The sequence below is a fragment of the Chrysemys picta genome, chromosome 3 (genome assembly GCF_011386835.1).
Source record: "Chrysemys picta bellii isolate R12L10 chromosome 3, ASM1138683v2, whole genome shotgun sequence".
Taxonomy (NCBI): domain Eukaryota; kingdom Metazoa; phylum Chordata; order Testudines; family Emydidae; genus Chrysemys; species Chrysemys picta.
In genome coordinates, this window is record NC_088793.1 from 161,745,086 (window position 1) to 161,817,174 (window position 72,089).

The 72,089-nt window shown below is 43.6% G+C and overlaps 1 protein-coding gene and 1 long non-coding RNA gene across 2 annotated transcripts; both read right to left on the reverse strand.

Moving 5' to 3' along the window:
* Positions 1-472: 472 nt before the first annotated feature.
* Positions 473-3,434, reverse strand: LOC135982483 (uncharacterized). Its single transcript, XM_065589427.1, has 2 exons — positions 1,999-3,434; positions 473-1,086 (listed from the first exon to the last, which is right to left on the reverse strand). The coding sequence occupies exons 1-2, from the start codon at positions 2,549-2,551 to the stop codon at positions 596-598; spliced, it is 1,044 nt and encodes a 347-aa protein (XP_065445499.1). The 5' UTR covers positions 2,552-3,434; the 3' UTR covers positions 473-595.
* Positions 3,435-20,177: 16,743 nt separating this feature from the next.
* On the reverse strand, positions 20,178-48,826 carry LOC101945604 (uncharacterized). Its single transcript, XR_256782.5, has 5 exons — positions 39,634-48,826; positions 38,387-38,555; positions 37,887-38,069; positions 21,370-21,425; positions 20,178-20,950 (listed from the first exon to the last, which is right to left on the reverse strand). It is a non-coding gene; the product is annotated as an uncharacterized LOC101945604 (long non-coding RNA).
* Positions 48,827-72,089: the final 23,263 nt, after the last annotated feature.

Genomic DNA, 72,089 nt, shown 5'->3' on the forward strand with positions numbered 1-72,089 from the left:
GCTGGTTCGGCGGCAGGCAATCGAACTTCTGGGTTCGATTTATCGCGTCTTGTCTGGACGCGATAAATCGAACTCAGAAGTGCTCCCCGTCGACTCCAGTAATCCTGCTCGCCGCAAGGAGTACGCGGAGTCGACGGGGGAGCCTGCCTGCCAGGTGTGGACCGCGGTAAGTTCGAACTAAGGTACGTCGACTTCAGCTACATTATTCACGTAGCTGAAGTTGCGTACCTTACTTCGATTTGGGGGTTTAGTGTAGACCAAGCCTTAGAAGAGTACAGCAGGGTGCAGTGCGCATCAGAGAAGCTTTGAAAACGAGTTTTGTGACTGGCCAGGCTACGGTGTGAAACTTCTGTTTGTTTCTCCTTGATGAACCCTCCCACCCACCCCTGGTTCACTCTACTTCCCTATAAGCTAACCACCCTCCCCTCCCGCCTTCGAGCACCGCTTGCAGAGGCAATAAAGTCATTGTTACTTCACATTCATGCATTCTTTATTAATTCATCACACAACTAGGGGGATAACTGCCAAGGTAGCCCGGGAGGGGTGCGGGAGGAGGGAAGGACAAGGACATACTGCAGTTTAAAACTTTAAAACTTTAACTCTTATTGAAGGCCAGCCTTCTGATGCTTGGGCAATCATCTGGGGTGGAGTGGCTGGGTGGCCAGAGGCTCCCCCACCGTGTTCTTGGGCATCTGGGTGAGGAGGCTAAGGAACTTGGGGAGGAGGGCTGTTGGTTACACAGGGGCTGTAGCGGCGGTCTCTGCTCCTGCTGCCTTTCCTGCAGCTCAACCATACACTGGAGCATATCGGTTTGATGCTCCAGCAGCCGGAGCATCGACTCTTGCCTTCTGTCAGCAAGCTGACGCCACCTATCCTCTTCAGTTCGCCACTTGCTCTCTTTAGCCCGCCACCTCTCCTCTCGTTCATATTGTGCTTTTTTGCACTCTGACATTGACTGCCTCCACGCATTCTGCTGTGCTCTGTCAGCGTGGGAGGACATCTGGAGCTCCGAGAACATATCATCCCGAGTCCGCCGTTTTCTCCTTCTAATCTTCACTAGCTTCTGCGAAGGAGAAACATTTGCAGCTGGTGGAGGAGAAGGGAGAGGTGGTTAAAAAAGACACATTTTAGAGAACAATGGGTACACTCTTTCACGTTAAATTTTGCTGTTCAGATTACACATCACATGTGCTTTTGTTACAAAGTCGCATTTTTCCTCTTATATTGAGGGCCTGCCGGTTTGGTGTGAGAGATCACTCACGCAGTGCCAGGCAACAGAATTCGGCTTGCAGGCAGCCACAGTCTTTTGGCTTTTTTAACCTTCATAACGTGGGAATGGTTTCAAACAGCAGCGCCCTCATTTCCCATACCAAGGACCCGTTGGGTTGGCCATTTAAAATGGGTTTGCAATGTAAAAGGAGGGGCTGCGGTTTCCAGGTTAACATGCAGCACAAACCCAACTACCCCCCCCCCACCCAATTCTCTGGGATGATCACTTCACCCCTCCCCCCCGCCATGTGGCTAACAGTGGGGAACATTTCTGTTCAGCTGAGCAGGAACGGGCACCTCTGAATGTCCCCTTAATAAAATCACCCCATTTCAACCAGGTGACTGTGAATGATATCACTCTCCTGAGGATAACAAAGAGAGATAAGGAATGGATGTTGTCTGCATGCCAGCAAACACCGGGACCATACGCTGCCATGCTTTGTTATGCAATGATTCCAGACTACGTGCTACTGGCCTGGCGTGGTAAAGTGTCCTACCATGGCGGACGGGATAAGGCAGCCCTCCCCAGAAACCTTTTGCAAAGGCTTTGGGAGTACATGAAGGAGAGCTTTCTGGAGATGTCCCTGGAGGATTTCCGCTCCATCCCCATACACGTTAACTGACTTTTCCAGTAGCTGTACTGGCCACGATTGCCAGGGCAAATTAATCATTAATCATTAAACACGCTTGCTTTTAAACCATGTGTAATATTTACAAAGGTACACTCACCAGCGGTCCCTTGTGTGCCCTCAGGTTCTGGGAGCACGCCTTGGGTGAGTTCGGGGGTTACTGGTTCCAGGTCCAGGGTGATAAACATATCCTGGCTGTTGGGGAAACCAGTTTCTCCCCTTCCTTGCTGTGAGCTATCTTCATTGTCTTCATCATCATCATCTTCCGCGTACCCCGAACCCGCTTCCCTGTTGCATGATTCTCCATTGATGGAGTCAAAGCACACGGTTGGAGTAGTGGTGGCTGCACCCCCTAGAATGGCATGCCGCTCCACGTAGAAGCGGCATGTTTGCGGCTCTGCCCTGGACCTTCCGTTTGCCTCTCTGGCTTTGTGGTAGGCTTGCCTTAGCGCCTTAATTTTCATGCGGGACTGCTGGGGGTCCCTGTTATGGCCTCTGTCCTTCATGGCCTTTGAGACTTTTTCTAATATTTTGCCATTTCGTTTACTGCTATGGAGTTCAGCTAGCACTGATTCGTCTCCCCATATGGCGAGCAGATCCCGTACCTCTCGTTCGGTCCATGCTGGAGCTCTTTTGTGATCCTGGGACTCCATCGTGGTTACCTGTGCTGATGAGCTCTGTGTGGTCACCTGTGCTCTCCACGCTGGGCAAACAGGAAATGAAATTCAAAAGTTCGCGGGGCTTTTCCTGCCTACCTGGTCAGTGCATCTGAGTTGAGAGTGCTGTCCAGAGCAGTCACAATGAAGCACTGTGGGATAGCTCCCGGAGGCCAATAACGTCGAATTCCGTCCACACTACTCCAAATCCGACCCGCAAGGGCCGATTTAAGCGCTAATCCCCTCGTCGGAGGTGGAGTAAAGAAACCGGTTTAAAGGGCCCTTTAAGTCGAAAAAAAGGGCTTTGTCGTGTGGACGTGTGCAGGCTTAATTCGGTTTAACGCTGCTAAAGTCGACTTAAACTCGTAGTGTAGACCAGGCCTCAGGCCCTGCTACTAGCCTGCTTATTTGTCCCCTTCAATTGAGCGTTGAGAGCCACTCTATCTGGCACAGAACAGCAGTCATGAGTGAAAGAAGAAAACGTCCCTCTGGGGCAGCGTTCAGAGAAAGAAAGAAAGCAAAGGAAGCTTTTCTATCTAAGCAGGAAGGAGCTCTCCTGAGACACATAGACACAAATGTTCACGGTGAGCCTTCCGGCCCCAGTGAAGATGTGAGTGGTGAGGAGATGCCTGATCTTCCAGTTAGTCAGAGTGCAGGTGACCTGGCAACTACTGCAGCATCCATATCTCCATCTCAAATGGATGTAACCATGCACATTCCTGAAGAAAAGTGTAGATCAGAGAAGAGTGTGGTGGAGGCGCAAGAAACAGCTGCTGCTGAGTTTAGTTCCTTAAGTCTAGATGATCCAGGACTGTGGACCCGCTTGAGCAGTAGCCTGAGGGACTTCATGGGCCACAGCAAGTGAAAAACTTCATGTTCCCTAAAGACAATGAAAATAGAAGTTTCCATCCAACATATTACTGGCATGAAATCCCCAACAGAGACAAAGTGGAGAGGCCATGGCTTATGTACTCAAAAACCCAGAATGCTGCATACTGTTTTTGTTGCAAACTCTTCCAGTCTAATGTTCCAGCCACATTGGGTTCTACAGGAACAAAGGACTGGAAAAATCTGGCTAGAAATCTGGCATGCCATGAGAAGGCAGCAAATCACCAGAGAGCATTCCATAGGTGGAAAGAGCTTGAGATGAGACTAAGGTTAAGGGCCACCATAGATGATCAGCCTCAAGAGAAGATTGCTTCAGAGTCTCTTTACTGGCAAAATGTTCTGAAAAGGCTCATTGCCATTGTGAGAATGCTTGCTACCCAAAACCTAGCACTTTGTGGCACTTCAGATCAGCTGTATGTGCCAAACAATGGAAACTTCCTTAAATTTGTGGAGCTGATGGCTGAGTTTGATGCTGTACTCCAGGAGCATCTAAGAAGTGTCACCACCCAAGAAATGTATACACACCACTACCTTTGAAAAACAATTCAAAATGTGATCATACAGTTACTCACAACAAAAGTCAAACAGAAGGTTGTGGCAGATCTGAAGTCAGCAAGACTTCTGTTATTCTGGACTGCACACCTGACATCAGCCATATGGAACAAATGACTTTAATGGTGCATTTTGTAACAACAACAGAACGTAGTGAAAATGTTCCTGCAATGGTGACTGTCAGAGAGCATTTTCTAGAATTTATTGACATTGATGATACTACAGGAGCTGGTATGACAAATGTGCTTCTTAAAAAGCTAGAAGATATGAGAATTGCGATAGCTAACCTGAGAGGTCAGGGCTACGATAATGGTGCTAACATGAGAGGAAAGAACAGAGGAGTGCAGACACGGATCTGAGAGTTAAACCCTCAAGCTTTTTTTGTCCCATGCATTTCTCATTCATTGAACTTGGTGGTCAGTGATGGAGCATCAGCTTCTAGTGAGGCTGCTGAATTTTTTAATGTAATTCAAAGCAACTATGTATTTTCCTCTGCATCAACTCATCGATGGCAAATTTTGAAGCAATATCTGGTAACATCCTCTCTGACACTGAAACCACTGAGTGCCACGTGATGGGAAAGTCGAGTGGAGGCAATAAAGCCTATCAGACACCAAATTGGGAAGCTAGATGATGCCATAGTTGCCATTATGGAGGATAATGCTATGACAGGAACTGTTCGTGGGAGAACAGTGGCAGAGGGAAATGGAATCACCTGAAACATACATAACACCAAATTTCTGTGTGGCTTAGTGTTGTGGCATGACATACTGTTTGAAATAAATGTTGAAAGCAAGAGACTCCAAGGTGTTGACCTTGATCTATCTGAAGCAATGAACAACTGGACAAAGCAAAGTCATACCTACAGTCTTACCGGTCAGATGAGGGATTTCAAAACGTTCTGAAGAGTGCACAGAAGTTGGCAGAGGAACTTCACACTGAAGCTATTTTCCCACCCATTCAAGAATACAAGAGTCACTGAAGAAGACAACATTTTGATTACGAGGCACGGGATAATCCCATAAGAGACCCCAAACAACAATTCAAAGTTGAATTCTTTAACCAGGTGCTAGATTGTGCAATACAGTCAGTTGAAGAACGTTTCATGCAGCTCAAGGAACACAGCAGTATATTTGGGATTTTGTATGATATTCCAAAACTCCTCACTATACCTGAAGAAGACCTACACCAGCAATGCAGGGCACTAGAGACAGTGTTGACACATGATGACATGTGCAATATTGATGTGAGTGATTTAGGTGATGAACTGAAAGCCCTTTCAAGTTACATTTCAGCAGGATCAACTCCAAAGGCTGTTCTGGAATTTTATAGGGACAGTCCTGATTTTGGAGTTCTTTTCTTATATAGGTACCTATTACCCCCCACCCCCTGTCCTGATTTTTCACACTTGCTGTCTGGTCATCCTATCTGGAATATATGTGTACAAATAAGATGACCACCCTCTTTCCATATGCTTTTGTTGCTCTGCGCATACTTCTAACACTTCCTGTAAAAGTGGCTATTGGAGAACGCAGCTTCTCCAAGCTGAAGTTAATAAAAACACATCTATGCTCCACAATGACACAGGAGAGGCTGGTCGGCCTTGCGACCATCTCAACAGAGCATGAGCTGGCCCAGACTGTGGACCTTCAGGAAGCAGTTCAAACCAAGAAGGCATGGAAAGCACCACTTTGACTAATCAAACAGATAAAAATGCCAGTGTTTACTATGCACACAAGAAAAGTTACATTTGCTGTTCAGGCATTTGAAAGTTAAGTGTTACCTAAAATTTTTGAACAAGGCATTTTAAGTTGTTAGTTCTCCTTTATTGGGGTAGGTAGCAGAGCAGTACCATGAGAGGAGTAGAACAGAAAGAAGGCAGAATTGAGACCTTTCAAAGTTTTGGCACAAGCGAGGGGGCATGGGGTGTCATTTGAGCTCCCCACCTCAGGTGCCAAAATGTTGTGGGCCGGCCCTGGGCAGACCACAGGACATGTGACCCTTGCTCTTTTCCCGCCTCAGAGGAAAAAGGTGCCAATTATCTCAAGACGAAGGTGGACAAACAACTATTCACAAACAAAATGGCGAAGTGCCTAAACATAACAGAACTCGTAGATTACCCCTACATAAGCGCACACAGACCATTGGGATTAGTCACCTCCTTAAAGTTATGCACATGCTCAAGGGCTTTGGTGGTGCCTACTTCATATATAGTGAAAATTATAGTGGTACAAACCTCAAGCATTCAAAAATAATGAGTCTGTCCCCCCTCCCCCCTCCAAGTGTCACAAGGGGTTAGCTTTAAAATCATGAGATTTTAAAATAATACATTTGAGTAAAATTTTTATCTTTCCTTGAGACTTTAGTTGTCAAGCTTTTCTCCACAAGCATGAAGACTAGAAAATGACTTCTTGCTTTAAATAAAGCCTGAGAGTCTCATGTAATCAAATCAAAAGAAGCTGGGGTTTTATGAAACAAAGCTAATGTCACACACACTGCAATAAAATCAAAAGTGTTCACAACACTGAAATCACTCCACCCACACAAAACTCAAGTATTCAGACTCTGTGAGGTAAATTGCAGAGGGTCTGAGAGGTGAAATCATCCCTTTCTAATCTGGGCTTGAGTACAAGGATGTTGTGCTGTCCCCAGTAGCTGCTATTCCAGCTGATGACACTGGAGCCCTTCTGTGTCAAAATCGGTTTGGAGTCCCTCTGTGTCCCCTGCTTAACATCAGCCCACCGTGACCTTTGTAACCTTGACTTATCTAAAGCCAATGTGGAGACCCTTTCCTTGGCATACAGTGGGTGTGCAGACACCCTGTGTGACTACTCCACCCATATTTCACCTTATGTAGCCCCAGGCAAGGTTTAAGTGGTGCATACAGCCCCTTCATTCCATCTGTGGATTTTGTGTGTGTGGTTATATTATATAATATGTTTATTATATTTTTGGAGAGTCCCAACCCCATAATTTTTTTTAAGGAAAAAAAACCCCAATCTGTTACTTGGCGGCGAATTTTACAGCACAGGGTATACCCTAGTCCACTGTTTTATGTATCTGGAAAAACCTGTCACTCCTGCTGTGTGAAAACTTTGTCTTCAAAGAACAGGATGTACATCTTGTGCCATAGAAATACTGACTATGTGAGTCCCTTTAGTGCCTTCTTTCATGTAGTTCTTTGTTCCTAGAAAATCCTCCCGGGCCCCATATTCCCTACCTCCACCCTCTTCCTTCATGTCCCTTCTCAAAATTCTCTTCTCCGAGGTGGCACTGAAGCTATATTCCATATTTAAAATTCAAGAAACCCATGAGGTGCATGTATTACTCTCCCAAACAACTGCATGGTCTCATTGCCTTCATCCACACTTAACTCCACACTTGCGCTTTGTGGCATTTAGCCAGTGGCCCAAGTAGGAAGTGGGGTGGATTTGCCAGGTGAGTTCAGGGAAGGTCGGTACCATAGGGAGTTTCCCCACCGCCCCGCTGGACATTTCTGCCTGAGCAGCACAGGAGGGTTGCTCAGGCTGCAGGATAATGATGACTTCGTGCCCATCTCTGTCCCCACTGGGAAGCCATGTGACCGGGGAGGGGCACACGAGGAGGACCCCAGGGACTGCAGTTGGGAAAGGCCTTTGTATAGGCCCTGAAGTTTGGGGGATGTTTTAGGATCTTTGGAGCAGGGACTCCATTTCCATTTCTTTTATGAAGCACCATAAACATCCATGACCTGCTATAAGTAACACAGTCATTCTGTAATAATAGTTAAGATGAGCATGCTAATATATGTGAATTAAAGAACTTGACGGTAGCCTGGATCTTTCCAAGTTTTGAAAACAAGACATACTTGAGAACAAGTGATTTTTTTTGCAGGGAAGGGAAGTGATGCTAATGTGCATCCTTCTGGCCTGGGGGTGGCAGCCTTGCTGTTGTACAGAGAGAGAGAGAGAAATTATATTTTTGGGTGCGTTTCCAATTTCTGTAAGCTTATCCTCCCTCTGATATCATCCAACTTCTGTCACGTTCCTAACTCCTTCTTACAAACAAACCAATCCCTAACAGAATTTTAGCACATACTGCATGTCTAAAAGCTCCCAGGCTGCCTGCTGTTCTGGTCTGAGTGAACAGAAACACGCTGTAACTATTCCCTCATTCAGAGTCTTGCTTTCTCTGCCCAGATCAAGTTCTTGGACAGCATATGCCAGCTGACATCAAGACAGAAGGGATGCAGCTGTACACTTCAAATAAAGAAGAGTTCAGGAAACTGTAAAAGGGATAAGGAGATTTTTCACATCTAGGTCACCAGCTCCAACCCAGCCTGGGTCACCCAGAGTTATTATCAATTGACGTTTTTCTGTGGCCCATATGAAATGAGGTGGTGCTCTCAGCCCAGTGCCAAGAGGTGTTGACATGAGTCCTTGCTACTACAACAAACATCACAATTGGCACTAGGAATTGGACTGCAGCCACCAGCTCATTGCACATAAGCCTCATGAAACCCAGACTCTCATGTTTTAGGGATTTTAGTTTACCTCACAAATTCAAGAATGAGAACAACAGTTTGTTTGCTACACTATGTGTGTTTCTGCTCTTCAATCATGAAAGAAAAATTAAGATTATGAAGAAAAATTAAATGTAAGAAGAATTAAAATCAAGAAAACCCCGAGTGTCCAGCATGCAGAAGATGAATCCACCATGCAAAATGTAAATGTAGAAACTAAACTGAATTGTCCTGTTGTATTACTGTAGCCAAGGGTAATATCACACCTGGGACTAATTTTCAGACGTGCTGAATACCCTATTGATGTCAATGAGAGCCGCAGGTATACACCACCATTTGGAAAATGTGTTTAAATGATAGATTTATCATTCTTCAGGGTGGGCTCTATTGGTGGAAATGTCCGAAACCTATACTTTGAGGTAGCCAGCTGGATCCTATTACCTGGTCAGTAGTATTGCACCTTTTTTTTCTATTTTTCCCATTTCCAGCAGTGTGTTGGCAGAAGGGTTATTGCCAACAGCTTACAAAGCCAAAGGATCTGATCAAAAAGGAGAGTCTGTGAATATTTTTATGAAGAAAATCCAAATGACAAGTTAATACTTACATTTAACATAACTCGATGTTTTTTACACAACTATTAATAAGCTCAGATTGATGGAGAGCAAAAAAAGAGAATTCAGAATATGTATTATGTAGAAAGGTCAGAGTGGGTGAATTAAAAGGCAATATATATTAAAGATTCAGAGACATTAACTTCCCACATATTCACCCCAGGACAGAATTTTTCCTTCCATATTCTTCTAGAGGGATATTATCCATTGCTTTTTAAGTTCAGTCTCTGAAGTTCAAGAACATTTCTTGAACTACACAATTTATGGGTCCAAGGCTAAATGTCATCTTGGGCTCTTTAGTCGAAGAGTGAGAGAGAGAGAGAGAGAGAGAGATTCTTGTGCTATTTCCCATCTTGGGATACTCTTGATTTCAGGTCATGGAACTGAATTGTCCAGAACCAGTATCAGGGTGTTCTCAGTAGAGGGCCCTTGCCTTTGGAATCTACTTGCTCTGATAATTCACTAAAACCCATAATAGGGGCTGGAAGGTGTGGTTCTGCTCTGAAAAGTGACCGTAAAAATGGCATTGCAGGGTACCACTTTATTGTCACTGGTTCCATATAAAATTTTCAACATTTACATTAAAATATTTTCTTTATCTGCCAGCTCCACAAACACAACCAAGGCTTAAAAATCAAGCTGATTCTTTCCTTCTTTTGCATCAACATCAATAGAGATTTTTATAGGCCAAATTATTCCCTCATTTACAACCGTGCATCTTCATTGTCTTCAAATAAGAGCTTCAGCTATACCTTTGCAACGTCTATGGAAGACTACTGAATGTAAATCACATATACAATTTATATATAGTCCAATGACTATAAACACGACTACTGAAAAAAATGGAAAAGTATAAAAGGCCTTATCACACACTTGACTAGTAGTGAATGATGATTATAATGATCTGGCTAATTTGGGAAATATTGTTCCAAATGAATGACAGGGTACATATATTTAGGAATACAAGGCCTAATTTATGTCTACTTCAGTGAAGGTACAATAGGGATAAATTTATCTTATTTTGCTTGATTTCTTAGAGATATTTGAATGTTGGACAATAAATTATATAATTAGTAATAAGCCATATGGTAAAATATGACATTTGTAGTCGATAGTTTATAGATGGCTATATTTCCAATAATCCCTTTCTTCTTTCCCAACTTGTTTCCCCGTCTTCCTTTTTGAACAAAAAATCTAAACTAAAAAAGGAAAAAATATCTTCCTTCAGTGGATCAGAATGATTTTCTGAGCCCAATCCAATTCCTACTGAAGTAAATGGAAGACTGTCATAGCAGCATTCTATCAAGACCTCCCTGCTAGTTAGTGAAAGGCAACACACGCAATGATCATAAAAGATGTGCGGTTCTGACCTGACAGTCCGCAAAGACCCAAAATGAGGCCAAGTAGTATATGTTATCAAAACAACATCAGCTACCATCTTGTTAATGCTGGCATAGCAACCAGAATACTTAGGCTGATTTTCTTTTTCGAGGGGCAAGGCAGAAAAAAAGATTTTTTTTTAATAGAGCTGGATCAAAACTGGAGTCGTTTATCTAGAAATGGACCTTAAGCTGAATGCTGCCAACATTTGGGGAAATTTGCATTTGGATTTGAACTTTTGTTGCTCAGGTCTCACTCTGCTTTTGCCAAATTCTCCCTCAGTCTCTCTGTACTTTACAGAAGATCAGATTCTGATCTGAACTTTGTGGACTAGATTCCACCCTCCGCCCCCACCCCTGACAAGCTCCTTTGTGCCACTCAGGTGGTGTAAAAGGGGACAGAATATGGCCATAGTTGGCCACCTGCATAAAGCTAGTGTATCTAGCTCCTGTGACCACTGCCTCCCATCCCCTGTAGGGGGCATGTCGGCCCTGACTGCTGTAACTTGCATTGGGCCTGGAATCAGCACAGAGGAGCTGTATCTGACAGGTTAACAACACGCCTCCCCGCCCTTGCCCCCCCCCCTCACTTTGGATCTTGGTGGAACAGGAGTTCAGGAGCATTCTGGCTTTATCCAAACACCTCCTCTTCCCCACAGACTTTGGTTTGTTCAGAAGAAATTGAACTGGGATCAGAACAGCTGCTGTTTCTGGGTTTGTAAATCTACAACTTTGCACAGCTAAAACCCAGTTTTCTCAGGCCATCTCCAATGCTCAACAATGGAAAGTAATAAATACTGTGTAATACATCAGACAAACAGATAGTGTTTAACGGGCATGTTGTAAGTCAATAGCATGCATCACACAATATTCCTAGCTCATTTATCTACCATTACACAGATTTCTGACACAGATCATTTTCCTTTGAAATGATGGTTTTGTTTTCAGGAGTGTTGTATGCAACAGCTTTTGGAGGTTTCTCTTTCTCTCTCTCTCTCTCTTTTATTTAACAGTTTATCCCTTCAGTCACACTTCAATTTCTTTTGTATGTCTGCATATGATTTTTCCACCTCACATGAACACAGTACAGAATTTCTTCTGCCTTCTGTGTTTATTTGAAAGAAGCAGGCCATTAACACTAAACCATGAAATCTTTAGCTAGTGACCTTCAGATGTAAAATCTGGTGAGTGTTGTTGTTTTTCCGAATACAGGAAATGTCTCTAACTGTGTCTGGCATGTGGATTTTTTATTCAGATGTAACCCTTATTTTCCCCTTTGCTTCATAAGTAACTTGTTTGTTCATAAATGAAGCTGCTATTTTATTCTCTGAGGAAGTTCATAAAATGTTCAATAATGGGTAAAACATCAGGAATAGTTGAGAGAGGAAAACGTATTGTCCCTATGGAAATAGTGAGTCTCGTAAGACATTGATTTTAAACATCTAAAGTACTAATTCAATGCTGAGATTAGGACACTGTTATGGAATAAGTTTGCAGCTATTATTACAATGCATGACTAATAATTAGCCAAAAATGTAACTGGTAGTTTATGTCTCCTTTTGTATTAAGAGTAAATGCAATTCCAAGGATTTTGCTTGCTTAAGCATGAGGTAAGGTTTCTTCCACTGGAAAATCCCCTATTATCTGATTTATCTGAGCTATGTAATATTGTCCATGGTTTGGATCTTTTTTTCTCTTAATGACTTGTGTCTGTGATGAATTTATTTTGTAAGTATTTAATTTTGTGACTCCAGTGGTAACTCAGAAGGCAGCACCTCACCTCACTTCTAATATAGGGCTCAATCCTGTAATGTGTTGCCTGCCCCAATAAAACGTCCATGCTCATTCTTTTGTATCTGCCAGCAGCTTTTCACACACTGAAAGGGTCTGTTGACTCATCTGTAGACAGTAGCATGGGCACGTCGATGTACTCTTGAGTGGTTCCATTTTCATCATTCTGGGAGAACTCAAATGGAAGCTGTGGATAGGGTTGCCAATTTGGTTGGACATATTCCTGCAGTTTTCATTCCACGACACAATCTTTAATTAAGGATTAATCTTTAATTCCTGGAGACTCCGTGACAATCCTGGAGAGTTGGCAATCCTAGGGGCTTTGGACAACTGTTCATCTTTCCAAGAGTCCTTTCCTGCAAGGTACCACAAAGGTATACACACTCACCCCTTCTGTTCAGTATACACATTACAAAGGAAGCCATTGGGAGGGACGGCCTGTGTTTTATTCAGTATTCTAATGACATTAAGCTCTACATCTCACTAATGTCTCATGTGGTTGGAAGAGTGAGACAAATATCCCAACTGTAACAGGTTGGCTGTGTTTGTCTGAAACACCCTACTCTGTTAGTGGGTGTTGATCCTGCTGGAAAGGGTGAAGTGGGTCTTATTGACTAATTGAGGAAGGTGGTTAGGTATCTCAGCTGGACATAGAAGAGGTGGAGTTGGTTTTCTAAAGACACAGGATCTAGGATGTAGGCTGAGCAGTCTTGAAGTTAGGACCTTGAGGGTAGCCTGGATAGAAGGCTTGGGATGAACATCATATTATTGCTAATGTCTTTGTTAATAACACCAAACCTCATGCAGAGGAGTTGTTTTGACTCTAGACCAGGGGTCGGCAACGTTTGGCACGCGGCTCACCAGGGTAAGCACCCTGGCAGGCCGGGCCAGTTTATTTACCTGCTGACGTGGCAGGTTCGGCCGATCGCGGTCCCCACTGACGTTACCAACCCCTGCTCTAGACAGTGTTTTAGAGCAGTTTGGGAAAAGCACCTATTTAAACCAATGTCTATATGAACGTGGATCTTGTAGGATGATTAGCTGGCTGGTCTCATTCTTGGTAAGAGAAGGATAATATTGGTGGGCTGGAGGAAGCAGCCAAAAGAGTTGGCAGAACATAAATGGGTGCCACTGACTGAGGAAGTGCAACCATCACTTGTAACTTTGGTGTGTTATTACAACCTGGGTTGTCCCCTGGAGGCTAGCCTGTTGTAATGCTCCTGGATGCTTAGATAGCAGCTGTGGCCAAGGTCACTTTTTTCCATTTGCACCTGGTATGAAGACTGTGACTTTTTTCTCTCTCTCTTTCTGCCACATTATCCATGCCTTTGTCCCCTTGAGTCTAGACTGTTGTAATGTGCTTTACCTGGAACTAAACCATGAGACCACTTGGAAACTGATCCTAGTATAGAATGCTACAGTCTGGTAATTAAATGGAGTTGAGAGCTTATAAAGTCAGTCCTCCAGAATCCATGCTCCCTAACAATAGGTTCTTCTTCGAGTGATTGCTCATATCAATTCCAGTTAAGTGTGTGCGTGCGCCACATGCACGGATGTCGGAAACTTTTTCCCTAGCAGCTACCCGTCGGGCCGGCTGGGGAGCCTCCTGGAGTGGCGCCGATATGGCGTTCTATATAAGACTCTGCCGGCCCGACCCCACTTCAGTTCCTTCTTACCGCCCGTGATGGTTGTTGGAACAGTGGTCGCTTGTTTTCTCAAGTGCTCCACTAATCCCTAGTTTTCTCTTATCTTAATAGTTACCATTGTTAGTTAATTGTTAATAGTTAGTGTGAAGTGTTTTCTGTAGTATTAAGCATAGTTTAGTAGTTGAGGGCACTTTCGCACTCAACAACTGCCCTGAAGGGCTCTGAGGCATGCTGTCCCAGGGCTTCAAACCTTGCACGTCTTGCAACAAGCCCAAGCCTATGGGCGATCCCCACGACTTCTGCCTTAGGTGTCTGGGGGAGGGCCATCAGGCTGACAAGTGTAAAATCTGTAAGGTGTTCAAGCCCCGCACAAGAGAGGGAAATCTGACTCAAGCAACTCTTCATGGAGTCCGCATTATGGCCCTCTCAAGATGCAGGATCGAGCGCCTCGGTGCGCTGTGCTCCCCCAGCAGTACCAGCCACTGCAGAAGATCCCGCGCCCACCTCGGGACCAACGATCTCCCGGGCCCCAAAAACGCCCACCTCGGCACCATTCCCATTCCCTGGTCACTGGAACGAAGCAAGCCTTGGGAGGACTCTCCGTTAGGCCCGAAGCAGTTGTTCCGGCCCCAACCAAGCAAGCTTTGAACCAGGCCGAACATGGCCGCTAGGTCCCGGTCTGCTCATGCCAGCCCCGCACAAGGGACCGCGCAAGTGGAAGAGATTACATTGCCTTCCGCTCCGAATACCTTCAAGGCCGCCAGAGCGCTCATCGAAATGACAGCACCAGTGTCCCCAATCCCAGCACCGGCTCCGGCCCGAGTCCCAGTACCGTCCAAGGGCAAACTGGTGATGTTCGGACTGTCAGCCCTCAGACCAGCATCTCCACACCATTCGGAGTCCTGGTGCCTTTGGAGTCCCAGCACCGCCCCAGGTACCGGTCTGACTCACGGCACCGGTTAGACTCGTGGTGCTGGTCCCGCAACCCCGACCCTCTGAGCCGTTCCCGCTCGAGGTCGCGGGCAACTGCTGGAACATGGTCCCGCTAGAGGTCCAGGTCACGTTCAGCGACCTCACGGCACTGTTCGGACTGATGCCGTACGGAGCGCCGATCCCCGCGCCGGCTGTTGCCACGGCACCGGCCCGCGACCAGTCGCCGATCCGCACCTCCTGCTCACTTCTCTATCTCTCCTGGAAGGTCGCCTTCCTAGTGGCCATCACTTCTGCACATCGGGTATCCGAACTAGGGGCTCTCACGTGTGAACCGCCCTATACCATTTTTCATAAAGATAAAGTTCAACTAAGACCTCACCCGGCTTTCCTGCCAAAAGTGGTGTCCCGTTTCCATGTGAGTCAGGATATCTTCCTGCCAGTTTTCTTCCCAAAACCACATGCTAACCTTCGGGAACAGCGCTTCCATTCCCTGGACATTAGAAGGGCGCTTGCCTTCTATACAGACCGAACAAAGCCCTTCCGTAAAACAACCCAGTTATTTGTCACCATCGCGGAGCAAATGAAAGGCACGCCGGTTTCTTCTCAGCGAATATCTTCATGGATCATGGGGTGTATTCGTACCTGCTACAACTTGGCGAATGTCTCTCCACCTGCTGTCACGGCTCACTCCACGAGAGGTCAGGCATCAGCAGCAGCCTTTCTGGCACATGTTCCCCTCCAGGAAATCCGCAGGGCTGCCACATGGGCCTCAGTGCACACCTTTACGTCCCACTATGCCATCGTACAGCACTCTCGAGATGATGCGGCCTTTGGCAGAGTGATCCTTCAATCTGCGGTTCCTTGACTTCGACCCCACCTCCGAGGTAAGGCTTGGGAGTCACCTAACTGGAATTGATATGAGCAATCAATCGAAGAAGAAAAAACAGTTACTTACCTTTCTGTAACTGTTGTTCTTCGAGATGTGTTGCTCATATCTATTCCATTCCCCCCGACCTTCCCCTGTTTCGGAGTAGCCGGCAAGAAGGAACTGAAGAGGGGTCGGGCCGGCAGGGTCTTATATAGAACGCCATATCGGCGCCACTCCAGGGGACTCCCCAGCCGGCCCAATGAGTAGCTGCTAAGGAAAAAGTTTCCGACATCCGTGCATGCAGCACGCGCACACATCTAACTGGAATAGATATGAGCAACACACCTCGAAGAACAGTTACAGCAAGGTAAGTAACCGTTTCTTTCCAGGTGGCATTTGAGGTCACGGAGTTAGCCTATTGTGGAGCTGAAAACACAGATCCCTGGGTCCTCCAGTACCTAGAGAGCACTGGCATATGTTATAGGAGGACTTTAATAAACTGAGGGACTTTTGATAAGAGGTTGCATATAAAGACCTAAAGTGTTTGGGACCTGGTTACCTGAGAGTCCTCCTCTCCTTCTGCCCATATTGCTGCTGTTGTGATCAGTGGTGGTACTTGTGCTGGAGCTCCCGCTTTGCAAATGGGTGGGGGCTGCTGCCAGAGCTTTAGGGGTGGGGGGGGGGTAATGGTTGGTGGGATCAGGGTTTATTTCATTATCCTCATATTTTCTGGTGCCCCAGAAGGCACAGTCCCTGCCCCAAAGAGCTCACTGGGTAAGAAGACCCCACATATGCAGCAAAAAAACCAAAACAAACAAACAGCAAAGCCCCCTCAACAATCCCCAAGCCCAGGTGAATGTGGGTGAAATGGGGTATAATGCAGAAGTAAAGTGATTAGGGTGATGATGGGCACATTCTACTGGCCCCATTTCACCTTCTTTTTTATGTATGTAAATGATGGGGGGTGGCGTGGATAAGGAAATGGGAAAGAAGGGGAGGAAGAAGGAGAGAGACATTGAGAGGGAAGGAGGAAGGGAAAGAAGGGGGGTGAAATATGGGGCAGAGTAGGGAGGACAGGCTGGAGAGGAGCAGTGGGGGGAAGGGAAAACGAGGCTAACAGTGGAGAGACTATTTCAAATTTTTGTTGAAAAAACAAAAACTGAAAATGTTTTGGTTTTCATTAGTTTCATTTTTGATTTTTCCACAGAAGTGAAAATATTCTGCTGGAAAGAACCCATTTCTTTGACCAGCTCTAGTTACAATTAGGAGTAATGGAAGGAAAGGACCCTGAATGATTCCTCCCTCTTTCATTGGGATATGCCTTGCCGCATTTGGCAGAGCAGCCAAATGAACAGTGGGCCTTTTCAAAAACAGGCTGCATTTGGCTTAACTAGCTAGAAAATAAATTGATGCCAGTGTGACGTTATCTAATTAAAATATAACCAAATAGATCACTGTTGCAACCACTGTTATATATTTGCAGCACATATTGTACAAAGGTTTTTGAGTGAGGTGTCTATGAAAAGGGTATGTTTTGCTGGTTATGATTATGCTATCTGTATGCATGTATCATTTTTGTAAGTGAAGTTATAAGTATTGGCTCTATACTTGGATCTCAAATGTTTGCTCCTGGGGTAACACCCACAAGGTAGCTAGCCAGCACATCTTGGAGGAACTGTTCAAATTAAGTGGTTCATCAAGAAACATTTGGTTGACAATGGCCCATGGGAGACACCCATTTACACTGAGTGGACTGTCATGTAATGGTGCTGTCTGGAGTGTAGGTAATGGCTTCCTGCAATGACTGAGGGAAATTGGGCATGAACATGTGACTTGCTCATGTGACTCCAAACGCCATCTTGTTGCTGTAATTTCCCACAGTAAGAACAATGGGATGCCCTCCACATGGTAAAAGCTATAAAAGACCCTGGAAACACCTCCATTTTGTCTTCAATCCTGCGTCTTACCTCTGGAGGAACTTTGCTACAAACTGAAGCTCTGAACAAAGGACTGAATGACCCATCCAAGCTGTGGATGTACTCCAGAGACTTGATGAAAGCCAGCAGTTTATTCCATCACTGCTACAAGCCTGAACCAAGAACTTTGCTATTACTGTATGTAATTGATTCCTTTAACCAATTTTAACTCTTTTATCCTTTAGATTTTAGTTACTAAGGGATTGGCATCAGCGTGATTTTTGGGTAAGATCTAAGTTATATATTGACCTGGGTGTGTGGCTGGTCCTTTGGGATCAGAACAACCTATTATTTGATCAGACTGGTTGTAAAGAACCACTCATCTCTGAACCCAGTGTTTTTGGTGGTGATATAAGAACTGGAATGTCTGAGGAAACTGCCTTTATGTTTTCTTGTTAGCCAGTGTGGTGAAACAGGAGTTTACTTTTGTGGCTGGTTTGGTATATCTTATAAAAGAATAACCACCAGTTTGGGTTGTGTTTGCCCTATTTTTCAGCAGTTTGTCCTGAATTTGGCATCCGCAGTTGTGACCCACTAAGACACAGTTACAGCCAGCATCAGAGATTCAGAACTATCAGCAGTGGGGACACCAGAAGCAGTTTTGGAGCTCCAAGAATCAGGATCAGGATAACTTTAAATGATTGTCATGGTGTGGAAGAGGGAGAAGATGGATTATTTTCTATCAGAGGTTTTGTTTTGCTCTCTATAATCTACAATACCCCTGTGTAAAACTCCATTGCAGCAGTTGTGTTACTGTGTCCTAGTGATGGTCTGTTGAAAAAGAAATCAATAGAAAGTCAGAACATACAGTACCTCTAGTGAGATCAAGTGCAGATATCCTTGGCATGTTAGACAACAGGTTATTGTTGCCAGGAACATTTTTTAAATTTAATTATTTTATTTATAAAATGCAATTATTCTTCATGCTTCAAGGGCTCGTAAAAATGCACAGCTCATTGATAGTAACTAAATAGACTCTACCCCCCAAGATAGCCCCACGTCCTCACTACGTTCACCCCAGCAAAACTTCACTGCAAACATCTGAGTGAATAGGGGCCTAATCCAAAGCCCACTGAAGTCCGAGAGTCTTTCAGTTGACTTCAATGGTCTTTGGATTAAGCTCTAGATAAGACTCACATAGGTGGAGATTGCGGCTTTGCCATGAGCCCTAATGGAAAGGACAGCACATTGTTGGACTGCCCCAGGAGCAGATCAGGGATCAGATTGTGACATAGCCCTTAAACAGGTGCCAGATCATTTATGCCCATGCCATCATATTGGGGGAGGGTGTGCCCATTCCCTACCCATGTATGCAGGAGGAGTGGATCTAGGGAGATTGCTCACCCACCCACACCATAACCTGCAAAATGGGTAGCTCAAACAGGGGAGTAAGGAGATACCATACAGCCACATCCAGGTGGATGAATAGGACAGGACACTAATATGTCCATAGTTAGGGATAACTTGTGGCTCTTCCTGAACAAGTGTGTTGGTATGTAAGTGAGATAAATTGGCACAGAAGCCTCTTCCCCATAGCTCCCACCTCCACCCTGGCCCGTACCCAGCCATGCAGGACTTACACAGTGTGCTTTCTTAATGCTCTTTGAGCACCAGCAGTGGGCAGCTGGTGCGGCCATTGGCACTCTATGCACTAAGCAGGGATTGTCAAACTGAGTCAGTGTCCTACCCTGCTGCATGCCTCTTAGCACCTAGTAGCAGGTGTGCAGGAAAATGCATGCAGTGGCTCCTTGAATGAGCTGTGATGAGCACTAAGGCTTAGTCTGCATCCCCGGCTGTTATTCTCAGCCTCCCACCTTCATGGCATTCTGCTTGTGTCGCAATTGTACCGAGTTCAGGTTACCTCTGCTCAGCAATCGCAGCTACTCACCTCAGCGCTAAGGAGGCCTACGGGCACAGTTTGGCCCTTAACTTGCTCTCTGGCCTGATTTGATATTTCACTCGATTGCAGTATTTGCTGATTGTCATTTATTAAGTGGTAACTGTTGTATCCTATACCCTTACTACCAAATACAGAACACTTCTCCTGAGAACCACGCGTGCCCCAGCCATGCAATACGAGGAATTTTCTTCCTTTTCTGTGGGGAAACAGGAGTGTTTGGTCTCTGCCGAAGGACATATTTACTTCATCTGCATCACAAGAGGCAACTCATGGGACTGGTGATTTTTTTTAGGGCATCAGTGGGAAACCCTGGATCCTGTGTGAAATACATATGCAGGGAAAATGTGCTTTGTGTACCGAAGTGACCTGTCGCGTTCAGTGATATGGTCCCTGGGGGTAAAGCTGAGGCCATTTAACTGACTTCATGTGAGACTGCAGGAGAGCTAAGAGGAGAGAGTGTAATGGGTTCTTTGAATCATTCTAGCCCCACCTCTTTTGTTTAAAAAAATAAATTAGGCTGTGCAAATACTTTGCTGATCACAAAATCTACTGGCAAAATTATTGTGTTCTTCATTTTGTACAAAAGGGAAAACAAAAGCTGGCAAGAGTTGCAATTGTGGATGTTTATGTCAAATCCAATAAAAGGAAAAACATGAGCACCAGTCAGCATCTGAAGGGATATGAATACCACAAACTATTTTTGTTAAAGTCGACTGATAAAATTTGAATATTTCTCAGTCATTCCTTTCAAACATACGTAGGTAACAAGTTCAGCTTACGGTGCAGAGGACTGTTTTATGTGGTTGATAAACTTGCTCTCTGATTTCTCTTTATCTCAGGATTGTAAAAGGGAAGTGTATATAAAAATATAATAAAAGAGAATGAACAAGAGTTATTTTAACAGAAAAAAGAGGAGGGCATGGGGGGGGGGATATAATGCCAAAATAGACAGGAGATGGGGAAGAGGAGGAGAAAAGTGAAAGGAGAATAAGGAAAGGGAAGGGAGAGGAAAAAAAGAAGAGCAAATGGAAAGGAAGTGAAACACAGAAAAGAGGGGAGAAGGAAACAGGAAGACACGATGGAGTGGGAACCAAGAAAAGGAGCAATAATGAGGTCAGAAGAAGAAGAGGTGAAGGCACACAATGGACATTCAGCTGAGGAAGAGTTTCTTGCACATGGTACAGTGTTTCCTGTTGTGAAAGCCATTACAAATGGGGCACTGTGAATGTCACATAGAGGTCCATTTTTATATTAAATGATTGCCATCCTCCAGATGGGATCCACAACCACCTTCAGTTTCTCCTGTTTCAAGAGAAGTTCCAGTTCACTCCTACATGAAATTTCAGGCTTGCTGGGAAATGAGAAGAACAAAGAGTGTTTAAGTCTGGAGACAGCCCCAGGAGAAGACTGAAAGCAGAATTATATTCGATCCCACCCAGAATCCAGAGGAGAGAAAATACTGAGGGCCTGATCCAAAGCCCATTTGGAGTCAACTGAAAGACTCCCATTGTCTTCAATGAGTTTTGGATCACACACTAGTGGTGGAGGGGATTATTTCACCGCTGACCTCCTCCAGCAACACATAACAAGTCAATACCTATGGGGCAGACATTATGCAGCTCTTGAATTTGCAAAAAGTGTCTCATTGATATTAGGATTTTTAATAGACACAGCCACATGCATTATCACCTAAGGCAGGGGATGCTAATGGACATAAAGTAGCTTTGTTTTTAAAGAGTAAATGATGGAGTGAAAAATCCACATAGCTACCCAGTGTGCCAGCTGCTTCCAGCCCGCTTTAATTTCTGCAACTTCAGCAACCCCACCTGGAAAAAAAAAAAAGGAGTGGAATATTCTTAGTTTGCTTTTTTGAGCAAGGAATAGCTCTGCTTCATATATTTTGACCCCTTTTGAGGTTTGACTGTAGCCCTCAGGGAAGTAGTGGAGGGTTTGCAATATGTGTGTAGGCAAAAGGGCCTTTTGTAAATGACAAAAATGTGGAATTTGCTCGTGTGTGATACCCTTTTCTGTGAACTGCAATGGAAAAAGCTGCATTCAAAAGTTTTGCCTTGAGTGCTCAAATCTGGACTTCTCATTGCAGTTACTGATTTGACTTAGAATGCTATGGGCCAAATCCTGCCCTGTGTTTAATGGATTCAGTAGATGCCTTCATACTAGCAAAAATGCAAGGTTCACACATGTATGAAATATACAACAGTGTCTTTAACTAGGCATGATCCTTTCATGTTTCTTGCATTAAACTTAGATTAATTTTCGTTCCATGTATTGCCTCATCCAGGGGGCAAAGACAGCACATGGATCCTTCCCATCCCATTGTGCAACAAGAGGGCAGTATTGATAAATCCATCTACTGGCTGTCAGAACACCATGGCCATGAGGTGATTTGGTCTGCTGGCTAAAGGGCATGGCCAGGCCACCAGCTGGCACTATCAGTTGGGAAGAGGCATTAGCCAATGTTGCACGCAGCTCCTTTGCAGAGCATCAGCATGTTGTTTCAGGCACACCCTGAGCAATTCTGTCCTGCATTGACAATATAGCTTTTGGTTCCTATGCTTGGCCAAATGTTCACTCCCCTCCCCTTCTTCAGTCCCAGGATCACATCAGTAAGGGCAGGATTTCACTTTCTATCTTCAGGTGGGAGGAGCTGATCAATATGCTGAGGTTAGGGCTGGTTAAAAATTTCCCATCACATTTGTTTTTGAATGGTGCATTGTAGAAGATGTAACCCAACCAGGGAGCCCAGCCTCTAAGGGAGAATAGGATCACGAGGCTCTGAATTACAACTCCAATGAGGCAACACAGCAGCTCACGTGGACACAGATTAATGTCAGACTGACCCCAAGTGAGGCATTTAGATTTGGTTTGACAAACTGAAATGTTTTGATTTGGCTTGACATGAAACAAAATATTTCAATGTGATTTTCCAGATTGAAAATTTCAGTTTTGTGGAACTATATTTCCCCAACAAGTTCTTGTTACCTCTCTATTTATAGAAAGATATATAGCTAGAGATATATCATAAATTGGATACACTTGTGCTAGTCTAACTGGATTTGGTGGGAGGGGAAGTTCTTCCATTCCTAATTCTTAGCTCATGTTTCCCCTTGTGTAGAAACATTTTTTTAAATAAATTGAATGGCCCTTGGGGGAAATACCCAAGGGTTTAAATCACAGGGAAGCAATAGTTTGTGAACTCCATCTTATTATGTCAACTCAGAAAAACAGCTTGTGAGCTTTGCAAAACTTCAAAAGGTATGAGGTTCATTTGTCCCTATTTGTCACTCAGAAATGGCATTTCCCTGCAGTTTTAAAAGACACAGGCCATGAAAGAAAGGTTACTAAACTAGGTCTCTTAATAATGTATGGACTGGAAAGGTGGTCCAACATGATGTGAACGTAATGAATAAACAACCCTTTAAATTTCTATAGCACAAAGAATACTTAAAAGAAACCAATTGAGACATGAGATTTTGCTTGAAACTGCTCTGAGTATAATACTTTACAATTATTTTGTTTAAAACAAACCAAACGAATAGCTCAGTGCAAGCAGTGTTTCAGTCATCAGCATCTCTGTAATAACAAACCAAGGTGCTGTGCACAACAGATGAGGCATATTTTAAAATTATGAAAAATGCAAATCAGTGGCTTCTTAATTGTCGGAAAACATGGAGGCAGGGAGAGGATCCTGTGAATTATGTAACCCTGGTACATACTCTTAACATAATCGCTCTCCACTGAACGTTCTGAACCTTGAGTCCAGGCTGAATTGAATTGGTTCCAGAGTCAATACAACTGTGTTTCTCACTGCCCTGGTGAGCAGCTCCACTTTAAGAGCCGGAAAGGAGAGACAGTTGTCTGCCATGTTACCAATCTTCATCTCAGAGACCCCTGAGGTCACTTCAAAACATGAGTGTCCTACAGTACATGGTCATAAATTGAGGGGATTCCCATTTGGGACCTGTCTCGGGACATTTTATTTGTTGATTCATGGCTATGTGACTCAATTTGCTATTTATTTAAACATTCCATTCACCAGTACACAGCCACATAAAATATGGACTCACATTCTTGTGAGAGTCCTAGAGGCCTGTAGGTCATTGACACATGCCAAAATTTGCTTGGGTCAAAGCCAAGTGTTCAGTTCACATATACAATGAATGACAGAATGCAGTTTGTAAATTACTGTACAAACTCAAACTATAAGTTGTCAATTTACCTCATGGAATAACGCCAGATTTATTTTTCTGCTATGGGGTAATCACCTCTGCCTTTAAGATGCTGTCAGGTGAAGGTTAAGATTCTCTGGTGCCAAAAGTTTGAATTCCTATCCAATACATAGGGTTTGCTTCATCTTAAAGTCATGGATGATTTTGTTTTGCCTGATGTCCATCATTGTGTGGTCACACTCATGAATCTTTGCACCATTCAGACCACGCCTGCATTTCAGGCTTCTTGGAAGAGGCAGGCAAAATGTCCTGCCTTTAGGAGACTTCATTACATTCAGCCACTGCTTGAGTTTAGTCTGCTGGCTGAGTAATTACAGCTTGGTTAGGGGGTTTAATGATGTAGCGCCTGCCTCTGCTATTAGCCAAACTTCCCTCCCAGCCACCCTCTTTTGATTCTGAGTCACAGCAGCACGATTTCCTTGACCCTGTACGATGGCCCAAGGGCCAGAGAGTATACCTTCATGAAAGTACCTCTTGAACTTCACCTTTCCAGGATGTTGTACCTGTGGATGGTCTGCCTTCACGCACTTTCCCTCAGCCTCCTGGTAGGGTTCTTAATTAGTCAATAGTGATAATTTCTCAAACTGTGTATTGACTAGCCTGACACCACAGTGACAAGCACATTGCATATTAGAAAGAAGAGACAGCACTTCTTTATACTTAGAATAAGAGATAATTGTGGTATCTCAGATGCCACTGTATCATATCATCCATCCATATTTAATCAGAATTCTCTAGTAACTCCAATGGGGAGTTCTACCTAGGAAAGAATGGCACAATCATGGCCACTCTATGTATGTGAGAGACGAGGAAATGTATATATTCATGACAATATTTCTGTGAAACAAAAATAGACGTAATTCACTTGGAAATGAAACTATGGCTCTCCTTTGAAGTGTATTTTATCAGAAGTATAAACATTTATTTCATTTATTGTCTTTTGTAATGGAACTATTAATGTTTTAATGGATGAAGGGAAAGTTCCTGTTCTAACTTTTTCACTAACACAACATGATTTTCCTATTGGTGTCCCTGCTCACGTATGAAATATTTTCTGTTGGAGTAATGATTTCAGATCAATTGTCTATTGGCTCTCACCCTTACTCCAGAGGTTATGTCAATAGAAAATTCCAGAAAGTAATGTCACTGAGACATGAAATTAATTTTGTGTGTCTTACTAGTTTTGCCAAAACAGCAGCCAGGACTTAAGAGTTTAGTGAGCATGCAACAACCTTCTGTGAATGGAAAGTTTAATTTTTCTCTCAGGACTCTCACTTTTTATTATTCAGTCTGCTCAAACTAGTGAAGGATCTCAAACCAACATGCTTCTGTGGTATTTCATGCCCAGGTCAGTTACTCTGTTCCCTTGCAGAATCCTGTCACTTGTCTGCCTCCCTTTACTGTGTGAATAACAATTTATTGCATTTTCTGAGGGGAAGAGGGGAGCGTTTGAAATATGCGGTAACAAAGCAAGGAGTTGGGATTGAGATTAAGGGAATGCTTTTGGAGAAAGCTTTAATGTACTTGAATGTAATTGGCCAGCTTCTCTAGTCAGGATTGGTGGATTGATTTGTTTTGCACCATTCAGAAGACTTAAAGGCACCACAATCTGAATACAGATTCCCAACACAGAGTTCCTTTGGTGCAGAGTAACTCTCTGCTGGGAGTAACTGTGCCTAAGGTGGGTCTTTGCCTCTTCCTCCTCACTTTGGCTCGGGGGATAGAAGAGACACACTGCGGTCAGGAAAGTGGTATCACATAGTCCTGCTTACTACATCAATTCTTACTAGCGCAGGGTCCATGAAGGATCCTATGTCACGGATGCAATTGAGAGTTGCCCAATAGCAGCTCTTAGTGGTGCTGGGGTCAGCCTCAGAGTCACCAACTCCCTGATGCCCACCCCAACTCACAGGCAAAATGGTACAAAATGTAGGAGAGAAGCCACCCCAAAAGGTTTTAAGGGATTTCCTGGGGAGAGATGAACCACTTGAAGTTCATGTTCTGTTTAAGCTCTATCCCTTAAGGCATGGTTGGGGAGAGAAAGAGTTGACAGTTGAGCAGTGTGTGATAGCACGACTGAGAAGCAAAGCTAGCACTATAAATAAGAACTAAGGGACTGTGGCCGAGGAAAGGGAGATGGGAAGGTAGGGAGGAAAGGGGTGGTGGGATTTGGGAAGGTAGGGAGGAAAGAAAATAGTGAGGAATAGAGAGAACTGCAAAGAGAATGTGGAGCTTTGACAAGAGAAGGAGTTGGTAATTCTAGGAGGGAAGGACACGGAGAGGACCTAGAAATAAAGAGGAATCATTTAATACAATGAAAGAAAGAGAAAGAAGCTGACCTGGCAGCAGATAGGGCAGGTCAGACTGCTCAGAGAGAATAATAGAAATTAGAATAAAAAAGCCCTGCTAGGTTATCTAGCAAAATTCATCCCCTACCAGTGCAGGGTTATTTCCTACAGTACATTTTTCCAGTGAGAGAAAGACAGAAAGCAAAGAGCATAAGGCAGCGAGAGATTCTTGCAATCCTGCAGGCAGAGTGGCAGGAAAAGAAAGAGCACAGCAGCAGAAAAAGCAGAGACTCATGGCAGCTAATGGCAGGTATGTTAGGTTCCACCCAGTAATGTCTCTTGTGCAATCAGCTGCCAAGGCTTCTCTTTTCTCTGCTCCTAGGCCTTTTCATTTTCTCCTGCTCTCCTTCCAGCTTTGCCTGCATCTCTCTATGAATTTTAGAGCTGAGCAAAACACTTGTGGTGAATAATTTACATTATGCATCTAGCCTCTTACTCTGCTCTGGGGATGTCCATGAGCAGATGGCAATTTATCCAAGGGTATTTTTTATTTTAGTTGATGCTGAAAATGTTGTTTTCCCCAAAAGTTTTTTACTCTACAAGTCGGTCTAAAGAAGCTAACTGGGAGCACTAACTTCTAGTTATTCGATATTTGAACTGTGTTGAGTTGTGATGAGTCAGACATTGTATGGGTACTTTTTCTGTTCGCTGACTAGATGAGAGTAAGTCCTATAATCAGGAGAGGGTTTGGAGAAACCACCAGAACTTTAACTCTCTCAGGGACAAATAGCAGGTAGATTAACAATCTTCATAAGACCTTTGTATCTTTGGCAACTGCAACACTGTAATTCGTTGTGCAGGAGAAGTAAATAGATCACTTCAATGTGTCTTATAGCCCTTCTATTATCACTGACAGCCTCCAGCCACTGCAGGCCTTTCATTTAAAAGAAAGATAGCCTGGTTCTAATCCATGCTGACTGACTGCCAGTCTCCTTGGCCAATGACCAGCCCCTCTCAGGATCAGGCCAAAATTATCAGGATGCAGGTTGAAACCACTGAAGGTTTCCAACTAATCCATGCAAGCTTGTTTTCCTGTTACCTTTGTCATTTTCTTCCCCCAACTCTCGTGTTGCGAATCTCAAACCCAGCTATCAAATCATGTCCCTCTTAGAGTTGGGTGAAAAACAGGTCAGAATTCCTGTAAAGATATTGCCCTGTTTTCTTTACCGCAATTTCATTTTTTTCAGACAGTTCTACTCTGAGTTCATGTAAGGGATAGTGATCTTGAGATGGGATCACAAAGAAATGCTTCCTTAAGTGCCAGGTGGGATCATACACTTAGGGATATCATAGGAATTTGCGCCTTCTTCTGAAGTGTTTGGCACTGGCTACTATTGGATATTGGAGTAGGTGGGCCAATGGCCAGACATGGAACAGCAATCCTTACATTTGGATTTATAAGGCAGTTCTCCTGCATTTTGTTTTATAGGTAGCACAGATATTTAACTAGATGTATTTGACAAAACACTTTCATTGTTGCGGTTTTATATCAATATTAAGCATATTACAATATTCCTCATGAGCCAAGAGTTGAATGGTGTAATTTTTTTCTTTATATGGAAACTTTATAAAAAACAAAAACAAAACAAAAAAAACAAACAAAAAACTACTACTGTAAAGATCAAGCGTGTCTCTCTGAGAGATCACTACTTTCCTTTTTCAGGAGCCAGGGCTTAACAATGCTGTAGGAAAAAAAAATCTATATGACAAATCGTGTAGTACAAGTTTATGTGGTTAACCAAGAAACATGCTATGAGTCAAGCCTTTGGAAAGAGTTTAGTAATTAAAGACAAATGCTATGACATAATCATTTACACACAGCAGAAAGATTTTTAGATTAAATCTGGCCTGACCCATTGCTCAGCAAGTGTTATCTGGGATTCTAGAGAGTCATTCACTTATTTACGTTCTAATTTGGCCCACATGTTTTATTAAAAACAAAAGCCTACATTTCTCATAGGAACTAGCTCCAGTTCAATTCTGGTTAATGAGTTTGGTTGAGTTCCGGAATGGATCAGCTCCAATACGTGTCGTATGGAGATACCCATAAAACAGAGAACTTTACAGCTCTAAAATGACACTCTTGGAAAATTAGGAACTTTTCAAATAAAATTTTCTTTTTTTCTTTTTTTTGGTTAAAGTGAATTTAGTTCTTGTGAAAGGCTCCTGATTGACAGCATTGGAGATTGAGCTCTTGTCCTTAATACAGCATAGACAGTGCAAACTTCAGTTACACTAGTAAAGGATGAAATTCACCCTACTACAGAGAACTTGTGCCAGGCTGGGACAGGAAGTAAGGTGGCATAGGAGTCAGCTATGCACAATTTATGGCAGCTGGGGACTCCCCCACACCAGATGAAATCCAGCTGCTTTCCAGACCCTTATAGTTTAGGAAATGGTCCCTTGTTCTGTACCTCTACAAACACAGACATTTACTGGGGGGGTTTACCTGGAGGAGCTGCTAGATGCTCCTAAACTGCTGGACAAGCCTCCTTCCTACCTTAAAGGGGGTAGCATTCAGACTTAATTTTCCAACTGAAGTGCACTGATCAGGGCTCCACTTACTCTCTCTCGTCTAGTCTCAGACAAAGCACAACGAGCCAAGTCCAAATTCGCTGTCTATTCAGCAAGGCTTCTGCTGGGAATGGTGTGAGAAGGGCAAGGATCTCCATCTGGAAGGGGGCAGGGATTGAGGCTAGGCAGTAGCTGCTCATGGGGGCAGTAATGCAGTGAGGAGAGGAGAAGCTAAACAGAATCTATTAGGACTGAGGGAAAGCAGAAGGAGTGAACTACGGCCAAGAGAAGATTCCCTGCACAAAGCTTGGTAATTCCGCAGAGTCAGTCAAAAATGGGTGGGGGGTAGGGATTGCAAAAAAAATTGAAGTTATTTGTGTGGGTTTTTCACTTATTCAATTTTTTTGGCCAAATTTTTATAGACATTTTTTGGGTTAAAACATTTAGGCAGGTTCAGTTTGCCCCTCCCCCCTTTCTCCTTTTCCATTTTGTCAGTGAAAAAAGAACCAGGGTGGGGAGAGGGGAGAAAGGAATAGTAAAATGACAACCAAAATAATCCAATGGAAAAACTTTGATCTTCCTGTTTCATAAGGAGAAATGGGAATGTCCAAGAAAAACATGGAGGGGGGGGGAGGAGGAGGAAACCACTTTGAAAAATATCACTTTTTGGCCAAAAAAATTTCAGTTGAAAACTTTCAATCAGCACTGCTAGTGGGGCCTCATGCTGGGGCGGGGAATTTGAGGAGTACACACAACTTCTCATTCTACCTGCGTCACTGACCCAAGGTGCTGAGTGTCTGGTATCGTTAAAGATTTCAGTCAGAATTCTCCATTCCCCAAATCTCTGAGTCATCCGCTACTAAAGTAGAAAATATTATTTCCTTTGTAAAATAGCTGAACCTGGTAGAATGCCGTAGGCAGCTATTGGAAGGAAAAGGGACAGGGCTTTATTTTAAATGAGTATTTACCCATAAAAGAAACATTTAAGTTCTGATTGACCTATCCAGCTTCATGGCTCCAGTGAGGCCCTAATCCTGCAAAGTGAGGTACCCAGACTTCAATGTGCCTCTGCATGAGCAGAGGGATGCACCTGCATGTATCTCTTGGGAGGACATGACCTTGATGAATAGGATGCAGAGGAGGGGGCAATATTACTGGTGACTCTACAATGTGTAGAACAGAGCCGGTTTTCCCCCAAATATGTGAAGATGGAAATAACATGGAAAGGAAAGGATTAAATGTATTATTAGCTGAAGGTAAAGATGAGACTATGGGTGGGATTTTCAGGGGCCTAAGAGAGCCTGGCACCCAACTCTTATTGAAAGTGAATTGGAATTGAGGTCCGGATTCACACAGTTACTTAGGAGCCTAACTCCCATTGGGTACAGTGGGAGTTACACGTTTAATAACCTTTGTGAATCTGGGCCTGGGTACCTAATTTCTTTGGTCACCTTTGAAAATCCCACCCATATTGCTAACATATACAGAGTTAAATCAGTAGTCCTGTTTGGGCTGAAGAAAGAATGTCCTTCAAAATGGGGCCCTGTTATTTTTAATCTAGAGCACTGAGAGATGGTCATCCCTTTTGTTCATATGTCTATGGCAATATTGGGCTTCTACTATAAGTTACTTAGGATACAGCTGAGAACACTTCTGGCTTTACCCTAGGGAAAACAATTACTAAGGATCTCCTCCTCTCTAACCCCAATCACGGCAGACCCCGGTGCTTGCATGCAGCTCCATTGATAGCAGTAGGGCTCCTTGCAAGATCTGCCTGCATAAGACACGTGCAGAACCAGAGCCCATCCGTGTAATGCTCAATGAAACCTACGGAAGCTTTGCCTGCAGAGGATTATATGCTCAAGACCTAAGTATTAAAAACAATAACAATGATTAAAATATAAACATCTTCCAGCCTTTGTTTCTCACTTTGTCATGTGGCTGCAGAGCAAATAGAGCTGCTTTCTTGGTTTGCCTTTTTTTAAATTATTATTTATTTGCTTAGGAGAGCTAAAGTAGGATTCAGAGATGTATTTGCCATTAGTAACTGCTTGGCACTGGTATTTAAAACAGTTCCATTCTATCTATGGCAGCTTTTACCTTTTCCTAAGCCTCACAAAACCAAGATTTACAAGCTAATGAATGCTAACTGACAATATGTAGATGATATCCTGTAATCTGACTTTTTGGTGGTAGATAGCTAATGCTCACAAGTTTACTCTCAAACGGACTGTATAAGACTGGTTATCTACTGCGGTACTTTATCCTTTTATGAGGGTGAATCCAAAGTGCATTAAGTAATGCATAATAAAATTAGGTTGGGGAAAAAAAAGAGAGAGAAAAAAGTTAAGCACAGTAAAATAAGCTCAAATGACTTCACTGTTAAGTAATGACTCCTACCAAATAACTGCATTGTAGTTTTATCTTTCCAACCAAGATTGTGTTAATGCTCTAAAATTAAATCTCTTGTGAAAGTTATCTGGAATTTCTCAACAAGTTTTAAAGGGGTTTATTTTTTCATCAGAGGTCATGCCTCAAGAATTTGTAGGAATTCCGCCTGGAAAGTAATAATCAGTGGAAACTGGCAGTCAAAGCTAATTTATATTACTCTTCCAGATAAAAATTCCTTCCGTCTTAGACCTGCATTTCAAAAAAGATTATTATCACTCTTGAGAGAATACATCAGTGAAAAAAGAGAAGGAATGACTTAAGAGAAGTCTCTCCTGCATCTGTAGATTTGGGTTTTATGGTGGGTTTTGTGTTTTATAATTCTTCCTTCTGGAATGCCTGAAGGATGGAGGCATAAAGACAGGAAAGGGGGAAGGAGAGGTGTGTATAAGGAGGAACCAAAGCAAACTTTAAAAATTCAGTTACCAAGTAATTTTCCAGGGATTTTGGAGGTAAGTGGAGTAGGATGACGCATTTCCTAAATACAGTAGTTACTCCTTTTCTCCTGTTTCTATTCTATTCACACAGCATGCCCATCACTGTGATATCAGTCTTCCTGTCAGGATTTATTTTAATGGGCTGACTGTTGCAAAAGAAAAATGCAGTCAGACCTTTCCCAAGTTCAGTTCATATTTAAACAAATTTCCTCATATGCCTCCTCAGGGCCAGCTGGAGCTAAACATTAAGCCACCCTAGGCGTTCGTCCCCTGAAAACTATCTGGGGCCGAGGCTAGAATGGCTGAGCTGGAGCTGCATTTGTGCAGTAGCCCCTGATCCTAGCTGCAGTTGTGTGGGGGACTGGAAGGAAGACAGGGTTCCCTTAAAAAGGAAGGCCCCCACATAAGCTATGCAGGGGAGAAGAATAAGCTGGATATACCCCTGAAAAATCAACTCCCTAGGTTAGGGAAGTCAATTATTTTTTTCAAGGTCCAAATTCCTTGGTCAATATATAGTCAAGGTCCAGACTACACATCATAATAACAATATTAAGTAAATAGAAAGATTTGGTGGTCCATTCAAAAGTGTCTGATGATTTTGAATTTGGCCCATGGTCCACCTATTGACCACCCCTGCCCTACATGGTTGTCAGAGTGGTCTATACCTAATGCAAATCCTGCTGGGGCCAAATCTTGCTTGCCTTATTGTCTGCAAATTCCCAGTGGGAGGCTGACAGAAGTGAGGCAAGTGAGATTTGACCTTTGGTGATATAGTCTTCTAGTTCAGTAGGATTGGTCCTCAGAAGGACTCCTGTGTGTGGGTATGGTGGGCAAACAGACAGTGCTTTGGTTCATGTCATCAATATCATAATTGCAATCAATAGTCAAAAGTACCTACTTGTAGAAACCCATATTACAACAACCACACTCAAAGCCTGAGTAAAGTTTGTTTGGCAGCATCTCAAACTGAGATCCAATTAATAAACAGTATGAACGTTATATGCACGTTACAAAACAGCATGTTTTGCTGTCCTGTATAGTCATGCTAGATTAGGTAGTCTCACTTTTAAGCATAAAGCAGAGCATTTGTGAATATGGGAAGCTTTCTATTTACTAGGAATTCAATCACTTTTCATTTTAATGTTTCTACAGTTTGGTTTTTTTAACTTAAATCTGTCAGTGTCATATATACACAAGCACACGTGTGTGTATGTTTTCCACAGGATTCCAAATCGTATTTTTGGTGCAAGGCCATCGATAATCCTGAGAGATTCCAGAGAGTAGGTAATTCTTTAGGAGTGGAAACAGAAGAGAGATTTGCTTCCAATTGTGAGCTCATTCCTAGGTCACCAGGAAAGCAGAAAGAGAAATAGGCTCCAAAATAAACAACAGTTTGACCTTGAAAGCATTTTTCTCTTAGGGTGCCCAACTTTGCATGAAGGAATTCCTAAATATTCACCTCAACCATTCAAAGGGCTGTTTTACTTTCTTCAGTCATTAGTGGACATTTTCAGTGAGCGCATTGTGACAACATACTGACTCCATGGTACTTTTCATGGGGGAAGGTTCAAGGAATACACATAACCAAAGGGTCAGAGCTTTAGCTACTCTGGAGGGAAAACAACAGTTATAAATGATGAGTAGCAACAAATTTGTTAACTTAGTGGGCCAGACAAACTTGTATTAGTGCCAGAGAGTTTAATTTTGTTGTAACATATGATTTTTCAGCAAATATTAACTAATAGATGAACTATGCACAGATTTCCTTCCTTAGGCTACCTGAATCCTTTCTTTTTTGTTTGTTTGTTTAATTGTCTAAGCTAGGCTGTAAGAAAGTGATTAATAAAGACTCAAAAGCTATTAGTGGGTGGTTTGGTTTCATTCAGTGCTATTAGTTGTACAGTGTGTGTCTTTTCCTCCCCATCTATTTGAACTTACACTGTATTTGTTTTCTGATTTACTGTATACTTCTTTTGTAGAAGTCATAGGCAGAGTGTTTAAAAGGGGGTGGCAGTGGGGGAATGTAGCCAATGCATTATATTGTATCCAACATCTCTCAACATCCTAAGCATACCAATCATTAGCTGCCAAAACTGTTCTTCATGCTTTCATGACTTGGTACTGATGTGACTGCCAGACACTAGAGTGGGTGTAGCTCCTTAGTGGAATCCCTTATCTGTGTTTGTGGCTTGCACCTTATCACGACTGAGACTCGATTAGCGACCCCTGTGGTCCTTATCTGATATATTTTGTTATTTGGACTTTCACAAACTACAGTAAAAGAGCACCCAGCCAATGATCCAGCTTCCCTTGACAGTTTTGAAAATACACTGTTGAATATAGAGATCTTTCAATTTTTTAATCAAATTAGATTAAAAAATCCAGCATCAACATAAATATAGCAAGCTTCCCCACAGAACCCCCACCTGACTCTTATGCCATTGCTACTCGGCCCTACTCAACACCCATGTGCTAATGCACAAGGGAGCAAAAGTGAACTTTGCAGCACTCTCTAAAGGCTAACAAACTCAAGCTATTACAGATCTGGAGAGGAAGCAAGTTCCAAATATCCACAGGCACTAGATCTATTGGGTGAGCCAAAAAGTAGTCTTCCCTGGCCAAAGCCATAGGAGCTAAGCTTCTCTCAGCTGGAAGTTTGCATACCTGGCAGCATTAGGTATTATAATGTAATCAGAGGCATTAAAGAGAGAAGATGTCTGTAAGATCATCCAGTCTGCCTTCCTGAAAATGCAGATTTTTTATATAATTGCTTGGCTCAAGATTTGTCTGTCAGATTGTTCCAAAATTCAAGGTATCCAAAATATGGTGGCTCATCTTTTCATCCATTCACAGGAACTCATCTTGATCCTTGGAATTCTTCACTGGCCTCCTCTCCATTTCTGGAACCAGTTCTATCATTCTTCATCTTCAAAATTCTCCTTGGACTTGCACTCTTCCTGTTTCTGTTACTTTATGTCACCTTGTTCTTCATCCTTTCTTCACATTCCTTGAAGATTTCTATCCCATCTTCCTGTCTTTTCTCCATTTGTTCTTCCCTCAACCATGTTGCCATCTTTCTCTCCCATCATCCCATCCTCCTCCTCACCGTCATTATTTGGAACAAATTCACTGTGTCAAATTAATTCCATGACTTCCTTCAAATCCTATGTCAAGACACATGCTTCTTCTGGCCTATAGCTATTAGCTGGAGTTAATGTTAGATGGCTCCTGAAAGTGGGTGATTAGTAATACTCTGATGCTCTGAGGACATAGAATACAAGTGGCTTCCTGAATGATGGCAGACTGTCTCCATGGTCTTTGTAAAGTTTGGATGCTATTTCTTTCCTCACTTTTCTCTACTTACTGTTGTTCACATCCTTTTTTCATGGCTATAGCAATAACACACTGGACTCCTAACTCTCCTTTTCATAGAACAATAATTCCTGTTGCTTGACTGTCCCAGTTTCTAGAGCTGGTTGAAAATTTTGTTTCTAAACTGTTTTTCAGCATAAAATTGGATTTTCAACTTTATTGCAAGAAGCATCTGCACCACAATGTCTCTTCACAATCTCTCACCACAATGTCTCCACTGATGCGCTACACAAACACCCAGAGGTTTCTGCCCCTCAAAGAAGAAAATACCCCATTCTCTCAAATAGGATATGAGAATAGGAAAGTCACCCCCTCATTCTGGGTCTCAGGACACCTTGCGTCCTGATGCTGATACAGATGAGGCTCTTATCCCCTCCAGTATCAAGACCATGGCACTATCTAAGAAGACCACACCCCATAAAATGGCCTAGAGCAGTACCAGTATCAGCACTGGCCTCTGTGAGTTCTGAAACACAAGGACTCCAGAGCCAAGCTGAAATAACCATTGATACTGTCTTCTGTAGCCAGCCGAGAAGGACGCACTGATTGCACTTTGGTATCACCTCCACTACCACTCAACATACTGACTCCTGAGGGCCCCTGTCCAGAGTCCCTGGTACCATTCAGGTCCATGAGGACCTTTGAATCCTGGAAGAGCCTAAATCACCACTACTGAAGGGTACCGAGAGACACTCTGCCAGTACCAACTCACCTTCTAGAGCCTACTTTCCCTCCGATACTACCATCTCCAATGGCAACTCATCCTCCAGTACCAGCACTGTCACCAGCCCCACACAAACTCTTTGAGCTTACCAAGAGACATTTCTAGCTGGTATCGACATGTCCTCTGGTACCGTTTTACCAGCCAATCAACTATTGACCTCTGAGATCAATGTAGTTACAGGACCCAATGTAGTTCCCAGGTCCTACCACCATCTCAACCACTGATATTGGTGCCACTTGCCCCTCTAGTGGACACGGGATGACACCTCCTCCAATTCTTAGGTGTCTATACAAGGTTCCTCCACCTTCCCATTCCAGCCTCCCTCCCTTCAGGTACACCCCAAGGAGGAAACTCCCAGCAGGAGTTATACCTAGCAACCCTGGCAAGGACAATCTTGGGGCCCTGCCCTCTTTTCTTATGCCCCATCACAGTGGGCTTATGGGCTTGTGGGCACCTTAAAGAGATCAGTTATACAGGGTCCCATCTTGTCAGAGGGCATGCCAGGAGCAACAACAGGAGCAACAACCACAGCCCTAGGGTCCCGTTCCACAGAAGGATCTTGCAGAGCAGCAAGAACCAGCTGAGGAAGAAGGAACACCTCCTTCCCACAAATCCTCCTCCTCACTAGATGAGGCTGTCATGCCTCCCCCACCATCTTAGACCTTGTAAGACTCATAGACTTTAAGGCCAGAAGGGACCATAATCATCATCTAGTCTAACCTGCATATTGCAGGCCACAGAACCTCACCCATCCACTCCTGTAATAGGCCCATAGCCTTTGGCTGAGTTACTGAAGTCCTCAAATCTTGATTTAAAGACTTCAAATTAAAGAGAATCTACCATTTACTCTAGTCTAGTTCAAATGAACAAGTGCCCCCACACTGCTGAGGAAGGCAAAAAACAAAAAAACAAAAACAAAACAAAACAGGGTCTCCACCAATCTGATCTGGGGGGAAATTTCTTCCCGACTCCAAACATGGTGATCAGTTAGACCCTGTGCATGTGGGTAAGACCCACCAGCCAGACACCTGGAGAACAATTCTCTGTAGTAGCTCAGAGTCCTCCCCATCCATCTAATAGCAGTTGCATATGAGCCATATGCCATTGTAGGCAAGGCCATCATACTATCTCGTCCATAAATTTATCAAATTTGGTCTTGAAAAAAGTTGGGTTTTTGTCCCGCTATTCCCCTTGGAAGGCTGTTCCAGAACCTCACTCCTCTGATGGTTACAAACTTTCATCTAATTTCAAGCTTAATGATGGTTAGGTTTTATTCATTTCTTCTTGTGCCAGCATTGGCTCTTAACTTAAATAACTTCTCTCCTTCCGCGGTGTTTATCCCTCTGAGGTATTTAGAGAGAGCAATCATACTTCAGCTTTTGTTTTGTTAGGCTAAACAAGCCACGCTCCCTAAGTCTCCTCTCATAAGGTATATTCTCCATTCCTCTGATCATCATAGTAGCCCTTCTCTACATCTGGTCCGGTTTGAATTCATCTTTCTAAACACGAGGGACCAGAATTGCACACGCTATTCCACATGAGGTCTCGCCAGTCCTTTGTATAATAGTAGTAACACTTCCCTATATCTACTGGAAATACCTCGCCTGATTCATCAAAGGATTGCATTAGCCTTTTTCATGGCCACATCATATTGGCGGCTCATAGTCATCCTGTGATCGACCAGTCTTTCTCCTCCTCTGTTGCTTCTGACTGATATGTCCCCAGCTTATAGCAAAAATTCTTGTTGTTAGTGCCTAAGTGCATGACCTTGCACTTTGCACTATTAAATTTCATCCTGTTTCTATTGCTCCAGTTTTCAATGTCTCCAAATTTTCTCATCTGATATTCTGGTGGCCAGAATAGTGGAGACTTTATAAATTGTGTTGGAGAAGATACAGGAACCCCAACATTCCCTCTTGGACATTCTTGATCTCTCTCCTCAGGGCAAAATTGCCCTGCCCATCAATGATGCTGTGCTGGCCCCAGCATATATGATGTGGCAAACTCCAGTTACCATACAGATTTGCCACAATGTCCAGCCTCAATTTAACAATATGACAGAACCCACAAACCACAGCAAGGGCTTGCCTGGGTCATACAACAGCCCGTACATTAGTAAGACTACACTTTTGGTGTCTTCAAGCCTGGCTGAGAACTGTCACCAATAAGCACAATCTATCCAAGCAGGTGCCCCTACCTTGGAAGGTCCTCAATTCTCTAAATTGGTGGAAGGATCCACAAAAGGCGTGTGTGGGAGTTCTGTTCTTGCAGCCTCCTCCAATGAGGATCATTGTTACAGATGCCTCCATCACAGGCTGGGATGCATGCTTTCAGAACTTCACAGCTCAGGGCAAATGGACTCCTCAAGAGGCAATCCTCCCTATTAACATATTAGAGCACAGAGCTGTTTGTTATGCTTGCCAACACTTCCTACCCCATGTCAGAGATCACCTAACAAAAGTAATGCTGGACACAGAGCAGCAATGTATTACATCAATTGACAATGACGAGCAAGATCTCAGTCATGGCGCCAAATCCATAAACCTATGGAACTGGTGTATATCAAACCGCATATAGAGCTGAGCTGTTTGCCACTGTGTTCTGTAGTTCTGGTAGATAAACTCCCTTAGCAGGCATTTCCACATCAATCAATGAGTGGGAGCTGAACAGCAAGGTATTCCAAGAGATATGTCTTACCTGGGATCATCCAGAGGTAGATCTCTTTATGACACCATCCGAGGGGAAGTGCAGACTATTCTGCTCAAGGGGAGGGCATGGCCACAACTCAATAGGAGATGCCATAATCATTTCTTGGACTCAAGTATTGCAATATGCTTATCGCCCAGTGCCTTTACTGCTCAAGGTCCTAAACAAATTGAAACAGAAGAATAAGTAGCCATCTTCATAGCACCAGCATAGCTAAGACAAATGTGGTTTGCAGAGTTGGTTTACATGTCTCTGCTGTAACAGACTGACAATTTCCTGCAATATCTTGAGTTAAGACACCTTTGGAGTTCATTGTGTTAAAAATACAAATGTTCATGTACTATTGTGTGATTGTATGGAACTTCTTTAGCGGAAAGAAAAGATCAATGCAATCTCTGGAAGGTAGAAGGACTTTCAAAGATATTTTTGGAACAAAACATGTGAATTGGATTCCCTAGGAAGTACTTTGCAGTGATGGGAATGCAAATTCTCCCCCCTCAAAGCCAACCTTTTGAAGATACTCCCTGGAGCAAGAGATCCATTACATACCAGATCAAAGACCGCAAGAACTGGAAAGGATGAATTGAACATGTCATGAGCATGCTTGTTCTGAGCTGAAGCTGTGATGAATTGGTAACCACAAACCTTAGAGTGGGAGTTTGGACTGCTTCTGTCAGAATCTATGTTAGGGTTGGAGTTAATTCTGGTAAGCTTATTAGCATACATGTAGGTTGTTTTATTGTTTTTAGTATGTTTTCTCAATAATAATTTACTTTAAGAATAAAGTCTGGATGGTAACTTATAACTGTAGCAATTTCTCTATAGAGAAAGCAAACAGGTGTCCTTCAGCAACCTGTCTGTTCTGGGAAATACACAGTGAAGGCAAAAAATTGTGTAGCCTGGGAATACCCCAATCAGAAGGGAGAGGGACGCACATCTCCACTCAAGAGAGTCAACAGATGGGGAGCTGGAAGCTTGAGAGTGGATACTCTCCTGGGCCACTGTGGGGAAATATAGGTGCAGTTGCCCTGAACTGTGACATCTGCAACAGTTTTTCCACCTTCCCCTGACAGTGAATCGCCTCAGGCAGGAGTTAGGATCCATCAGCCACCCAACCTCTTGGCGCTTCACCTGAAGATGTGGCTACCATATGGCTTGCGGGTGTAGAACAAGACTGCTCTCCATGTGTACAAACAGTACTGCTTAATAGTAGAAAACGCATGACAAAGAAAACTTACCTGCAGAAGTGGAAATGCTTCCAGACTTGGTGCAACCACGAATCTATTCCTTGTCTCGAGACCTGACATACGTTCTCAATTACCTGCTGAATTTAAAAACCACAGCTTTATCACTGAGCTCCATTAAGGTTCACTTAGCTGCCATCACAGTTTTTCATTGCCCCCATTGAGGGGTTTTCTGTCTTCACCCACTGTGAAGTTTATCGAAGGCCTGTTCAATCTTTTCCCTCCCATCAAAGAGCCAACTCCACAATGGCTCCTCAACTTAGTCCTCAAAGCACTGAGGAAACCTACATTTGAACCTATGTGAACTGTTCCCTCCCTCATTTGTCCCTCAAGACCTCATTCCTCATAGCCATCACCTGCCCAGGAAAGTAGGGGAGCTTGGAGCCTTGATGGCTAACTTGCCATATGTGGTGTTCTATTGCAATAAAGTGATGTCACATCCACACGCTCTCTTCCTACCTAAAGTTTCTTCAGAATTCCCCATTAATCTATAAGATTTACCTACTGGTGTTTTTCCCAAGCCTCACTCTTTGAGAGAAGAAGTGAGCCTCCATATATGGGATGTAAACAAGAGCTCTTGCCTTTCACCTTGACAGGCCTAGGCCTTTTAGGGCTTCCAAGTGGCTTTTGATCTCAGGTGCAGAAATAATTGAAAGGACATCTGATTTCCACTGAAAGACTGTCAAAATGGTTTGCAGGATGCTTCTTAACCTGTTATGAAGCCTCGGGGATTCACCCCCCTCCCAAAGGTGTTTGCGGAGTCCACCAGGGCTGAATCTATCTACTGAAAAACATATCTATCTTAGACATCTGCAGGACAGCCACCTGGCCTTCAGTGCACATATTTTCCCAACATTATACTCTTGTGCCTGCTACCAGAACTGATGTGCTTTGGTGATTTTTTTTTTTTTTACCATCTGTACTGAATCCACCTCCTCAGCAACCTCTTGCATAATTGAGGTACCATTCCTGACATGGAGCACTCACAGGGACACTACTCGAAGAAGTGATTTACCTTGTACTGTAATTGGAGTTCTTTGAGATGTGTCTCTCGAGGGGTGCATCACTACCTCCCCTCCTTTCCTCTCTGCCTCTGAGTCCTTCGCTTAACTTCCAACAGTGAGAAGAAACTGAAATGGCAGCGGGTCCACCTCCCCTTCCCCCCATATGCCTTCTTACCAGAGCATGAGGCTATCTAGGGCACACATGAGGACACTATTGATGAAAATCTCCAATCTAGACCATACAGATGCATACGCATCCTGATGTGGAGCACCAATAGGGACGCAATCTTGAAGAACTTGAGTTACTAAACAAGGGAAGTAACCTCTCCTTCTATTGTCATGTATAGACTATCAGCTAAAAAGCATTTAGTGATAGTTAAAAAAAAAAAAAAACTCTGATCATAACAAAAATTGTAATTAGACTGGGGTAATACAGTTCTGATAGTGAGAGCTTCCCCTCCTCAGCCTTTACCCGTTAGAACTGAACTGAATTTCTGAAATCTGGGGATAAGTTTTCACTTTTAACTTCTGGGTCAGGACCGAAAATACCATAATTTCATGGGAAAAGCTGTTTGGGAAAAGCTATTTCTGGTCATGGTCAGCCAGAGAACTTTCAAAATACCACAAGAAGGGATGATGGTGTGATCCTTCTGGCCCAACCAGAAGAAGGAAGTACTAGAAATCTCATAAGAAAGCCTGATTGTTAGGGTCTGGGCCTGGGGCTGAAGTGAGCTCCAACACAATAGGTAAATACACCTCTACCCCGATATAACATGACCTGATATAACACGAATTCGGATAGAACGCGGTAAAGCAGTGCTCCGGCGGGGGTGGGGGGGGAGCGGTGCACTCTGGTGGATCAAAGGAAGTTCAATATAACGCGGTTTCAGCTATAATGCAGTACGATTTTTTGGCTCCCGAGGACAGCGTTATATCGGGGTAGAGGTGTAGTAGGTGCCATGGTGCAGTTGATGGCTTCTAGCACAGACTCTAAGAAAAGCTGTTGAATCCCCTCAAAACCTGTCCTGAAGAAGGGGGCGGGCGCAGACACCGTGGCCAGTTAGTCTGCATGGTATACATTGCAGCTGAATAGGGATAGGACTCGGGGTGCAAAAAAAGAGTTTTGTGAAACTCCGGTCCAACATTTTGTGTGCTTAAGTGAACTTAACTCAGCAAAAGGATGATATTTCTGTGTTTCAACTTAGTTACTGTGGCCTGGGGAAATTAACCCTGTTTTAGTTATTACAGAAAAAAAGTGAGACAACAGTAACCCTGGGCCCCAGAGGGAAATCTAGGTCCAAAATAAGGCACGATGCACTTGATGTCTATTTTTACTTCTATATAAAATCATGAATAAAAAATTAACGATTACAAGGACACTTGAAACAAGTTTCTAGAATTTTTTTTTTTTTTGGAAAAGCACAGTACTGAGAAATGTGTCAAACAGGTATTATGGTTAGAGTATGAGGCTAAAACTAGACTCCCCTGGGTTCCGTTCCTTTCCCAGTTCTTCTACCAATTCACAGTGTTATCATGGATAAGTCCTGTAGCCTCTCTATTCCTCTCTTTGCTCAGGAAAGTTTGCAAATATTTCCCCTGGTGATAGCAACACGGGAAGCCAAATTTGCAATATTTTTCTAGAGTAGACAAAGTGTCTGTATCATATTTTCCTCATGTGTGAAATAAGGATAATACTGATCTCACAAGGGTGTTGTGAAGCTTAATTAATTAATGTTGGTAAGGCACGTTGAATGCATAGATGAAAGGCTCTATATACTTATTTGAATTAAGATTGCATGTAGAGATGCCTATCAGGAGTGAGGCCCCCAGGCGTTAAATACTGTACAAACAGAGTAAAAGATGGCACCCGTCCTAGAGAGTTTATAATGTAGTTAAATATATCAATACTGCACTGTTGGGCAAACAGAACTTGAACCTATGAATCTAGACCTATAGTTTGCCTGACAAACCAGACTGATGCTCAGGAAATGACTAAATGCACATGTACACATTAACAGAAACTGACAACAGAAAGAAAGAGACCTCAATGGGCAAACTTTTTGGATGACTGACTGCACTCTTTTGAAGTTCCTTTCCATTGCATTCACCAGTTACTTTAAAAATATCCCACAGCAAAAAGAGATTAGGAATTAGACTTTCGGGGGCAATAAATTCCAGCCCCCAATCCAATGCTGCTCCTGACTATGGTAATTCATTCACATACTTATGTAGGTGCTGAATCCTTGCAAATTCTACACTCCGCTTCTGTAATCGTGCTGGAAACAATGTGTGCAGGTCTCAGATTTTTACATCAAGAATTCATTTTGGTAATTCATTAACCCCATTCTTGTTAAACCTTGACCTACCAATAAGAGGATTCTTCTTGGTCACTGCCCTTAGGAAGTGCATCCACAACAGCGAGAACAGGGTAAGCCAAAGAAAATAATAGGCTAACCATTGCCAACAGATGCTTGCTCTTTTCTTTTTAAAGAGAAAATTAATAATGTTTTAATACCATGATCAGTCTCAGCCTTTACATTTCGAGGTGCTCCAGGGGCTGGATATTTTACAATATGTAATACTGAAGTGGAGTTTTCTCTTTTAAATGAAAAATTTAAGAAGGATCCATCACCAGTAGGATTTTGGAATTAAACTCCTGCCAAGGCATCACGGCTGCATGAAAAAGTGATGTGGATTTTTAACCAGCCTTTGAGACAACTGCAGCAGCATGTGTGTTTGCAGCTTTAGGAATGTTTCTGCAGAAGAAAGGGTGGGGTCTGCCAAAGGCATTTGGATGCAGTGCTCTGTTAGGGAAGCTAACAGGGTGGCAAGCTTCATGATTTTCTGGCGAGGTGGAAAAATTAATATTATTTATTGAAGTGAATTTAGTGTCGCTGATGGGAGCCTGATTTATACATAGATGCCTCTAGTAGCAACAAGGGGTCAGATTCAGAGGTATTTAAGCATCTAAAGATGCAGACAGGCCCCTGGTGGAATATTCAGAAGCACCTAGGTGTCTAATTTCCATTGAAATCCAAAGGAGTTAGGTGCCTAGCTCCTTTTGAAAATCCCACTAGGTGCCCATCTGTATCTTTATAGAATCACAGAAGTGGAAGGGACCTTGAGAGGTCATCTAGTCCAGTCCCCTGCCCTCATGGCAGAACTAAGTATTATCTAGACCATTCCTGACAGGTGTTTGTCTAACCTGCTCTTAAAATTTTCCAATGAAGGAGATTCCACAACCTCCCTAGGCAATTTATTCCAGTGCTTAACCACCCTGACAGGAAGTTTTTCCTAATGTCCAACCTAAACCGCCCTTGCTGCAATTTAAGCCCATTGCTTCTTGTCCTATCCTCAGAGGTTAAGAACAATAATTTTTCTCCCTCCTCCTTGTAACAACCTTTTATGTACTTGAAAACTGTTAAGTCCCCTCTCAGTCTTCTCTTTTTCAGACTAAACAAACCCAATTTTTTCAATCTTCCCTCATAGGTCATGTTTTCTAGACCTTTAATCATTTTTGTCACTCTTCTCTGGACTCTCTCCAGTTTGTCCACATCCTTCCTGAAATGTGGCACCTAGAACTGGACACAATACTCCAGTTGAGGCCTAATCAGCACAGAGTAGAGTGGAAGAATTACTTCTTGTGTTTTGCTTACAACACTCCTGCTAATACATGCCAGAAGGATGTTCACTTTTTTTTGCAACAGCGTTACACTGTTGACTCATATTTAGCTTGTGGTCCTCTATGACCCCCAGATCCCTTTCTGCAGTACTCCTTCCTAGGCAGTCATTTCCCATTTTGTATGTGTACAACTGATTGTTCCATCCTAAATGGAGTACTTCGCATTTGTCCTTATTGAATATCATCCTATTTACTTCAGACCATTTCTCCAGTTTGCCCAGATCATTTTGAATTTTAATACTATCCTGCAAAGCACTTGCAACCCCTCCCAGCTTGGTATCATCCACGAACTTTATAAGTGTACTCTCTATGCCATTATCTAAATTATTGATGAAGATATTGAACAGCATCGGACCCAGAACTGATCCCTGCAGGACCCCACTCGTTATGCCCTTCCAGCATGACTGTGAACCACTGATAACTATTCTCTGGGAACGGTTTGTAGAGACTGTCCAGTTTGTCCAATGTACATGGCAGAGGGGCATTGCTGGCACATGATGGCATATATCACATTGGTAGATGTTCAGGTGAATGAGCCCTTGATGGTGTGGCTGATGTGGTTAGGTCCTAAGATGGTGTCCCTTGAATAGATATGCGGACAGAGTTGGCAACACGGTTTGTTGCAGGGATTGGTTTCTGGATTAGTGTTTTTGTTGTGACAAATTGGACAGTCTCTACGCAAACAAATAAATGGACACAAATCAGACATCAAGAATTGTAACATTCAAAACCCAGTAGGAGAGCACTTCAATCTCCCTGGACACTCAATAACAGACTTAAAGGTGGCAATTCTTCAACAAAAGAACTTCAAAAAGAGCCTTCAACGAGAAACTGCAGAACTGGAATTAATTTGCAAACTTGACATCATCAAATTAGGCCTGAATAAAGATGGGGAGTGGCTGGGTCACTACAAAAAATAATTTTCCCTCTGTTGATACTCGCACCTTCTTTTCAACTGTTGAGAATGGGCCACATCTACGATGATTGAACTGGCCTTGTTAGCACTACAAAAAGTAATTTTCCCTCTGTTGATATTCACCCCTCCTTGTCAACTGTTGGAAATGGGCCACATCCACCCTGATTGAATTGGCCTCGTTAGCACTGACCCCCCACGCACACTTGGTAAGGCAACTCCCATCTTTTCATGTGCTGTGTATTTATACCTGTCTACTGTATTTTCCAATCCACGCATCTGATGAAGTGGGTTATAGCTCACAAAAGCTTATGCCCAAATAAATTTGTTAGTCTCTAAGGTGCCACAAGGACTCCTTGTTGTTTTTGCTGATACAGACTAACACAGATACCTAATCGTATACTGTTTGCTGTGAAATGATCTCTTAGAAATAACTAGAACATTTCCAGTTAAGATTACTTGTTACAGGACGTGTGCTAGAATTAACCAATGTGCTCTCACTAGACTAAATAAGTATGCTCCTGTGTAGTAATACATGACTTCTTAACATGCTTTTGATAACTGTGAAAAGAAATAAGAGCAGCTTGTTCAAAACAGTGATTTTTCTGTCTGGTTTCTTGACACACAGGAACACACGTTTTACAAAACTCTTGAGCCAATGTATGGGTCAGCCTTGAAGGGGCACTGAGAGAAATGAATATATAAAGCAGTGCTCCTTCTGCCCAGTGATTATTATTAAATGAATATTTTAAACCTCTCTCTTTGTCCTGGTCTGCTATACCTTCACCCTCGCCTCCTGCAAATCCCGCCTTGAAGCTGACTTGCAAAAGGGTGGGGAACACAGGCTTTTATTTTGCTTCTTTATGATCTATAAAGGACTAGTAAAAGATTTTTTTTTTTAATTTTCCCCTTCCCCTCTTTCCCCTGCTTGATTATTAGAAATTTAGGTCTTTTCTAAGCTGGAAAACTGTTCAATAACTAGACAACTAACCTAATAGTGAAATCATAAGTGAAAATTTAGCTTTTGACCAGGGAAAGGATTTCAAGTCTGATCATCTAAAATGCATTTGTTGTCAATGGCTAATTAATATTTTCAACAGAGGAAGCCTTTGTTAAAGATTCAACACCTTTACCTTTTCAACTGTCGTGTTAAATACCTGCAATAAACTCCCCTATTACTTCCATTGGTCACCCAAGAATGCTAGGAAAGTGCAGACGTTGCTTTCTTTATAATTCTGCAGATTTTTAAAAAGAAGAAAAAAATACCAAACAGCACAACAACCCCCTTCATGTCTACATTATAAACAAGCAATGAAGGACATATTTCCAATTTTAAAAAAATCCTTAGCAGGTTACCTTTAAAATGTACCTCTTCCTATGGGGCAACACAACCTAGCTGGGCCGCCACAGACAAATCCTGACACTAACAAGATGCACATTCAACCACATCCCTGCTTGCCATATTCCCCCATCTTTTGACTTTACAAGATCTGTTTAGACTGCAACATCTTCCAGGCTAGGATTTTGTCTTCATACCAGTCAGTAAAACACATCTCATGGTATTAGTGCTATGCTAATAAATAAAATAAAGAATATTAATAATGTGAAAGAACAAGTTGGTCCTTCACAGTTACAGCGTGAACTTCACCTCTGACCTCCCAGGCTTTGAGTACATCCCACTAGGTCTCAGGCCTTGGCCTGTCTCCTTTCTCATGATGGAATCACATGATTCTTCCACTCTCATACCAAAGGCTGGGATGCAGTCCCCTGTGTTTCAATCATAACCACCTCAGCAGGTCTGACTTATGAATGCACTCTGCATTTTGTTGTCCCGCACTCCAGGCAATGACGGTGGTAATTAGTGATCAAACAACCTCCTGAAAGCATTATTTGATTAGAACAAAAGTATGTCAGAAAAAAAACCCATATTTTAAAAACAATAAAGTAGCCTGTCACTGTAAGCATATCTAGCTTTTCCCTAAGGCTTACCATTCCCTGGCTCTGGGAAGGCCCAACTACTTTAGACTCCCGTCCAGAGTCTCTCTTTTCTATGTCACCATGAACAGCTTTTGACAGTCTTCCCGCCCTCAGAAAGACTTAATTCTTCAGTCTTCTTTTGGACTCCGGCCTCTCAGCCTGGCAAAACAAGGTTTGAAACTCACTGGAGACAAGATCCTCAAAGCTAACAGCCTGACCCATCTCCCTCAAGTGTGTACCGAGATGCTTTTATCTGGGAAGCTATTGTGTTGCTTCCCTGTTTGGTTGACTTGAACAGGGGCTTTGGGGAGAACATTCTGGCATATAATAAACATTCCACTACCCCAATGTAAGTTATACAATCTCATGCAATAACTAGGTTACTTTTCATTATTCTTACATATCAGCTCCTATAGAATTCATAACCTTATTACATATGAGTTCCATTTCTAGCACAGGACCTTCTTAGGCTATTGGCATGAGAAGAAACTATGTTTACTGCTGTAAAGTGGTTTGCCCCAGGTTAGAAATCTATAAGTATGGTGCTTTAATGCCAGGTGAGAGAGCTGAGGTCCATTGCAGTTTTCAGCACATAGTTCCCTAGAGTAGCAGGGGCCTTAGAGTTTGATAGTCCACTTGCTCAGCCATGGGTGTAGATGCTGTCTAGCTGTAAGGGGTCTGTTTGAATTCAAGTTACAGTTCTGGTAGGAGCTGAGGTAATTAGACTGACCTTCAACTGTGGTAACTGAAAGCAGGACTAAACACCTGCAACTATTTTCCCCAAACGCCCACACTGGGGAGTGGGGTGGGGAGTTCAGTGGGGCTGTTTTAGCTCATGGTGGTTTTCCACTATGCATCAATATAGTCTTAACTAAATACATCACAATGTAAATCATAAGTCTGAATCATTTGCTTATAAGGGATAAATTCTGCTCTAGTGAACTTATTTCAAAAGGGTTATTATAAGGTTATTATAAAAGTATGAGTGTGCTTTAATTTGAAAAATATTCACAATGATGCAATTATTTAACATGTTTATTACAGTAATGCCTAAGAGTCAACCAAGAGTGGGGGACCTCATTGTGCTAGGCAAAAGGAGTAGATGGTTCCAGCCCCACAGAGCTTACAATCTAAATAGACAGGTCAGACAGAGGGTGTGGGAAAGACCCTGGAGAAAGACAGCTGCTTCTGGGGACAGAATAGAGGTGCCTGACATGAGGTTCCTGCAAGAGGGAACTGCCTGTGTACTGTTTGTTACAACCCCTGTTCAAAGTAACAGAACTTGTGTACATTTGGTGTACTAAAAAGACACTAACCTGCAAAGCCCCAAATTCTGCTTTTGCTCAGCAAAATGGAAACAATATATTGATTTTCTTTTGAAAGATCAACTTGATAGGATGAATGATGAGGGCTACATTTTGTCTGGAATTTTCTGATGGAACATTTTTCTATCAGAAAATGCTGATTTGTTGAAACCACTTTCTGCAGGAAGGTTTCAATTTCAGCAGGTAGGTGCTGTGAAGGCAGGGCCCCCAGTACTACAGGCTCCCAGACCAGAATGAATTTTTTGCAGAAATGTGAAATTTCCCATGGAAAGAAATTCTAGTTCTCGCTCAGCTGTAGTGAGGCCATAATTGTCATTATTTTATTGTGGTAGCTTCAAAATGCCCCAGTCCAGCTTGGCGGCCATCTTTTAGGAAGCGTACAAACACTCAGGACATAACCTTTGTCCTGAAGTGTTTATAATCAAATCTGAAACAAGACACAAGTGAGATAACTGTAACAAGATAATGCAGTTACCTGACTACTGATCATCACCGTAGCCACCATTGGCTGGCTGATTTCTTTTGGCATCACAGCAGAAGTGGGTATTGAGGATTTCAAAGATGAGAGGATAGTAGGGAGAAGAGAACTGGAAGGGCTAAAAAAATTCAAAATGGGATTTTCAAAAACACTTGGCACTGGCTCAATGCTGCTTCTCAATCCCATATTCTGTTTTTCTGAGCTGTACCATTGATGATAGTAAATGTACTAGGATTTTAAAATACTGCTAGATATTAATTAGGCCTGGTCTACCCCCAGTTTTTGTATTGGTCAAAAAATGTTGGTGTAGCAAGGCAGTCACCCCGCTCCAGTGTGGCAGGGGTTAAAAACAGCCCTGGGGAAAGGGCTGCCCCGGGGAGCCAATCAGGAACGGGCTTGAGGCAACCAATCAGGGGCATGAGGCAGGCGAGACACTGGCCACCAGGAGGCGCTCTGAGTACTGGATGAGTTAATTCCCAAACGACCAGCAGGTGGCACCACGTGGGCGAGTCTTCAGTCTGTCACAGTTGGTTAGGGATGTGATTTTTTTTCTTAACCAGTTAAAGTAGTTAAAACTCCATTAGTGTGGATATATGTGTGTTTATAGCAGCATAGCTTATTTCCCCTTTCCGTACTGGAATGGCTATACTGCTATATAAACTTTCACACCGGTATAGTTACAATGGCACAAGGCCTTAGAATGTGTGGAAGCTTGCATTGCTTTTGCTGTAGCTCTTCAGTGGCTAACTAGAGGACATACTGTCTGCAGTGGTCCATCTGACACTTTTCACAAGCACTGCATTCGCTTTAAATTAAACCCAGTTTCTGTGCAGAGAGTGAGGACGCAGTAAAAATTCAGACACACACATAATGATTGCAGTCTGATGCATACCCTGGTGCCCTGGGTGCTGATGGGTACCAAAGCCTGCAGCACACTATCATGTTAGCAGGATAATAACCAGGGCTGGGCAGCTTGTCGGTTTTTCAGCTGAAGTCTTCATCATTTATCTAAATGTAGGTCAGCATGTACATGGTATTTTTTAAACTGAGAAATCTAGCTGCCATATGAAAGGAAAAGCGCTAGATTCCCTATCTCCCATGCAACTGGACCCCAACTGAATACAAAATCAATCTTATTTGTCATTCTTCGTTTATTTACCCTACAGGCCTAAGAGATCATATAGCTACATTTTAGCAAATCTGGGCATGTATCCTTTTTGGGCTTCCCGGATACCAAACTGGAACACATACTTTAGCTCTATAGCGACCCTTCCTAGCTCTCTCCTGTTAAGAGTTGTTTTTTTGGTCAATTTATTCTTAGGTTGACGGGAACCCAGACAATGGAAGCTATTGTGTAGTTTGCACTCCTTACTTGTAAATCTGTTTTAAAAACAGGAGTCATTAGCAAATGCACAAGCTTATTTCCTTTACCACTCGATTTTAATTCAGAATAATGCTGAGTGTGCTACTGACTGTCAGAACAAGCAGAGCATAATTTAACAGATGTGAGATTATTATGCACTCATTTCCTGAAGCAGTGAGTTAGAACCTTTTTTTAACTTGTCACACCAAATAGCCACAGAAATACTGTAAGATACAATGGCAAGTCTAATTAATGTTCTCAAAAAAGAGTGTGTGCAAATGAAAGATAAAACTCTGAAGGGGTAGGAAAATTATGTGTGCAATCAACTACTTCCAATGGCAACACAAGTTTATTTTGTCTACAGCATATTGTTGATGATTCAGAAAAACTACATGAGGATTCTGCTATCCATCCAACAAAGGGGTTCACACATAGTTTGCTGACTCCACAGGTTCAGATCTTCCAAAAGAAAATTCTTAAATCTCATTTTTGATGCTCCACTAAAGGATGCAAATCATCAGCATTTCAGTTGAAATTGGGAAGCCAAATGTTTCCAAATGATAACAAAAAACCATTCAGTACCAATTATTTAGACATTTATGTGCCGAAACAGGGTAAGAGATAAGGGAGCAAAGTCCTACAAAATATCACGAGAAAATTCCAACCAACAATCAGATAGCTGGTTCATCAGTGTCTCCTCAGCTCCTCTTGCATTGAAGAAGAAATCCCTTACAACACATCTCGAAGAACAACAGTTACAAAAAGGTAGGTAACCATTTTTTCTTCTTCGAGCGATTGTTCATGTCCATTCCAAGCAGGTGACTCACAAACCTGATCTTAGGCGGTGGGGTTGGAGTTCACTGCGGATTGGAGCACTGCACGGCCGAAAACTGCATCGTCTTTGGCCTGGTGCGTGATGGCATATTGCAATGTAAATGTGTGGATTGAGGACCACGTGGCAGCTCTGCATATTTCCTGTGTCGGGATCTGAGCCAGGAACGCCGCGGAGGAGGCCTGTGCCCTTGTGGAGTGGGCCATGATCGGCGGGGCAGGCACCTTGGCCTGCATCCGAGAATGCTACGGTCGGGCTGTGATCCATGAGGAGATCCGCTGTGATAAGACAGGAAGTCCCTTCATCCTGTTGGCCATGGCAACAAAGAGTTGGGTTGATTTCCTGAACGGTTCTTTCAATATAGAATGCCAGGGCCCTGCGAACATCTAGGGAATGCAGCCTACGCTCCGTGCCGAAGGAGTGTGGCTTAGGGTAGAACACAGGGAGAAAAATGTCTTGACCCCTGTGGAATTGGGAGATCACCTTCGGAAAGAATGCCGGGTGTGGCCTGAGTTGGACTTTGTCTTTGTGGAAGACAGTGTATGGAGGCTCGGACGTCAGTGCTCTGAGTTCCGACACCCTTCTGGCTAAGGTGATAGCCACTAGGAATTCGACCTTATATGAGAGAGATAACAGAGAGCACGTACCCAGGGGCTTGAAGGGGGGCCCTGTAAGGGCGGAAAAGACCAAATTGAGGTCCCAAGCCGGTGCTGGTTGTCGAGTATGCGGGAACAGTCTGTCCAGGCCCTTGAGGAAGTGACCAATCAATGGGTTCGCAAAAACTGAACCACCTTCCGCTCCTGGGTGGAATGCTGAGATGGCCGCCAAGTGGACCCGAACCAAAGAGAGGGAAAGTCCTAGCTGTCTCAAATGAAGCAAGGAGTCCAGGATGAGAGGAATCGGGGCGAGCAATGGAGCCTGTCCCTGCTGTTCGGTCCAGATGGAGAAGCATTTCCACTTGGCCATGTATGTGGCCCTTGTGGAGGGTTTTCTACTACCGAGAAGGACTTGCCTGACTGCTGAGAGCACTGCATCTCTACAGGGTTTAGCCATGGAGCATCCAGGCTGTGAGGTGGAGCGATTCCAGGTTCGGGTGGCAGAGGTGGCCCCGATCCTGTGTGATCAAGTCTGGGAGCAAGGGCAGCGTGAGGAGTGCCCGTGTGGACATGTGCAGGAGCGACGTGTATCAGTGTTGGCGCGGCCATGCTGGCGCTATCAGGATGACACGAGCGTGATCCCTGTGGATCTTGAGGAGTACCCTGTGGACCATGGGAATCGGGGGGGGAAGGCGTAAAGCAGGCCGCCTTCCCACGAGAGGAGGAGGCATCCATCAGAGACCCTGGACTGCGCCCCATGAGGGAGCAGAAACGTTGACACTTCCTGTTTTCTCTTGAGGCAAACAGGTCTATCTGGGGATAGCCCCAGAGACAGAAAATTGCCCGCCAGGTGAGATTTGAAGGTCAGACAGGCTAGACTCACCGCCCGTAACTCCCTGATGTTGATGTGTAAGGAGAGGTCCTCTGGTGACCAAAGGCCTTGGGTCCTGAGATTCCCCAGATGCGCCCCCCACCCCAGATCCATTACGAAGAATAGGGAGGGCTGGAGGCTGGCGAAGGGTACTCCCGCGGGTCGAGCCACCACTGGAGGGAATCCAGCACCGTTCGGGGGAGCGGCACCACAGAGTTTAGGGCGTCCCTGGCTGGCTGGTACCCGGTCGCTAACTACGACTGAAGAGGGCGCAGCCCGAGCCTGGCGTGGCTCACCACATAGGTGCAAGCAGCCATATGACCCATTAACTTGAGGCAGTTTCTTGCTGTGGTGGTTGGGAAGCGTTGGAGACCGAGAATGATTTTGGAAATGGACCGGAACCTGGACTCCGGAAGGTACGCTCTGGCGTGTGTCGAGTCCAGAACTGCCCCTATAAATTCTATCCTCTGGGTGGGAGATAGGGTGGACTTGGCCTCGTTCTGCAGGAGGCTGAGCTCGACGAAGGTCCATCTGATGAAGACCACCTGAGCCTCCACCTGTGCCTTGGCACGGCCCTTGATGAGCCAATCGTCTAGGTAGGGGAACACCTGAATCCCCCGCTTGTGCAGGAAGGCTGCCACAACTGCCATGCACTTTGCGAAGACCCTCGGGGCTGCTGAGAGGCCGAAAGGCAGAACCGTGAACTGAAGATGGGAGTTGCCCACGACGAATCTGGGGTAATGCCTGTGTTGGGGGATTATTGCAATATGAAAATACGTGTCCTTCAAGTCGAGGGCGGCATACCAGTCCCCTGGATCCATGGAGGGAATGATAGAGGACAGGGAGACCATGCAGAACTTGAGCTTCTTTACAAACTTGTTCAGACGCCGCAAGTCTAGAATAGGTCTGAGGCCCCCTTTCACCTTCGGTATTAGGAAATACCGGGAGTAGAAGCCCCTGTCCCTGAGCTCCTGAGGAACTTCCTCCACTGCCCCTGCTACGAGGAGGGACTGAACTTCCTGAATTAGAAGTTGCTCGTGAGAGGGGTCTCTGAAGAGGGACAGGGAGGGGCGCTGGTGGGGCGGGAGGGAGGAGAACTGGATAGAATATCCCCCCTCTATTGTGCGAAGCACCCAACTGTCCGATGTGATTCGGGACCAGGCACGATAGAAGGGGGACAGACGTGACAAAAAGGTAGGGTTGGTAGGATCCAGAGTCCTGACCGGTAGGTCGTCCCCAACCGTACCATCAAATTGGGGGTCTAGGCCCTGATGGGGGGCCTTGGCTGGCCGGATCACTGGCCGGGGGGCTGTTGTTGCCTTCTTCTGCCGTTCCTGCCTCGCCTACGCAAGGCGTCTGTGCGGTTCGGAGGCTGGTAAGGTCGCGGGGCCGGTTGCGGCCTGAACTGCCTACGTTGGGTGACTGGGGTGTGCAAGCCCAGCGAGCAAAGGGTAGCCCTTGAGTTCTTTAGGCTATGTAGCCTCTTGTCTGTCTTTTTGGAGAAGAGCATGGGCCCTTCAAAGGGGAGGTCCTGGATGGTCTGTTGGACCTCATGTGGAAGGCCTGAGACCTGAAGCCAGGCTCCCCGTCTCATAACCAGCCCGGTCGCCAGTGTGCGGGAGGCTGCATCCACCACATCCAGGGCTGCTTGGAGGGATGCCTGGGAGATTAACTTCCCCTCCTCTACGAGAGCAGAAAACTCTGTTCGCGATTCCTGGGGAAGGAGTTCAGCGAACTTAGACAATGCCGAGCATGTATTGTGTTCATACCGGCTTACTATAGCCTATTGGTTGGCTATACGTAATTGCAGTCCCCCTGTTGAGTACACCTTTCTGCCAAACAGGTCCAACTTTCTGGCCTCCCTGTTCTTCGGGGTAGACCCCTGGAACCCTTGACGCTCCCTTCGGTTGGCCGCATCCACGACCAGAGAGTCCGGGGGAGGGTGGGCATACAGGTGCTTGTGGCCTTTGGAGGGCACGAAGTAGCGCCTCTATGTCTTTTTGGCTGTAGGGGCCAACGAAGCTGGCGTCTGCCACAAAGTGTGGGATGTATCAGCTATCATTTTGATCAACGGTAGGGCCACCCTGGATGGGCCCGAGGGGGTCAGGATGTCCACTACCGGATCCACATCCACCTCGATCTCCTCCGCTTGGATCGCCAGGCTATGGGCTGCACGCTTAAGTAGCTGTTGAAGCACCCAGTTGTCCTCTAGGGCCGATGACGTTGAAGTTCCCGCGACTGCCTCATCCGGAGAGGAAGAGGAGGAGATCACCTGCAAAGGGCCTTCCTCTGTACCCTCAGTCTCTCCAGGGGCCTGCGGCACACGGTACTGCAGTTGTGTGGCCGGTGTGGACGCGAGATGCAGCACCGCGGCTGGTACCGAGGTCGACACCGAACGACAAGGCGTGCTGGGAGGTGCCTGTGGTGTCAGAACCATGGTCCCCGCCGGTGCCGGTGTATGACTAGGGGGTGCCGGGCTTTGCTGTGGCACATCCCTGTCGGACGGTGGTGCCAGTGGCGGAGGCATTTGCGCCAGAGCCACCGACGTCAAGGAGACCGATGCGGACCTTGAGCGAGGGTCGTACACCTTTCCCACGGACTGATGGTAAGCCCAGGGAGTCCAGAACGGCCACTGGGAGGGCGGTTGCCACTGCTGCTGCCACTGCGGCAGGTAAGGTTGTTGGCTCGCCTGTGAAGCTGACCTTCTGCTCCTCGATCTACTGGAGTGGTAGGACTCCGCCTCCGAATCTGAGGTCTCCGAATAGGAGGACCTAGGAGGAACAGTACCCACTGTCGCTGGGGAGTGGTGCCGCAGGGCTGGGGAATGCTCTCTCTGTACCGGTGCCGCTGGAGCAGGGCGGGGACTGAGGCGACATCATGGCTGACTTGCCCCTTGATTGTATCGGGGGTCAGGCCATGGTCGGCGGCTCTTTCCACCAGTGTGGAGAGGCCGGCACCGGGAGGCTTAATAAGTCAGAGGCCGCCTCGAATGCCTCTGGCGTCGATGGAAGACGCACATCCTCGCTGAGGTCCGGGGAACTTGACCGGTCCAGACTCGACCGCACCCTCTCCGGGGCGGGAGTCGACGGAGCTATGGGAGGATGAGTTTATGGCATGGCTTATCCCCTTGCACTTGTGGACGAGGCCAGCCTTTTAGGGTCCTGGTGGGGTGATAGGCCCCTCACCGGCCTCTTCTTTTTAGCGGGCACCGGAGATGATGATCCGTGCCTTACGGAGGCTGATTTTCTATGTCCCGACTCTCTCCAGTGCCAGGACTTAGAGGTTTTGGACTGGGCCTCCTGTCTTGTTACCGGTCCTGGGGCGCTGCGCACCGAGGAAGAGGCGCTGGGCGCCGGAGCGGGGTCTGAGTGTGGCCATAAGGCTGCCTCCATCAGGAGCACTTTGAGTCTCTGCTCTCTGTCCTTAAGAGTCCTGGGACGGAATCCCCTGCAGCTACTGCACCGGTCTCTTTGGTGGCTCTCTCCGAGGCACCTTAAGCAGGAAGAGTGCAGGTCACTCTTCAGCATAAACTTCCCACAGTCCTTGCAGAGTTTAAACCCTGGGGACCTGGGCATGCCCCAGCGGGGCGACGAGTATGTTGGGGGAAAGCCCCCCAACAACTATCAACTATTTACAACTAACTAATTCTAAACTAAGAGAGGAAACAACTATATATACTGAAACGGGACACTGCTATGCTTGCTGCAAGAGCGAGCCAAGTTCCAGCTAGCCGTCACTGGCGGTAAGAAGGAACTGAGGGGGTGGAGGGTCGGCGGGCCCCTATATAGGGCGCCATGGAAACGCCACTCCAGGGGGCACCAAGGCCGACCCTACGGATGCTGCTAGGGGAAAATCTTCTGGCTGGCATGCACGCGGTGCGCATACGCCTGCTTTGGCTTGGAATGGACATGAACAATCACTCGAAGAAGAAGAAAAGCTGGATACAAGAAACAGATGGGGGAAAGCATGAAGTAGCAACGAGTTGGTCAGGTTATGATTACAAGGTAAGAAGCAGCAGTCTTAACATACCAGCTGCCTAACTACTGTCAAGTGTGTTGTAAGCATCATGAGTTAAGGAGGATATTATAGTGGTTTTGGGGATGTTTATGGGGAACTCCATAAGGAGAAGTATTGGAGAAAGTGTGAAGGTGTTTTGGGGACAATTGGACTGGTTGGCGATGAAGACTGATATCGTTGGCAGTGCTAAGTTGAGGCTCAGTGACTCAACAGCATGTAAGAGGATAGATAGGATGACTTAAAGTGAAGACAAGTAGTTTGTGTTTGAGGAGGGAATCACTGAATTTTAGCAGGATTTAAAAAAAGGATTATGCACTTACATGGATAATTACAGCAACCACAATTACATAAAAAGTAGGAGATCTAAACTCTCATGCTTCAAGGCAGATGCCAAACACTAATGTGATCGGGATAGGAAGAAACTTTCCTATGGATAGGCTATTTTATACTTGTCCATTAAAGGCAATCTTGCAACTTATTTATTTCTTTGTATTACTGTATCATCAGGAGCTCCAGCTGCAGCCTAGGATGCCATTGTGCTAGGCACAGTAAAAACACAGAACAAAAAGATGTTTTTTCTAAAACTTCTGGTACCGGGTGGTGCCAGCATTTCACTAGCAATCAATATAATCACAGGTAAACTGTGCTCAAGTCCTGCCCTTCAAAACTTTCAATGGAAAGGCAACAACTACCCTATATCTTACCAATTTCTTGAGAAATTTACACTCTCCCAACAGCATCTTAAGCTGTCAACAGATCCCCAGCAAATACACATCAATCACACAAGCACCACCTTTATATATATTTGCCTTTGCTGTCTGGGGAAAAAGTGATATCACAATGAAGTTCCCCATCATGAATGAAGTATATTGAAATAGTCCCACATCAACTTACATGTGCTGGCAGTTCCACATGACATCATGGGATAGATACAAGATGGATTTCATGTTGATGCAAACCACTGTTTAATTTCAGTACTATAGGTATCAAACAACTCAGCCTTGCTTCATGGACATTAAAAAATGTTTACCTTTTCCAGGCAATTACTTAACTTTCCCAATTATCCAGGAAAATGACCTCATTGTAGGGAGTAAATGTGCTTTAGGTGATCTCCATGGAGGTTACAAAAATACAGTTTTTTTTTTTAAAGAAATGGGACAGGATTGAAATACTTGACCTGGTGGTTATGACCAAAATGCAGCATTATTAATCTGACCTTCTATAGTGAATTTCATCCAAAAGGCTCAAAGCACATTTACAACCAAGTAACTGTACCTCACAACGCCCTTGTGTAATAAGCACAATACTATCCATTTTACTGATGGGTAAACCACTGGTAATGAGCAGTTAAGGGAATTGAGTGAGTTTCCATACAGAGTGAGTGAGAAGTGGACCCTTTGGATATCTCTACACAGCATTTTGGAGCCCCCAGGAGTGAGCCTCCCAGACTGGGCATACTGAGGCTCACACTAGCACTCTAGAAATAGCTGCGTAGACAGTGCTTTGAAGCACCCGACCACCTAAGCTTGAGCCGCAACTTCAAAGCGCTGTCTACGCAGCTATTTTTGGAGTGCTAGTGAGAGCCTTCCTACTCCAAATCTGTGGATACAGGGTGGGAGTCTCGCTCCCAGGGGCTCCAAAATGTCAACATATAGTCCTACCAGTCTCCTGCTGTAATCCTTCACCAACGCTTGCTCTGGCGCTGCCAAGTACCCAGAGGAATATCAGCGGGTTGTCTGCATGCTGCTGCCATCTCATCCCATCATTTCCTATGGATGTTATGTAACGTAGGGCCTTGAAAGTCAAGGGTGATCAACAGAACCAAGGTCCAGCAAGATGACCGGGGGTGTAATTACTTTGTCTCTGGCCATAAGCTGATCTATCAGAGCAGTAAGTGTTGTCTCAAAGGCTGGGTGAATCTCCTGGATTTGCAGGGAGCAACAGCCAATTTGTGGAGTGTCTTCCCTGGCCAGTGAGGGAGTCTAAATGTTATTTCTAGGATTATGGGTAGGTCTTTTCTGATGCATGGAGTGAAATCCAGATGAGCAGGTAACTGGGAGGGATCAGAACTGCGACCTAGTCATGAGGTCAGGGAGTTGGACAGTAGGTGTATCCTAATAGTAATCTGGTTCTTGCCTGCACCCCTTCCTTCCCCCTGTTATGCTTCTAGAAACTTGAATTTCTGCAATTAGGAAACAAAATGCAAACAGTTGGAGACAAGTATGGTGAGGTTGAAAGGATAGACTAAATGCCACACCTGAATGAATGAAGCACACACATGAATTTTCCTGTGTTTCCCTTCCCCTCCTCCTAGAATTACAATCTATAACACCTCTCCTTAAAATATTAAAAGGATAAAGAAAAATGGCTCCAAAAGAATGTTAAGTTTGGCTTTTAGAGAAAATTGATTAATATGCTAAATTGTCCTAATAAATTGTTAAATACATTTGCAGTGAATTCATAAATCAATGTGTGTAAGGCACTGAAATCATAACTGGCACTACTGTTTTGGCTCAGTTTCCAGTTTTACATCAGGGACTTATTTTCCAGTTTTTTCCTCTAAGTTGCTGTAATCATGTGCTGCAGTAGGATCTAAACTAAACGACATGCACAATAAATGTGCTCCCTCACTGAGACCATACAAACACTATAAAATGTAAAATGTTTATACAACCAAGAAGAGGAAAAACAACTAAACTGCTCATATTTATCTGCTCCTTATTGGCTTAACAACAAAGAGTATGTACGAGTGTCTTAGGAAGAAGTTTGTGAAGACCTATCTGAGAGGCAAAAATTAACGTATTCCCCCTCCGTCCCCCAGACACCAAGATCTTAAAGATTTCCAGCTTTCTGCATCTAAAGTAACGTGAATTTCTCATTTCATGCAAGAGGAGCCACTGGAGTGAGTGGACACTGCACCCTGACCCATGTGGCTGAGGCCAGGAAATAAAGTTCAGTCTCTTACCAGCACTCATGTGTGTTACACCTTTATCACAGCTTGGGCCTTCTGTAACATAAACCTAGAAATCTTCAAAAACAAAAAGCTCAGCATGCAGCTATTGCCAGAAGAGAGCTTGTAGAAACGGCATAGCAGGGTTCCATATTATTTATTGTCTCTCATATTTCCATATCAAATACACACAGTTAAAAGTGAAAAGTTGATCTTTCAAAGTTTCACCACTGGGATCTGAATATGCTCATGAGAATTTAACTGGATTTTAGTGGTGATGAACAAAGTGCAAGGGAATCCAGAACTGAAGCTGGAATGGTGCTAACAGTAAACATTTTAAAAAAATCAATGAGGTAACAACAGGAAGCTAACATACTGAAAAGGATGAACGAAGTTTAAGGCACTAGCCTGCCACTAGAGTTCCTGTGTGGCCTTTGGCAAGTTACTGAATCTTTGTGTCTGTTTCACATCTCTGACACAGGCATAAGAGGAACTCTCTCTCTATTTGGCTTCGCTATTTAGATTATAAGTTTCTCAGAGCAGGAACTCTTTTTGTGTGTGTGTTTGTACAATGCCCAGCACAATGGAACCTGATCTTTGTTGGGTATTCTTGGCACTAATATAATACAAATAATAAATAATATTAACGATCCAGTTCTGCATATCCCCTTTCATCTACCATTGTTTATTTCAGCTAAAGTGCAGAGGGATCCTCAAAAATAAAAAGCAATTTTAAGGACTATTTTACTCCCCCCCCCTGTATTTTAAAACACATTTAAGTACTAGAATTTATCTGATATACCCAACAGACACTTAATTCAGAGCATTTGATTTTATAATCCAATGTTATATACAATGAGTGACTGAAAACTTGGGAAACATTAAGTAATACATTTGATTTGGAAAATTTGACTAACTTTGAAACTCTAGATGCACATTAAGAAATATATACTTTTGAGTAGTGTTCTTTTTGCTTTGATATGAAAATAGAGCTTTCTCCATTAATATCCTATGCTTTTGAAAAAAAAGATGTTACAATGCTAGACTTCTGTTTTTAACTGTATTGGATTGGGTGTGTGTGTGTGTGTTGTTGTTGTTAAACATTTCTCATAGGATTTCTCTGCAAATGAATCAGAGTCTTAATTGCATTTTCCATATACCGAGGAAAATAAACCATTACAAAATGAGTAACTGGGACCCTGTTTGGTCACCTGAGACACTTGCTTTTCTGCTGTTATGAGTCTAAAAATTTCAACCTGTTTTTAAATTTTCCATGTTTATGGTAATTCTAGTAAAATAAACATTCTCATGGTCGTGCGGTGAGGGTGCTAACCTGGGACTCAGGAGACTGGGTTCAATTCCCTGCTTTGCCACAGAGCTACTGTATGACCGTAGGCAAGTCACTTAGTCTCTCTGTGCCTCAGTTTCCAATCTATAAATTGAGGATAACACTTCCCTACTGCACGGGGTATTGAAGATAAATACATTCAATTTTTTTAAAGATACTCAGATGTTGTTGTAATGGGGGCCATATAAATACCTTAGCTAGACAGATATTGATTTCCACTGTTTATGAAGAAATCCATAAAGCACACCATTTGAAGCAGCACATTTTCAGTAGGGTCTCCCTAACTGTGCCTGTACATGCATCTATTTGCAAGCATAAAGAATGAAATCCACCACTATGCCAAGGACCAGCACCAGCCTATGGACCTCTTAAATCCCAATGAAGTCCTATTTTGAGGGCTGGAGGGAAAATTACATGGTGCATAGGTCTTGCGCTGGTTCTCTGCATAAGGATGAAATTCCACCCAGAACTACATATAGCACACACTATGTTGTAGTTCCCGGCATGCAGGTGAGTACACTCCCAATTACGGTGGGTGCAGACAGGAAGACTCTGAAATGTTGGCTTCAAACATCTTATGTATACATCTTACATACATCAGCTCTGAAAAACGAAATGTCCCAGGTGCGTAATAGTTTTGGCAGGTGAAAAAAAAATATTTTTATCACGATAAGAATTAGATGATTAGATCTGGTGCCCGGGCTGGCTAATCGGCGTAAGAGTTTTGGAAATTTTTAATAAAAAGTTGGAGGTTTTTTAACAATTGCTAAAGGGAAAGATACTTTGAACTTGTCATTTACTGAGGATTTTAATAAAATTAGCTCGGTCTTCAAAAGCCAGATTCTGCTACCCTTAGTCACAAAGAGAAGCAACTTCCTCTGAAACTAGCCTCCATTGACTTCAGTAGGACTACTACTCATGGAGGAAGCTTGAGTAAAGACATGGGCGGCAGAATTTGCTACCAACTACAGAATTTTAACAGCTAGGAAAACACAAAACGAAGTCAGAAAACACCTTAGATGTGGATGTGGTAATTCTAGTAAAATAAACATTCTCATGGTCGTGCGGTGAGGGTGCTAACCTGGGACTCAGGAGACTGGGTTCAATTCCCTGCTGGATGTGGTTGTGAAAATAATAAAACTTTTCAACTTCAGAGGATTTTAGAAATGGGAAACCAAGGCAGAGAAGTGGTTTAAACCAAGAGGGAGCCTGTGTCCGAGCTGGGATGAGCAACTGAAGAGATGCTGGGGCTCAGATTGCTGGAGAATGCTCTCTCTCTGTCCCCCTCTCTTTTTGGTTCCATCACTTATGTGAGGAACACAATAGGCCAACTGAATGATATTGCAAATCTTGCCCTAAGGAATGAAGCAGCTAAACAGATCATTTGCAATTAAGTCACTTACAGAATGGCTATAAACAACCCACACGTTGAGCATTGGCTTCCTGCAGCCCCGGTATGAAAAATGACTCCAGGAACACTTCTAGAACAAACCTTGCCCACTTGCTGACTTCTGTGCAGCCTTTGCTTTTACATTCATTTCACAGTGAAATTACTCCTCGTTGGAATCCTGTAGCACAAAACAAGACAGTCCATTTAATCATATTGCTGCTCTATTTCTTCTAACTTGGGAAAGGAAAATCAGCATTACCGAGAAGTGCTCTGTCTTAAAGCTAACACTGTGGTCTCTTGTGAAAGTGCCCTTGCATACTCTATGTTAGCTGGTATGGAAGTGTGGGATGGAGTTCAGAAAAATGCTTAAATTCTGGAGCACAATCCAATTGCATCCTTTGCCATTTTATGGGTTTCAAAAGTCACCCAACAGAGTGAGCTCTGGACTTATTTAGTGTAGATTTCTCTCATGTTTGGTAACCTCTCCCTGATCAGTATTACGTTTCTTTTCCCCCAGGCTAACAATGGTTTGTATGGGCGTCTCCTTTGGGATATCTATTGACTGAACAAGACTAACTGCTCGTCTATAGGAAAAAGTCCAATGGCAACATAGCAAGTCAGGAAACACTGGACAAATCCAGCAGAAGTTACTGGGGGGAAAATTAAATGCCTGTAAGGAAAGTGTTGCAATTTAGTTTTATTCTAGGTCTACAAGTGGAAAAACTTAAAGCTTCATACTGCATTACAGCGGCGCTGTTCAGGGTCTGCCAACATTTCCATTATGAACTGCAATTTTTAGGGGTTTATAACACCGCCAGAAAAATTTGCTCTAGGATGAAACTTGAAATAAAAGTTCTTTGCCTGAAAACTAATTCCCCCCACCCCACCCCGTCAAAAACTTGCTTTTGGGGTTTTTGGGGGGAAGGGGGAGGAGGGGGCACACTGGAAAATTAAATTGGCTTATTTTTAACCCAAGTAAGTGAAAAATAATAAGTGAGGCTGTAGTGCCTGATATTGGTTTAGCTAAGTTTTTTGAAAGCAACCTATGCCAGTTTGCTGTGTCCTTTTTACAACTACATTTAATGGCTTACCTGAGAGACTGCCTCTCCCTCTCCCCTCCCCCAAACATGGTTACAGGTCTGGTCAGCAGAAATACTAATGCTAGACCCCACCCCTTAACACAACAGAGGGGATAGTGGGCAGGGCATTCTCCCCATAAGGTTTCTAGAACACCCTACTTTCAGAGACAACAGGTGGATACAGACAGATATATGGAGTAAAGGGAAACTGAGACAATATTGGTCAGCATGGTAGACAGGATGTTAGTGACTGTGTACATTTTATTATTCTAAATCAAAAGGTAAAATATATAAAAAGGAGAACCAAGAGCCAGATTTATTGCTAAGCTTCACCTGCCACTGACAACACAAAGGTGTAAAACCATCTTAACTGGCGGTTTAAGCAGAGATTGCATCACCAAAGAAGCACAAAATAGCTGACGTTTACCAATAAATCTGGCCCCAAGTGTTTTCCTGATAGAGTTCTAAAATTTATTCTTCTCTCGCCATTCCTACTGCTAAAACCCTGGTCCATGCCTTTGGCCATCTTTCATTTTGACTAGTTCAACCTCTTTCTGACCTCATTGTCAAGATCTTCCAAAAAGCTAAAAAAAAAAAATCATCTGCTGCTTGGATCATGTTACTCTTCTAATCAAATCCCTTCACTGGCTTCCTCTCTTTATGCATTACGTTCAAGACATTTGGCCCAAACTGTTTCCAAATGCATGAATAAGAGATTCTCTTATCCAAAAAACATCATAAGCTCACTTAGCATGACCTTTTGATTTCATCTGGTTACAGTACCTGGTGCACAGTTCTCTTGAAGTTGTATAGTCATTTAACTGTAAACACCAACACTATTTTTAAAAAATTGCTGCACTTAAGTTACAAGCACTGGAACAAATTCTGATACCCTTACTCAGACTGAATAGTACCTGAGTTCCCCAGCAGTCCCACAAAAGTCAGTGGAACCACTGTGGAGTAAAGTGCTACTCCATGAGAGTTAGGATAACAATCCACAAATGGAGCACATTTTGTTAAAAATGAAAGAATTTTTGCAATCTAATTTACATTTCCAGAAGTGTTCAAAAATCATGAGTCAGCCCCCCAAAATCTTGAGACTGGCTTTAAAATCAGGGAGATTTATTTAAAAAAAAAAAAGACTACATTTGGGGTTTTCTATTTGCTCCTGGTTTTTGAGCCTTTAAATCTGGACTGAGGTCATATTTTCAAGCTTTTCTCCCCAGTCATGATGGCTAGTTGTTTTTGTTTTTTAATGAAAGCTGAGATTCTTACGTATTCATGTGATGTCAGGAACTAGGGCTTTAAGAAACACATTAAATATTGCTAGACTTGTATTAAAATTATGAGAGCTGTTAACAAGGCTGTCATAGTTCATGGCAACTGCACCTGCATTCCCCCTCAGTGGTGCAGCAAGGGCATCCTCACTCTTATGCTTCTGGTCCCCAGCCGTGGCCTCTCTTTGGTGGAGACACATCTCTCTCCCTTCTGACCAGGATATTTCCAGTCTGCACAGTTCCCTGACTGAACTGTGATAGCCCCGGCAAAAGACAGGCTACCTAAGCAAGCTTCTTTTACCTTCTCTTCAGAGATGGTACACTGCGTAATTGCCACAGCTAGAAATTACCACAGAGCTTTTTCTAAGCAAGCCCATTTTATTCTTTGGTAGCAACATTACAGAGAAAACATTCTTAAAAACAACAAAAGAACCTGCACACATGCTAATAAGCCTACCAGAGATCACATCAACTCCTACCTACATGGGCTCTGGCCAGTAAGCAGTCCTTTAAAACCCCACACAGGTGTTTTCATGTGGCTTCAAGTTCATAACACTCTTTGCCCAGAACAAAAACCATTATGACTCTGAGTCACTCATTTATCCAGTTAAGGCCTTTGAAGAGACCAGGAATAGGTAACCAGCCAGACAATGGTTTTCTGCTCAAGGCTCAGCTTTAAAAGAATGAATTCAGAGATGGGTCATTTGCATTCCCCTCATCACACGTATTTCCTAGAAAATCCCCTTCACAAGTATTGTCCCAAGAAGTCCTCTGAAGTTCCTAAAGCTTCCTAGATCGCATTAATTGTGTCTTTCTCCTAAGGAAGTTCTATACAATCCCAAAACAGTACATAAACATTTCCATTTCTAATACAATGGATTCCTAAAGCACTTAATTTAGTAAATTTTAACTTAATTTCATAAGGGTTGTCCACGATATTGTCATATTTGTCACAACTGCATTACACCATTTACCATATGTTGTCTGCTTACCTTTTTCTAGTTCACTCAGCATGGACTGTAAAACACGACTGACCATCTTTCGACCCCCCGCCCCCCACTAGGAGTAGTTCCATTGATTTAAATAAGACTACTCACAAAAATAAGGTTAAGCGCCTGTATATGTATTTGCAGGACCAAGGACTATATTAGTATTATTTGTGTTTCACACGTAATGCTGTCTGAGGTTTCTTTACCCTAGAAAAATGTTTGGTTAAAGACTGCTCAATATCATCTTCCCCTCATTCCTTCCTGCCAAGGGAAAAGAGCAACTTGTCAGAGTTGGTTGAAAATAGATAAGTATTTTCTGTAAACATTTTTGTAAAAAGTTAATTTTGTGTGTATTTGATGTAAGAAAATAAATTCCCCCCCTTCCTCCGCTTACAGTGGCAAAATGAAAAAAACAAAGGAAGTTGAAAGGAGAAGGGACAGGGGAGGGAGAGAAATAAAAAAAAAATTGTCCTTGTTTTTGAAAACCAAAATCAGAAAGTGTTTTTTCTGATGAAAAACTAAAACAAATATTCTCTGGCAAAATTTCCATGTTGTCAAAAAGCTATTTTTTCATTGAAATATTGTTTTGATTAAACAAATTTCAACCAACTCTACTTGTCACGTTTCAAAATCTCATGCAGTAAGGGCAGCCAGCTTGAAAGCCTGGAATGGAATTCAGCACATCTTAGTGGAGGATTTCAATGAAGCCACCAGGGGAAAACATTTAAAGATCCATATGTTTGTTTGGCATGAAACCAAGTTACATTAAATGCTACCGTTATTCAGCAACACAAATTTACTCACATTGTGTTCACATGAGGACTAATTTCTTTGCGAGGAATATTGCTGATGTTTATATAAGTTTATTCTAATGAAAACAATATTTTCCAAACTATGAACAAATGCATACTGGTAGCTTTACAGTGGCTTAACCAAAGTACTGGTAGTACTTCAAAATGGGAATTTATACAATATGCATGCTCCCCAATGCTGCACATACTAAGTGTAGTAAGAAGCGCCACTAAATCTCTTATAATATAGGTAGATTGCCAATGTAGAGATTAGGTACAATGAAAAGTTTTTGGAGTCAGGGGGACTACAAACAATTATAACCTTGGGAGCCTGCTGGGTCTGAGAATGCTTTTTAAGAAAATCTAATATGTGTGCGTGTCCAGTTCTTTTGTGCACTGGACCGTGATGTGAAACTGCCTCATCTATCATGACAATCTCCAGAAATCATGTAGACAGTCACTCATTGCCTGTATGGACTGAACATCAACACACCACATTTCAGATGTGAAAGTTAAGGGCATTTATATAATCCAGAAATCCACATGCCACAACCTCGCTTCCCAATAAGGCTGCCAAATACTTTCACATATACAAATAAATTACTGATTGAATTGTATTATAAAAACAATAGCACATCTTAAGGATTTCACTTACTAATTAATCAGATACCTTCAGAAACTGTATTTCCTTTGTGGGGAAAGTGCTGATCTTCCAAGAAAGTCACCTTCACTGTTTCAGATGTGTACATTTTTCCTTACAGAAGCATCTTTTTAAAAACACATTTGAGAAAGAGCCAAAGATGACTTAATGATGCACTTACTCAGACCTCTGCAAATTGTCTGTTTTTTGGGTCAGACTTCTGCATACAAATGTGTTTTGGCATTTGTAACCGTGGTATTATCAGTCTTTTCTTTTCATCAAGACAGTTCTGACTTCTGGTTGTGAGTCACACTAAATTATAAGGACAAATGGAATCGAGGAATTCATCATTTCCAAAGAAATGTATGTCAGCACAATATTAAAAGATACTGACAGCCTCTTGCATTTCCTTCGATCAGGTCAACTCCCACTGAAGTTATTTGAAGTAAGCGGGTAGTGTGGCTACCCGCATTGTCACTGAATGTATCACAGATAGGTTTACCAGATTGGCCTTATAGGGTATATCTACACTGCAATAAAACACCTGTGACTGGCCCATGTCAGCTGACCTGGGCTGCAGGGCTATACACTTGCAGTGTAGACATTCCGGCTTGGGCTGGAGCCTGGGCCTGAACGTCTACGCTGCAAGTGTATAGCCCTGCAGCCCAGGTCAGCTGACATGGGCCAGTCACGGGTGTTTTATTGCAGTGTAGATATATCCAGAGTGTCTCACAACACAGCAAAGCCACTGCAGTTCCAAAGCACAGATGAAAAGGGATGGATGCCAGGAGCCTATGCTGAGGGGTGGTCTGTGCTATACAGACTGCAGAGTATGGCTACATATTGTCACCAAGTGTGGCTGTGCACAGTAGCTTTTTTCAGGGTCTGGTTCGTATGGAGGATCTGCTTCTAAATGAGGCCTCCAAACCTTTCCATTCTCCCTGAACATGCAGGAAACCAGGAGGGCCAGAGAGGCACTTCCAGCCCCCCAAGGTAGAGTAGGGGCTGTGGAATGCTCTGGTCCCACTGCACAGCCGGGGAGAGAACAATTCTGCCTCCCTTCACTCCCCACTGAGTTACCCAATACTCAGATGAGTGAGAGTTTGATCCTGCTTCCATACAAGTCAATGGAAAAACGCCTATTAACTTTAATGGTGAAGGATCAAGCCTCTACTGAGATTGGGTGCTGGGGACAGGATTTGGAGCAGTAGGGGCTTGATTTATATAGCTCTATTTAGGAATAAGGCTACGATTTTGTCACGGAATTGTGACTTCCAGAGACCTCCGTGACTTGAGCCTGCGGTGCTTAGGAGCTGCAGGGTTCCCCCTGCCGCCTGGGAACAGTGGGGGTCCCCCAAGCTCCCAGCCGCAGCAGGCGGTAAGGGTGCCCCGCAGCTCCTGTCTGCTTTGGGTGCCTGGAGCCACCGTGGGTAGCTGGGGTGCCCCGACGGTGGTGTGAGGACCCTGCAGCTCCCCATTTTGTCATGCACATTTTTAGTAAAAGTCACAGATAAAATTCACGGAAGCCCATGACCTGTCCGTGACTTACTAAAAATAATCTTAGTTAGGAACAATTCTATCAAAGTCAACAGAGTCATATCAATGAGAGAGCAGGAAGCGGCCTCAATGTCAGTCTATGGACAACGCAACTCAGTGATATTCATCATTCATTGATCATTTTGGCATTCAGTTAATAAAGGACAAAGTTGTCTCAGAAAGTGATCTGAAGGTGGGCATTGGTGTTTTTGTTGTTTAATATAAATGAGGTTTGTTCTTGAACTATATTAACCAGCAAATGAATGATTTAACTTAAATGTAATAATAACCAAAACCAAAGATAGAAGCAATGCCCTTGTCAAACTGCAGAAACCCCATTATAACACTTAAAAAAACAACAATCAAAAACCAAATCTAATAGGTGGAAAAATTACAGTTCTAACTATACAGCCAGTACTAAATCACTTCATTTGCATTTTTGATATAACTGTGAGTACTGTCCACAAATATGGTCAAGATTACTTTGGGTGTCACTGATCCACATAACTAAGGCCTTGCCTACCTATCTAAGGAATTTTACAGAAAAATTCCCATTAGTGCTAGTACTATTTCAGCCCGGGACATCATCAGTGAGTACCATAGGCTCTGATTGAAGTCAGTGGGACTACTCACATTCTTAACGTTAGGCATGTGCTTAAGTATCTTGCTGAATAGGGGCCCTAGCGTAGATACAGCTTCCACAGTTGACCATGACCAGTCAAAAGAGCAGTGGGTTTAAGTAGCAAAAACTGGCCTGGCTTATCTAGGCTGGGGCTCCCTCTGGTTCCAGGTAGCAGAACCAGAGGGAATCTGTTTAAAATTCTCTAGCGTGGCCTAGACATGGCCTACACTAGAGAAGGAATGTGCAGGGCTCATGTAGATGTCTCAAACGGTGTGTGACAATTATATCTTTTCACTACTAATCAATTCACACTACACTCTGTTTGTCTAAAGCGCCAGGATTAAGACAGCGATTGATAGCGCAACTCCTCTGGCACAATGGAACTCTCTTCAGTGAGTAAAGCTCAACTGTTTAGGAGACAAGGCTTTCTCAGGGGCTGGTCTGACCTTGTAAAATGTACTCTTCTGAGAACTAAGGACCATTACAAACCTCACCACCTTCTGCGGCAAGTGCAAGGAACTTTTCTTTGACCATTCCTTCTCCAACAAACATATAGCAACATGTATATTTATATTTAAAAACCCCCAAATATACACACTACCCAAACAAGACACTCCACTGCATCTTCCTTTGGGGAGAGGATGAAAGAACAAACACCACATGACGGATGTGTAGTCATGTGGCTTAATGCACTACTGGAAGGCACCCGGATACTATAATGACATGCCTGGTATCAAAAACGATATAGAATAGAACAGAACGTGCAGCATGGTTACCATCTTACACTTTGCCAAGTGCCTTCAGCTACATTAACAAGCGTATCAGTAGGTGATCAATTGTCCTGTTACTTCTCCTTATTCTTGCATTTCATTTAAAGTAAAAAGTCGTTTCAAGGAGCTTATGCTATATATTCTGCCACCACAAAATACAGCTCCTGTACAAAGCAGTGAAAAGATCAAATACTTTCACCTATATTAACTCTAGTCTCTGCATTTTAAATTTTTATTATTTTTAATCCCAGGTTACCTGGATTATTTGGATCTGCTCTTCCACGCCTGTTCCCAGGACCCTGGTTGCCTTTACAGATGCCATTTGTGGTCCAATAGGGATGTTTAATTCTCAGTGTCATTTTCTCACAATCAGTACTAAGAGCCAGCAACCAGTGTAGGCTGGGATTTCAAAGGAGCCTATGGGAATTAAGTTTCCAAATCCTATCCCATTTCAGTGGGATTTGGGCACATAATTCACTTTGGCTCCTTTGAAAATCCCTGCTGTCACTTTCCCAAGTTTATTTTTATTCATCTTCGCTCTCCTTACCTTACCCCTTCCCTTTAAAATGCTGTGTGGGAGAAGCTCGGAGTTGTGCGTCAAAAGGGAAGCAGACACTTGCTGTTCCAATCCAGCCAACGTTAGCAGCACTTGAGGAGTAAGTAGGGCATAAGATAAGGGAGTTACAGCTAAAATAACCAGGCTTAAAAAAAAATGTAAGTTATATCTATTTTCCTTCACCTAGAAAATGGAGGGAGAGGGGTTGTTTTTTTGTTTTACTTAGTGACTCAGTCCTTGTTTTGCATCATTGTGCTTTGGTGTCTGGCTTGGACAAAAAAAGCCTAACTGCCCAATCAGAGCCTGGCTTTGAACCACCAATATACCCTGAGCCACACTGTAATCATTTATAAATGCAAGCATCCTGCATGGTAGTGCGTCTCCTGTGGCGAGCCGTCTCAAACACCTAGACTGTCGTGCAGTCAGTTGGGCTACTCCAGGTGCTCATCCCCTCAGTGTGTCAGGGAAAGTTTAGCATATTGGCACAGAGTATATTAACTGGCACTGCTTTTCCCTCTGTCTTGTAGTAAGGGGGGCCCATTGGATGCATAGTTCCTGCAGGAGTTGTGCTATCTGTGGGTGGACATGAGGGAGTGGGACAGGCAGTAGCATACACAAGGGGCATCTGTGCAGATGTTAGGGAATCTGCAAATTGAAAACAGAACCACCAGATTATTTTGGGGACAAACTACCCAGAAACTGCATGAACTAGTACTTGTAAGGTTTCCTTTCCAGTCCGCATGTGAAGCCGTAGCTAGCCATCCCATTAATGTAGGTTAACCCAAGTTCATCTTAGATACAGAGGAAACTATCACAGAAAAGGGAAGGTTCAATTTCTCTTCAGACAGGACATTTTCTAAAATCTCTCCCAGCTGTCCTCCTTTGCTTTCCTAGAGAATCATCTTTGACCAGAAAACAGATACCTACTACCTGCCTCCATCCATGTCTTAACAGTTTTCTGGCTAACATAATTCCAACAGGTCCCCATTGCCACGCTTTGCCATCTGGATCTCATCTTTGTGCATGGAAGTTCTATTCACCCACTTGGCTCCCTTCATCTGCACAGACTTGTTAAATGGTTTTAAAGATGATTTACTACCAAACCTTGAGTGTTATGATTTAACAGGAGGAGAGAGTAATGTAAGTGCAGAACTTATAATTTTGATATTAAAAATAAGGTTACCGGTCATTTTTGGCTTCCCAGGTTGATCAGCTGATTTCAGGTTTTTCTGTGACTGTTCTCTGGCTCCAAGTGTCTGCAGTAGCATGCCAGTTAGTTACGAAGGATTGCAGTTCATAGCACCAATCTATTCACAAATTTTAAACCTCTTTTAAATACAAATTTATAATGGCAGAAGATTAAAAACAAAACACACACTTGTGCTTTGTTTCCAAGCAGCACAGAAAATATTTACCGAGCCCAGGAGAATAAGCCCAGTTTAAA

What these genes read in the sequence shown, in the direction of transcription:
- LOC135982483 (XM_065589427.1), bottom strand. Translation starts at nt 2,551, where the DNA reads ATGGAGTCCCAGGATCACAAAAGAGCTCCAGCATGGACCGAACGAGAG. An exon ending in GGGCACACAAGGGACCGCTG is followed by an intron (nt 1,087 to 1,998) that starts GTGAGTGTACCT and finishes CTCCTCCACCAG; the next exon opens with CTGCAAATGTTTCTCCTTCG.